Here is a 71,292-nt window from a genome sequence, read left to right on the forward strand (position 1 = left end):
AACTCATGGGAATGAAGGCCACAATGGAGGAGATGAAAAACACAATGAAGGGACACAACAGTAGATTTGAACAGGCAGAAGAAAGGATCAGCGAACTGGAAGACAGGTCATTCGAATTCATACACACAAAAGAACAGATGGTGAAAAAAAATGGAAAAATATGAGCAGGGTCTTAGGGAGCTGAGTGACAACATGAAACGCACAAATATACGTGTTATGGGTATCCCAGAAGGAGAAGAGAGGGGAAAAGGGGCAGAAAGAGTAATAGAAGACATATTCACTGAAAATTTCCCAACTCTTATAAAAGATAGAAAATTAGAGATTCAAGAAGTACAACGTACCCCAAATAGAATAGATCCCAATAGACCTACTCCAAGACACTTACTGGTCAGATTGTCCAATGTCAAAGACAAAGAGAGGATTCTGAAAGCAGCAAGAGAAAAGCAATCCATCACATACAAGGGAAAGTCAATAAGACTATGTACAGATTTCTCTGCAGAAACCATGGAGGCAAGAAGACAGTGGCATGATATATTTAAGATACTGAAAGAGAAAAACTGCCAACCAAGAATTCTATACCCAGCAAAACTTTCCTTCAAAAATGAGGGAGAGATTAAAACATTTTCAGACAAACAGACACTGAGAGAGTTTGTGAATAAGAGACCAGCACTACAAGAAATACTAAAGGGAGCACTACAGGCTGATAGGAAAAGATAGGAGAGAGAGAGTTGGAGAAGAGTGCAGAAATGAAGATTATCAGGAAAGGTAAAAGGAGAGGAAAAAATAAGATATGACATATAAATTCCAAAAAACAAAATGGTAGTAGAAAGTACTGCCCTTACAGTAATAACACTAAATGTAAATGGATTAAACTCCCCAATAAAAAGACACAGACTGGCAGAATGGATTAAAAAACAGGACCCATCTATATGCTATCTACAAGAAACTCACTTTAGACACAAGGACAAACATAGACTGAAAGTGAAAGGTTGGAAAAAGATATTTCATGCAAACAACAACCAGAAAAAAGCGGGAGTAGCTATATTAATATCAGACAAGTTAGACTTCAAAAGCGAAACAATTAAAAGAGACAAAGAAGGACACTATATATTAATAAAAGGGTCAATTCATCAAGAAAACATAACAGTCATAAATATTTATGTACCAAACCAGAATGCCCCAAAATTCATGAGGCAAACACTGCGATCACTGAAAGGAGAAATAGATACCTCTACAATAATAGTTGGAGACTTCAATACACCACTCTCATCAATGGATAGAACATCTAGACAGAGGATCACTAAAGAAACAGAGATGTTGAATTGTATGATAAATGAACTAGACTTGACAGACATTTATAGAACACTACATCCAACAACAGCAGGATACACTTTTTTCTCAAGTGCCCATGGAACATTCTCTAGGATAGACCACATGTTGGGTCACAAAGCAAGTCTCAACAAATTTAAAAATATTGATATTATACAAAACACTTTCTCAGACCACAATGGAATGAAGTTGGAAATAAATAAAAGGCAGAAGGTCATAAAATTCACAAACATATGGAGGCTAAACACCACCCTCTTAGAAAACCAGTGGGTAAAGGAAGAAATTACAAGAGAAATTAGTAAATACCTCGAGGCAAATGACAATGAAAACACAACTTATCAAAACTTATGGGATGCAGCAAAGGCGGTGCTGAGAGGGAAATTTATTGCCCTAAATGCCTATATTAAAAGAGAAGAGAGGGCAAAAATTGAAGAGTTAACTGCTCACCTGGAGGAATTAGAGAAAGAACAGCAAACTAACCCCAAAGCAAGCAGAAGGGAAGAAATAACAAAGATTAGAGCAGAAATAAATGCAATTGAGAAAAGGAAAACAATAGAGAGAATCAACAAAACCAGAAGTTGGTTCTTTGAGAAAATCAATAAAATCGATGGACCACTGGCTAGGCTAACAAAAAAAAAAAGAGAGAGCAGATGCAAATAAATGCAATCAGAAATGGGAAAGGAAATATAACTACCGACCCTGCAGAAATTAAGGAGATAATGAGAAGACACTATGAGCAACTATATGCTAATAAACTAGACAACTTAGATGAAATGGACAACTTCCTAGAAAAGCATAAACAACCAACATTAACTCAAGAAGAAATAGATGACCTCAACAAACCAATCATAAGTAAAGAGATTGAGTCAGTCATCAAAAAGCTCCCAAAAAGGAAAAGCCCAGGACCAGATGGTTTCACATGTGAATTCTACCAAGCATTCAAGAACGAATTAGTACCAATCCTGCTCAATCTCTTCAAAAAAATTGAAGAAGAGGGAAAGCTACCTAACTCTTTCTATGAAGCCATCATCACCCTAATACCAAAACCAGGCAAAGATACTACAAAAAAAGAAAATTATAGACCAATTTCTTTAATGAATATAGACGCAAAAATCCTCAACAAAATACTCGCAAATCGAATCCAGCAGCACATTAAAAGAATTATACACCACGACCAGGTGGGATTTATTCCAGGTATGCAAGGCTGGTTCAACACAAGAAAATCAATTAATGTAATACACCACATCAATAAATCAAAGCAGAAGAACCACATGATCATCTCAATTGATGCAGAAAAGGCATTTGACAAAATTCAACATCCTTTCCTGATGAAAACACTTCAAAGGATAGGAATAGAAGGGAACTTTTTCAATATGATAAAGGCAATATATGAAAAACCCACAGCTAACATCACACTCAATGGGGAGAGACTGAAAGCTTTTCCTCTAAGATCAGGAACAAGACAGGGATGCCCACTATCACCATTGTTATTCAACATTGTGCTGGAAGTTCTAGCTAGAGCAATTAGGCAAGAAAAAGAAATAAAAGGCATCCAAATTGGAGAAGAAGAAGTAAAACTTTCACTATTTGCAGATGACATGATTCTATATGTAGGAAATCCAGAAAAATCTACAGCAAAGCTACTAGAACTAGTCAATGAATACAGCAAAGTAGCAAGCTACAAGATCAACACGCAAAAATCTGTAGTGTTCCTATACACAAGTAATGTGCAACAAGAGGAGGAAATCAAGAAAAAAATCCCATTTACAATAGCAACCAAAAGAATCAAGTATTTAGGAATAAACTTAACCAAGGACACAAAACACCTTTACATAGAAAACTATAAGAAACTGCAAAAAGAAATTGAACAAGACCTGAAAAAATGGAAGAACATACCATGTTCATGGATTGGAAGACTACATATAGTTAAGATGGCAATTTTACCTAAACTGATTTACAGATTCAATGCAATACCAATTCAAATCCCAACAACTTACTTTACAGAAATAGAAAAACCAATAACTAAATTTATTTGGAAGGGTAAGGTGCCCCGAATAGCCAAAAATGTCTTGAGAAAGAGGAGTGAAGTGGGAGGTCTCACACTACCTAACTTTGAAGCATATTACAAAGCTACAGTGCTCAAAACAGCATGGTACTGGCATAAGGACAGATATACTGATCAATGGAATCAAATTGAGTGTTCAGAAGTAGACCCTCACATCTATGGACAACTGATCTTTGATAAGGCAGTGAAGCCGAAGCAACTGGGAAAGAGCAGCCTGTTCAATAAATGGTGTTTGGAGAACTGGATATCCATTTCCAAAAGAATGAAAGAGGATGTCCATCTCACACCTTATACCAAAATTAACTCAAAGTGGATCAAAGACCTAAACATTAGCACCAAGACCATAAAATTCTTAGAAGAAAATGTAGGGCAATATCTTAAAGATCTTGTGAAAGGAGGTGGTTTCTTAGACCTCACACCCAAGGCACGAGCAACCAAAGAACAAATAGACAAATGGGATCTCCTCAAAATTAAACACTTTTGTACATCAAAGGACTTTGTCAGAAAAGTCAAAAGGCAACCTACACAATGGGAGATGATATTTGGAAACCACATATCAGATAAGGGTTTAATATCCTGAATATATAAAGGAATCCTGCATCTCAATAACAGAAAGACAAACAATCCAATTAAAAAATGGGCAAAAGACATGAACAGACATTTTTCTGAAGAGGAAATACAAATGGCTCAAAAGCATATGAAAAAATGCTCAACTTCACTGGCTATTAAGGAAATGCAAATCAAAACCACAATGAGATATCATCTCACACCTACCAGAATGGCCATTATCCAAAAAACAGAAAATGACAAGTGCTGGAGAGGATGTGGAGAAAGAGGCACACTTATTCATTGTTGGTGGGAATGCAGAATGGTGCAACCACTCTGGAAGACAGTATGGAGGTTCCTCAGGAAGCTAAATATAGATTTGCCATATGACCCAGCTATTCCATTGCTGGGTATATACTCAGAGGAACTGAAACTTAAGACACAAACAGACATTTGTAAACCAATGTTTATTGCAGCATTATTCACAATTGCCAAGAGATGGAAACAGTCCAAATGTCCATCAAAGGACGAGTGGATAACAAACTGTGGTATATACACATGATGGAATATTATGCAGCTGTAAGACAGAACAAAGACATGGATCATGTAATAATGTGGATGAACCTTGAGGACATTATGTTGAGTGAAGTTAGCCAGAAACAAAAGGACAGATTCTGTATGGTCTCACTAATATGAACAGACATTAATGAACAAACTTTGGGAGTTAAAAGCTGACAACACAGGCGACCAGGAGATAGAAAGAGGGCAGAGATCAGCCGTTTGATGCTGAAGGACTACAGAATGTTTAGGATTGATTGCATAGATCCAGAAATAGACAGGATAATACTGTGTGATGGTAGCACGGTATTGTAAGTACACTGAACAAAGATGTCTGTGAGTAAAGCTGAAAGAGGTGGGATAGGAGAATGTATGACACCAGAGGTAAAGATAGATGATAAAGACTGGGACTGTATAACGTGGCAAAAACTGGAGTGGCCAATGACTGTTACTAAATATACAAATATAAAAATGTTTTTGCATGTGGGAAAGCAAATGAATGTCAACCATGTAGAAATTTGAAAAAGGGATGGTATTCAGGAAAAAACATAATCAAAGCAAACTGGAGTCTATGGTCAACAGTAACATTGTAATATACCTCCATTAAATGTAACAAAGGCAATACGCCAATGCTAAATGTATATGAGAAGGGGATATAGGGGAGTAATATGGGATTCTTGGTAGTGGTGTTATTTGCTGTCCTTAGTAGTATATTGTATTGTATGACATGTTATTTTTCTTTTTATCATTTTTTCTTATTGCTAAAACAAAAAAAACAAAAAACAAAAAAAAACAATTTTTCTTGTAGTAATGAGTATGTTCAAATGCTGATTGTGGTGATAAATGTACAACTTTTTGATGATACCATGAACAACTGATTGTACACTGTGGATAAATGTATGGTATGTGAATATAACTCTATAAAATTGTAGGAAAATATATATATAGGAGTAAAAGTGTTGGAGAAAACATGGTGAGAGGGATGATGCCTCACCAATATGGACTAACTACAATGTGTAAACTCAGAATTGAATCTTAGAACATAGCCTAACGTGGACACAATAATTGTAATAGTCCCTAGATTGTAAGCTCTTACAGCAGTTAACTCTATCCCTGAAGTGTAAGGCCTATCTCTAAACTTTGAGATGCTGATCCCCTAGCATATGTTGTCACAAACATTGGGACTGGCGGTTTGATGTGCTGAGCCCTCGAGCATGGGACTTGCCCTTATGAAGCTCATTACCACAAAGGAGAGTCTAAAGTTGTATGTAATGGTGCCTAAGAGTCTCCCCCTGAGTACCTCTTTGTTGCTCAGATGTGGCCCTCTCTCTCTCTAACTGAGCCATCTCGACAGGTGAACTCGCTGCCCTCCCGCCTACGTGGGACCCGACTCCCAGGGGTGTAAATCTCCCTGGCAATGCAGAATATGACTCCCAGGGATGAATGTGGACCCGGCATCGTGGGACTGAGAGTATCTTCTTGACCAAAAGGGGGATGCAAAATGAGACGAAATAGTTTCAGTTGCTGAGAGATTCCAAATGGAGTCGTGAGGTCACTCTGGTGGACATTCTTATGCACTATATAGATAATACCTCTTAGGCTTTAATGTATTGGAATAGCTAGAAGTAAATACCTGAAACTACCAAACTCCAACCCAGCAGTCTGGACTCCTGAAGACAATTATATAATAATGTAGATTACAAGGGGTAACAGTGTGATTGTGAAGACCTTGTGGATCACACCCCCTTTATCTAGTGTATGGATGAGTGGAGGAATGGGGATAAAAACTAAAGGACAAATGGGGTGGGCTGGGGGGATGATTTGGGTGTTTTTTTTCACTTTTATTTTTTATTCTTGTTCTGGTTCTTTCTGATGTAAGGAAAATGTTCAGAGACAGATTGTGGTGATGAACACATAACTATGTTATCATACTGTGGACAGTGGATTATATATCATGGATGATTGTATGGTGTGTGAATGTATTTCAATAAAACTGAATTTAATAAAAAAAAAAGAAATTAACAACAAAAAAAAAAAGAATTACACTTTAATAGGAGCATTTTGCCAGTACAGAAATAACTTATCTAAAATGAGATCATTTGAAGGAAATTTACTCTCTGTTAGTTGAATAAGGAGAGGAAAAACATGAGCCAAGAATCCACAGTAGATTGGACAGTTATATTAAATGTTGAAATAAAAATTACTTTTTGTTTACATTTGGAATTGAGATGTCCAATCTCCACTGTTCCTCTAGAGACCTAACAGGAAAAAAAAAACCTAAAAACATGAAGCTACTTTTAGGCTAGCTATACACAAATGTCACATTGGCATTTTTCTTCAGTTTTCATCTCAACTATTAGTACTTCATAGTTTAAAAATCAAACACAATTTGCTAATAATGAGCAACTGCACACTTCATATATGACCACTTGATGACTGGCCATGTAAAACTGACACCAAATGTTGATTTGTCTTCAATTAATAAATTGCAGTAAAAATAAAGCAAAAAGGTCTTCTTTCCCAACAAACTTCCTTGAAGACTGTTTTAGCCCAATGTAAAATGAAGCGAGATTACCTTACAATTAAAAAAATAAATTCTACAAGGAGAAGAGCAGCAATATTAGCACTTTTTGAACTATGGGCTTTAATATTTACAAGACTATTGATTAATAAAAATCTGGATGCTACCCCAAGTAATAAATATTATACCAGCAAATGTTTTCCTAATGAAATCACCTCTTGAAAACAACAGGACAAAGCACAATTGAAAAAATAGGGAGAAATTCTTAAGTAAGACAATAGAAAATTACCTGCCGGTTTTTGAAATAGAGGACAATTTTTTGGCCATTCATATTTTTCTTTTCTTTTCTTTTCTTTTCTTTTCTTTTCTTTTCTTTTCTTTCTCTTTTCTTTTCTTTCTTCTTTATTACAAAGTATATCTTGATAAGATCCATTTAAAATTTTGTAAAATAACAATCTTTAGTTTTTATGATGTCCGCCTAGACCTGTTACTGTTAAAACAGATTAAGTGTTCCAATGAGTTTATATCAAGATTTACAAATGCTTTGAAAAATTTAAAAAGAAACCTAAATTAATAATCAAGTTATGAGTTCCATAATATTTTTCTCCCAAAGAAAACACTCTGTATAGAGAAATATCATGACAACTGTTAATACATTTTTAAATGCTGCAAATTTTTTACAGTAGGACTAAACATCTAGCAAATTCCTTATTTCAAATACAAAACATTGCGCTTCTACAAAGTGCCAAATAGTATATAACACTGAATACTATGTTGAGATTTTTTCTTCTTTTTTTGATACTGATGTTTTAAAATATATTTTAGAGTAAAATAGTTTGCTTACCACTTAGGGAAAAAAATGTTGGGATATGAAAACAACCAGAACACGTTGCCCTTGATTTTGGGTGGCTTATGTTTGGCTGACTTTCATATAAAAATAATCCTCAGATTTTAGTCTATGGATTTTAATACTATATGGAAATTCTTTTATAGTTTCTCAAGACTTATGCTATTCATTTTCTATGAAAACCTCAAGGTTACCATTCAAAAACAAGCATGCTACCCTTAAAGTATTCCATAACCATTAAATACTTGGATCATGGGTGCAGCTGTGCTCACTGGTTCTCTAAACTTCTAACTTAAAGTTTTGGTTATGAGATAAAACCAAGTTTGTAAGTGTTCAGTTCTCTGAGCTTTCACAGCATGTTTCCAATGAATACATTTCTGCTCCTATGTTAAAGGCCAGCATAGCCAGTTTTTCTGGACAAATAAAATCAAGTTGGTTTTATTTGTAGTTTTATTCTGTAAACAAAAAGCTTTGGAAATGTTGGGATTTCCTGATGGAAAACCAGGAGAGATGTACTCCCTGGGCCTCAGCCAATGATGCACTAACCAGCTTGACTAGGAGTGTGAACCAGTCTCCTCTAAAACTGTCACTCTAAGGCCACAAACCACATCTCCACTTAGCAAACATGTCACAATGTACTGATAATCCCAGTAAGATGCAGTACTGTTGGTGATGTTATCTCTAAGATTTATGATCTCTCTTGTATGACTGTTGGCCACTGTTGCAAAAAAAAAAAAAAAAAAAAAAAAAAAGATCACAGGGAATGGAAGGGTGGGCAATGAAAATCTTCATTTTGACTTTTTTTCTAAGTATAGACATGCCTCTAATAAGCACAAAAACCCAACTCCCAATGCTGATCATCAGGAATAATTACATTACCAAAATGAAAAATAATTTCCTCAAGATACTATACAATATTACAAATACAGACTCATGGAAAAAAAAACCAGGCAGTAGAAAATGAACAACAGCTTTGGTGTTATACAAAATAACTTCCAAAAACGATTAACAGTGAAGCACAAAGTTCATATTTTCTTACCACAGACATTCCACTGCTGATTTATACTTGTTTCCTTTTACATTCTTGGTAAAGTCTGAACAGCAAAAGAGACAGAATGTACAGTTTACTTAATAATAACTGCTACTAACATCATTAAATCGAGCTCCAAAAAAAGTCATTAAAAAGTCTTGCCTCTCCACTATTACTCTGTGGCATGTTTCCTGTCAAGATCACAGCAGGCCCAAAATAAAGTCACAACTAGATTTAATAAATCAATATACATGTTGTTTAAAGATGTACAATGCAAATTCTGTTTAATCAAAAGTATTAGGGAACCAGGGAGCTTCTATTTACACATATATGCATATCTCAGACAGCAGAGATGTCCAAGGATGCAGGGAGAGCAGCGGAGCCTTAACCTGCTGCTCTCTGAAGGCCGAGAACACAAGTGAATACATTTAACTTAAAAACAATGCTGAGAGGTCACCGGGGAAAATCTCCAAAGAGAGAAATCCACAAAAAAGGACACGTAAAGGCAAAGGGAAGGTCAAGGTACTTGAGACAACCACTTTACTCTTGGGATGACTGTGGAGGTGGTGGAGATGTGCCTGGTTTGGCAGACTTCCGTTCGTAGTTCACAAGGCACTGTCCCTCTAGGTATGTGTCATTTTAAATACGCTCATAAAGGAGCTTAAACTGGTGGATCTGGAAGGACAAGATGCCCATCAAGACGACGACCATCAGTAAGAATGGATAAGTCCATTGGAGGACCAGGTTTTGCATTTCTGCTGTGACATCTAGTAAAGGAACAACGCCCAATGCTATGATGTAAGGTACATACAGGGAAAGCAAGAGCACAGAGATCACTGGAGCTGCCAATTTACAAATGATATAGTGAAGGTCAATATTCCGGATACCGTTTGCATAAACCTGCTCAATTACTATTTTCAACCACTACTGAGGCCCCATCAGGGTTATAGCTGCAATGATTTTGGCGTGCAGGACTCCAAGTGCCCAGTTCTGCCATGGGTAAAAAAGAGGTGTCTGATCCCAAGGGAATTCTCAGTGGAGCAACAATAACCAACTCAAACAGAAGCCCCAGAAGGAGTGGCACGACTCCAGCCAGAAGCAAAGCAAACATCAACGTCTTCATTATCATGAGGAACCACTCTTTAACCTTCTGGAGTATCACTCTGCATTTCTGGGGGATCCATGCCACCAGCACTGTCACTGCCCTTACACTCAGCCAGCAGACACAGAGGCCACAAGCAGTTGTGTACAGCTCATGGATTTTGGCAGTCCCTGTCCAAAATGACATTAACCAACGGCCAGCAAATACTGGTAAAGTAAGGCAGATGAGGCTGGCAATCAGTAAGGTTATACACATGAAGACAGTCAACAGAAATAATCCTGAGTGGAAATTTTAAAGGCCAGTGGTAGGGCTGAAAACCAACAGGTCCTCCCTGCTGGAGTATGGATTGGTGGGCTGCATGAAGGCCTTGCCCCACTACTGGAATAGCATTATTATTTCCAGCATACAGGTTATTATTAATTTGTTGGTTTGCACTGTTCTCATTTTCTTCCTGGTCTTTCAATAAATAGGAATGAAGAGCCATTAAGTATCCAGCAGTAACAGTCCATGCTCGCACAAGCCCCTTCAGCCACTGTCTTGCATGTCCTTGTTCAAGTAATGTGGGCAAGACAACCTGAAGCAGAAGCAGCTCAAGGGACAGTTCACTCACTGGAGCATCACTGTAGACTGTAGAGCATGACATTATATGGAAGAAAATTAGGGAGCAGACTCTTAACTATATGTATAGGAAGCCAAAGCATAAGGAGAACAATGGAGCCAAAGACAATCACTGACAAAACAAATCTTCAAAGATGCCTATAAATGGGCAAGAGGATCATTTCCTGTACTGGATTAAAATCTGGATCATTCAAATTCCTTAGAAACCACAAGACGCCAGGTTGTAGTACGTCTCTCAGGAGCAGAATAAAGGAGGCAGAGTAGAACACATAGACCACTCCAACTAGCCAATGCAGAAACATGGTAGTACCTGGAGCTGACAGAAAGCTCAGTTCTTGATGCTTCAAGGTAGCAACAAACATTTCCAAGGAACAAATAATCAGCCACCAGCCACAAATGAGAGAGAACACTCCAATTTCTACCACCACTAACAAAGATATCTTAACAACAATATAGCAGACTCTCAGTAAGTCGTGAGACCAATGCAATTTAACAAGAATTACCAAGCCATGGCAAATTATCAGTATTATTGCTAAAAGTATACACCCAACTATGGTTGTGATTAGGCCTTCAAAATGAGATGCTTGGACATGTTTCTCAAATCCCAAACCAACAAGGGAGAAATGACCAATGTGGTAAGGGTAAAATGCAAAAACAAGAATGAACAGTGTATTTAAAGACACCACCCAGAAGACATGTTCTAGAAAAACTAATGATCCATTAAGTCCTAGCATTCTTTCCCATGTAAGCTCTTCTACAGCTTGGTCCCATTCTAAAGCATTCCAGTTCATGTCATGTTAGGCCCCATTATTAGCATCTGTCACATCTTCCTTCTCATTGTCTTCCTCCACTGCATTTTCAGCTGGTGGATTAGCAGGCTGATGGGGAGCAACATTTTAAGCACCATTTCCTCCTGCAGGAGCCTCATTTTGGTGGTGCCCAGTGGCACTGAAGGGTGGAGCAGCGATCTCCAACCAAACTGGTGCTCCCCTGTGGACTATCTGTTCTCGCAACCATACCAGACTAATGAATGCACAAAGTGTGCATGTCACCATAAAACAACCCTGAAACAATCTGCCAATAAATTTTCCAAGGACAGCATGTCCAGTGGCACTGTCAGTAGCGAGCTCACAGAGCCAATAAACAAGGACTTGTAGATGCTGCCTGCTGTTAGAGGAACAACTCCCAACCACGCAAAGGCCACAAGTATATGATGAAACCAGTATTGCAGTGCCAATACTTGTAACCAGTCCAGCAAAAATGTCTTGGATTGGAAGCCAGGAAGGCATGTCTGGGGAATAAATTGATGTGAAAGCAAATCTGTGTTTGCAAAATTCACAGTATTCTTTTTGACTGTGTTTCAGCCACTGAACTAAGCATTGTTGATGGATAAACTTAATACTGCCTGTACATACCCAAGGATGATAAAGAGGCTTCTCAGGTGTTCCTTCTGACCGACACACTCTACATATGTCTCCAGCACTGTGGACTAGCACTGGCCAGGCGTGAACCCTGGTGGCCATCCCTTATTGATTAATATGCGTCAGCCCAGAACTTAACACCCCAAATTCCTAAATTATCTTGCTGAACCAAATCAGTTCTAATCAGAGGTGGCCCACCTGACATGTGCAGTAGACTACTGTGCATTCTCAGTAAGTAATTATCTCTGACTTTGTCACCTCAAACTCCCTTGCTCACTATCCTAAGCCTGTCTGCCTTTGCTGGAATGCTATGAAACACTGAAAGTTTCTCCAGTTCGGGGAGACAGATTTGAGGACTGTGTCTCTGTCTTTGCAAGGCTAGCCTCTGCTAAATAATTTTTTTCTTTTCTCAAAATCCCAGTGTCTCCTGATTGATTCTGTGTGCATCGGGCAAGGACTCACTTTTGAGCCACATCAGTAATTGCCTTGGCACCTAAGGGCACTCAGAAAGTTCTACTGCCTGACATGACATCCACAGGCCCATGTAGGGGTCACCAACCCTCCTAAGAAGTGCGCCCATTGATCTGAAGGACTGACACCCCCCCCAAACACAAATATTTTAAGGGATCTTTAAAAATCTGGCCCTGGACAGCTTTTCCACCTCATCTCCTGCCACTTCCCCCACAAAGCATTCTTTGTGCCAGAGCCAGCTACAAAGGATTACTCACCATGAACTTTCATGCCTCCCTGCCTTTGTTCAGGCTATTCCCTCCCCCTTGCATACCCCTCCCCCTCTTCCCCACCTGAACAATTCTTACTCACCTTTCCAGTCACAGCTCAGGCGTCTGGGCCTCTATGAAGCCTCCCCACCTCTTCAACCCCCCAGTCCCCCACCCCCGCCCCGACAGGGTCAATCCCTTCCTCCTCTGTGTTCCATGTAATTTTACATATTTCTCCATCTTCAGGGCACTAGAATCTGGAGCTCCCAGATTTGGAAGATGTCTCCCTCTGAAACCAAAGCTAGCAAAATCAGCAAGCCCTAACAAACATGAGCTTAGCCATCTGCAGAAGTAATTTACCTCAGAAGATGGTTTGTGAATGTTGGTAGGGAGGCTGGGGAAACTGCGGAGGCTAAGGTGGGTCATTGGTCCTGAGATGTAACTAATGAAAGGTATTCATAATGATGATAGAAACTAACTTCCCTTGCATGCTTCCTAAATGTAGCGTGTTTTAAGCACCCTACCTGCACTATCTTATTTAATCCTGAGAGCAACCCTATGAGGGAAGATCAATTACTTGTTCCTTTTCACAGCTGAAAAAGCTGAAGCCCAGAATGGTTAAGTTAGTTGCCCAAGGTCACACAGCTTTGTAAAAAAGTGGAGTTAGGACCCAACCCCTGCACATCCACGTTCCCAAAGTTCAAACTTTCAACCCCCAAGCTCCACTGCCTCCCATACCTGGTATAATCAGGAAGCACTGCATCCTGATGTGGCAGCAGAAGGGTGATGGTCTTCAAAGAGGTTGAGAAGAGAGGAATTGTATCATAAGAATCTGCTGGCTTTTATTCTGTGCTGTCCAAGGCCAAAGACCCTGTGTCTGGCAGATGGGTGTTTCTGAAGTAGTTGTATTTCCTGGGAATGGGGAGGGCTGGGTCCGTTTCTTTGAGGCCATCAAATGTTAACTTGTCCTTCTTCCCTCCCTCCTTCCTCTTACATTTGTAAAGGTCTGCTCAGTTTCCCCACTGTGCTTGATCCTGGAGACATAATGGTCCTGGGCAGGACAAGCAGGGGAACAAAACACCCTACAGCTTGAATGGTAAACGCAATCTATAAAAGAGAGGTCTGTGGGAGCACAGGCAAAGGGGATGGTGATTAAACCTGCAAGGCAGGGCCAAGACCCAGGGAGGCTGCTTGGAGGACATGATGATTGAGCTGAAGATTAGAGAAATATGTAACCACCTTTTCTTGTAGTACGATTAGGGTTTCACTTTTTACATTAAAAATTTTAATGCACTGGTAATTTATTTTGATATAAGGTGTGAGGCTGAAATCTAACTCAATTTCCTTTTTCAAATTGTAAGCTAGTTGAAAATGCTTTTAAAACAATCCATCTTCCTTCACTGACTTGAGATGAATATTGCGATGTATTTAAATTGGAGTGGTGCTGGTGTATTAGGAAAATCAGGAATAGAACTAAATCCTCATCTTTCACAGCAGAGTCAACTGATTATATCTAAAACGGAAAAAAACCCCACAAATAATATGAGCACGCTATATAGAAATATAGAAGTAGCGGTAAATACCAGAAAAAGCAGCCAAGAAACTTGAGGAGTTTACATTTAGCGGTGGGAAAAGGGGGGCAGGGGACTATTATTTTTCATTACAAACCTTGTAGAACTAGTTTTCTTTTTAAACTATGGATATGTCTTGTTAAAGTAAAAATTAAGAGAAAATGAAAAACATTTTTAAAAATCTGCTATATGAGCTTCAAACTCCCACTCCCATCACCCTCCCAAATCCCACTGGTGGCTCAGTCAATGTCTCACTGGTCACAATGACTTTCAGATATTGGCACTGTACAGGGGCAGCACATCAACTTTGCAGATCCAGAAATTCTCTTTTATTCACCCAGAGTACACCTGGCCATGGAAGACTGCTCCTCCCCAGAAAAAATTTTGGGAGAAAGACAATGAAAAGGAGCTTGCTCCACCACGCATAAAGGCAGACAATAAACTATAAAATTATAACAATCAGCAGCAGGAGAAATATTCATCGAAGCGTTGTGTGCCATGCCCTATGTGACATTGTCATGTTGAATTTTCACAACATGCTACAGTAGGTACTTTTATATCCCCGTTTATGGATGAGGAAATTGAGACACAGAGGATGAAAGTAAATAATTTGCCCAAGGTCATGCAAGTAGTAAGTAGCAAAGCTGTTCCATCCACTCAAAGCCACGTTCTTAGCAATTTCAGTCCACTGTGTTACTGGTACAGGCATGGGCACATAATGATCATTGTAAGAGCTGACATTCATTGATTGCTACGTACCAGGTACTGGGGTGAGAGTTTTATCTCATTCAATCTTCAGAGAAACTCTTTGAAGTAGTTACTATTATTATCCCCATTTTACAGATGAGGAGACTGAGACAGAAATCAGACAATTTGACTCCAGAGCCTGCATACTTCACCACAAAACTGTAGCACCTCTTTCCCTAGGTCAGTGGAGCAGAATAGAAAGTAAAGCAGTAGGCCAAGCATATATACAAATTAAGCATATGATAGAATGTATCATATATGTATCATATCACATATGAATGTGAAAATATTCTTCAAAGTTGAGCCATGTAATGTTTGTAGTAAGACTCCGTGAACCTGTAAAAACTGCTTTTGCTAGTTAATATCAAGGACACAGGACTGAGAAACCTCATTCTCTAAAATCAAAGTCACAGACTTTGCTATTTGAAATCATATCAGGGAGAATGAAACATTGCACTCCAGCCTGGATATCTGAGCCATATGGGTTCCTTTGACACAGAGAAAGTTTCCAAGCCAGGTGCAAAGCTTCAGATAATGGGTTTTGGGATGCAACATTCCACATTTTTAAAAATGTATAGTTTCCAAGTGGATCCCAAGTCCACTCTTCAGCCCCAGCTTGTTGATCCGTTTACATACAGCCATGCTTACCTTTGAACTTATCAAACACGCTTCATTTAAATTTTACCTAAACTCAACCCTTTCCCATATCCTGAGTTGACTCACAGTTCCTCTGGTGCGTGCTTCACCTTGCATCAGCAAGTTAATAAACCTAATTCTGTCCAACTACAGATGTGTTCTTGGTGATCTTTATCAGAAAGACTTTATCAATTCTCTTTCACTTCTTTTATAACTGTTTTCCCTGAAGTTGATACTGCCTGAACTTTTCTTTGTTTTTTTTTTTTAAATATAACTATCATGAATTCATCCTCAAAACTTTGTTAATGAAATATACACCTTCTCTCAATACCTTTAAACATATCAGATAATACCTCATCTCCCCACTTTTTTTCCCCCTCTTATCTGCCCATTCCTGTGCCAGTTAACACAGTAGTGACGACTTTCCTGGTGCCCTCCATCCTCTGACTGCAAACTATTGGTAGCTCCCCTGCGTTTCTCTTTTAAAGTAGAACAACCTCTGTTTTAACACATCTCAAGGCATCATGGTTAGTTGTCAATGCATCTGCTTCCCTAATTCCTCCTTTCCCCCTCCACTCCAGGAGCAGCTGAGTCTCTTGACACATCTCTATATCCCCAAGGTCTGTCACGGCACTCAAGGAATGTTCGGGTGAATGAATGAATGACTAAGTAAGTGAATAAATAAGTGAATGAGTGGGATTCCTGTGCAGGAAAACTGGATCTATGGGGAAACTAACATTCCCACCTTGTTGTGAGGTAAGCCCGACGGCATTCCCCAAGAACGTAGTTCGGATTGGGGCCCGGAGAAGTTCTGAAACCCCTCTGGACGCAGCCCACGGTTTCCTGAGCAAAGGCCGCTGAAGGCCGTCTGGAGGAAAACCGCGACAGCTAGTCCTGGCGGCGCCACCACGAAGACTACAATTCCCAGAAGGCCGCGCGGAGGCGGAGCATGCGCCGTAGAAGATTTTCGAATGCAGACGTCGGAGCCGCTTATGGAAGAGAAGACCCGGGGCAAAGAGGTAAGTGTAGTTTGAGGGTTGTATTGAGAGCGAAAGGAGGGAGGGAGCGGTGGAGGGGCGGAGATGAGGAGGGGTGATCCGGAGGGGGTGAGGGAGAGGACAGGGATTAGCCTTCAAATGTAGAGGGTAGAAGGAACCCCGAGCTTTGCTTTCTCTTGCCGCAGGGACCATGACGAAACTAGCGCAGTGGCTATGGGGTTTGGCGCTCCTGGGCTCTACCTGGGCGGCCCTGACCGTGGGAGCCCTGGGCCTGGATTTGCCCTCGTCCTGCCGAGAGGTCCTATGGCCACTGCCCGCCTACTTGCTGGTGTCTGCCGGCTGCTATGCCCTGGGCACCGTGGGCTATCGCGTGGCCACTTTTCACGACTGCGAGGAAGCTGCCCGCGAGCTGCAGAGCCAGATCCAGGAGGCCCGGGCTGACTTGGCTCGCAAGGGGCTGCGCTTTTGATACCCGACCCCCACCCTCGCCCGGGCAGCCCTATTAAACAGCAAGTTCATTTTCTACGTTGTTTAGTTTGAGAACGGGAATTCGGTACACCAGCGGTGGAGAAGTGAGAGGTGGAAGAACCAGCTTCCTGAGGCCATCTCAGCCTCTTTGTAACCTGCTGATATTCTCCTTTTTTGGAGCAAACGAGGCAAGGATCCCTCTTCTCCAAGATGACTCAGTACGGCAATGTCATTTTACTTTCCTGGTCCTTAAGCCTGTCAGGAAGTATTTATTAAAGCCTAACCTCTTTTCCTCATAAAATCTGAGCTCTGTCCTTTTAAAGGCTTTCCTGGGTCTTTCCAACTTTTTGGTCCTTTCAGATACCTTTTCTGAGCCAACTCTGCTAGCCCTGAAATAACTGGGTAAGACAGTGCACTCCTACCCTGCCAATAGAGTAATCACCCAGTTACTACCCTTCACCAATTCAGGCAGGTTGAAATTCACCAAATGGAGATTTAATGGTGATGGGCAGGGGTGGGTAACAGTTTATTTTAAGGCACATTCTAAAGATATAGCCCCAACCTCCAAATTAAAAAATATGATCTCTACAAAATGAAAGTGATTCATCTCCCAGGTCCCAAATCATCTTCTAAGTAAAGCTCTTACTTTGGTCTCTCTATTCTCAAAATTGTCCCTTTTTCTTCCCCACCACCCACTGCACCTGTGGGCTTGATCAGCAGGAACAGCTGAAACTAGGTGCTATCTTTGGTATTGGGTTGGCATTAACGTGCCCAGTGGTGAGGTGAGCTGACTCAGGTTTGCAGAAGCCGATAGTTCCTGTCTTGTTCTTGGGGGTACTTCCAGAAAAGCCAAAGGCGGATGAAGCTGGTGAGGATTCCTGGAACGTTGGGCACCTGAAATCACAAGGCTGTTATGAGAGGAGCTGGTTTTCCACCTTGCACACCTGTCACCCTATCCCAGTCCTGCTTACCACGATGTAGGAATCTCTGAGTCGAAACCCATAGAGGGTCCAAGAGGTAGAGGTGAGGAGGGTGGCAATGGTGAGTGAGAAGGAGAGACGTTGGGTTGATTTAGTCTGAATGACTTTGGCCTGCAGGAAAGGATGAAGGACAAGCCCTTGTTAGAGGTTGTTGCAGTTTTCCCTTTTCCTACTGCCTCTATAAAGGGAGGTCCCACCCCTAGCCAGCACACATAATAAAACTTTTACCCCACTTTTAAATAAATAAATAAATTTATATATAAATAAAGCTTTTCCCTCAGGGAAATGGTCAACATCATCCCTGATCTTCTGTTACCCAACCCTTCCCTCCTGCCTTCCACTCACCCACCTCTACTGCCCTGTCTTCCAGGATTTGCATCTCCCTTCCTCTGGGTGATAAGCCACAGTCCTTGGCTGTGGAAGCCTGACCCGTCTTATCTCCCCCACCTCCCTGGACACCTTCACCCACCAAGTCAGTCAGTGGTGAGAAGTACATGCTGATGGTGAAGACATTGCAGAAGAGGCCCAGCTGTTCAAGACGGGCCTTGGGGTTGGGCACCAGGAGCCAAAAGTAGCCATAACCCAGGAGAAGGACCCCCAGCAGGGCTGTAGTTTGTAGGAGCACAGCACGCTGCAGTGGAGAAAGTAATCTTACTTCTAGATGTGCCAGGAGCCTTCTCTGATAACCCTACTCCCCCAGAATTAATTTGTCCTGCCCTCTCCCATGTTCCTGTGGGGGAGCCAGCCTTCATCCAAGCCTTCAGTGTTGCACTTGTTACAGCCTCCTTCCTGCCAGTTACTTGGGCACATGTCAGATCCACCCACAACACTGGAGGTCTCTAAGGGAGGGAAAGGAGTCTTTTTCTGTCAGTTTGGTACATACTGTAGGAGTGTACTAAATGCTTATGTAATTGAATGACGATGTAGAGCTAATCATTTCATTCTCAGCCACTGGCCCTAGCTATGAAGAAACATTATCAGAGAAAAAAGCCCTTTCCCCTCAGCTTGTTGGGCAGAAGCTAAAGGCAGCACAGACACCACTGGGCTAAGCAGAATAGGGCAACGTGTGAATCTCAGAAGGCTGGCTTCATGGAGGAAGGAGGACTGCAAGGCTGGAGGGGCCTTCTAGGAAAAGGAGCTGTGCCTGCCTGTTACATATATCTAGTCTTCTAGGAAGTAATGTTTACCCTGCCAGCAAGGCAGGGCATGCAGCATAGGTGGGTCGGGAGAAGGGGAGGAGGCCTCTACCTTCCGAGGGCAGTAGTGCAGATACACCAAGATATACAGGGTTTGAAGCACAGCACCCACGGCGTTGACCACGATGAGGGTCCCATCACCCTTTAAGGCCCCATAGCTCAGCCAGCTCAGGTTGCTGCAGGGTGGAGGGAGGAACATCGCCCCTAGGGCTTGGTGGGGGAGGTGGACCCAAGGGCCATCTTCCACGTTCCTCGTCCTCCCCTCCCCCAGACAGCCCTTCCCACCGCAGCCGTCGCCCCTCTCACTTGACATCCGTGGTGAGAAAGGGCAGGAACTGGACGCTGTCCACGCTCCGAGTCATCCTCATGTGCCTGAGGTCCGAGCTGTAACGGAGCCCCGAACGGAGGGTTGAGGGGTGGAAGGAGAGCACCAGGATGCTGAGGGATCAAGCCCCCCATTCCTGTCTTCCAGTCCCCAGAACCCCCGCCACCACCCTCAACTCCCCTGCCTTCTCCCTCAGGACGCAGCCTGGGGAGGCGGCCACGTCTCCGGCTCCCCTCTCTCCTTTCCTGACTTCCTGGTCCTGCCCCAATCTAGCCCGGCCGCGCTCTCACAGGCCAGTGGAGAACATGCCGAGCGTGAAGAGCACACAGGCTCCGGAAAGGAGCGAGTCGGCCACGCTGACCGTCTCCATTCCGCCCTTACTCGGATTCCGCGCCTGCCACGGGGCGCGGGCAGGCGCTACCCGAGGCCCGCGGCGCCGGGGCCACGCCCCCTCCACGCACTCGGCTCCGCCCCTGCGCGCCGTGGCCTTCTCTCCGGAAACTGAACCGGGATCCGCCCGCCCCTAGAACGCCAAACAGGAACTCAGGCCCCGCCCCTCAGAGTACAAGTGCTGGCCGGGCAAACCCACCGTCAGCTCCCACGATTCTTGGTTCTGACGTTGCTCTGCAGTTCTTGGTCGGTCCTAAGCCTTCCTAGGACATCCACGTACTTGTCCCCGAAACCCACCTCTCCTCACACTCTGCTTACTTCTTGAGTCACCCAGGCCGCCAGCCTCAACTCTCGTGCCCCCACAGGCCTACGTGACAGACCTCTTCAAACGACAGCGTGCAAGACTGCCAGACCTCAACACGCCTTCCACCCAGAATTCGTAAATCAGAATCTGTTCCCAGGGTTTAGGAAGTTTTTCCCGGAGTTTGCTGAAGCCTCTGCCCAGCCCCTAACCCTTAATTACATAGTGATTACCAGGAATCCCCAAGCCTTTGTCAGATGCCCTCCCCCTCAGCCACACTGCTAACTTTACGGGACTTGGCCAATCCACTTTAAAACCTATCACTGGCGCCGCCACGTCCTGGGTGGCGGCGGGAGTGTGAGCTGTTGGGCCCAGGGCGGCTCCGGGAGCCACGGCCTTTACCCTGTACTCGCTGCTGCAGGCGGCCCTGCTCTGCGTCAATGCCATCGCATAGTGCAAGAAGAGCGCTTCCCTCAAGAACCTTGGCTGGGGAACAGACCCGAGGATTGGCGGATTCGGAGAGGAACCAGGAATTAAATCTCAACTAATGAACCTATTCGATCTGTAAGAACCTTGATGAGAGTGCCATTCATAATAGTAAACTCAATTGCAATGGTATTACTTTTATTATTTGGGTGAACATCCATGGGGGAAATGGAGACTCGTAAGAAAAGATGCAAGCAAAAGTTATTAGTTCAGTCATTATTGGAATATAGATACCTTAGCTGGCCAACCTTCCACTTCACAAAAATGTAAAGCTTACAATAAAGTAAGAGTTCCTGTTTATCTGAATTTTTAAAATGTTGCATTTGTAGTTTCATTACAAAAAGATCAGATCAATAAAACAGAGGCAGTAACTTCAGAATTGAAATACATTTGATGGCTGGCTGTTAATAAAAGTCCCTGTGTTCGGAGAGATTTTTCTTTCTCTCCCTTCTCAGGGATGAGTTTTCTGTTGTTTTCCCAAACTTTTGACATTCCTTATGACTTAGCTATGATGTAAGAGTGATTATCCCCCCTACATAAAAGTTAAAGGATTTTAAAAACTAATTATTACATATAAAATGATAAATAGGTAATTTTAAACTTCTCAGTTAAATTTTTTGACTGTATATTGTCTCAGCTATGGAAAAGTCAAATTTATAGTAAGTATTGCCAGCAGTACTCCCTGATTACAGGGAGAATTCTAAGTCAGTCACATGATGATTGTTTTTAAGTTCTTTCTTGCGTTTGTTATTTTATTGACTTGCCTGAATGATGAGACCAGATCATATTTTCACTGGTAGAATATCTGTGTAGAAAAGTCTTTGCCCATGTTACAATGATGACTTATTTTTTTTTTTTAATCAGCGTAAATGTAAGCCTACAAGAGCAATCCTAAACAATCACAATTAAACCATGCTACTACATAAAAAGACTGTTTATTGTGAAGGATTTATTTCCAAAAAATTACCATGTTTTCATTTCCTGGTGGAAACATTCTTTTAAGGTTTGGGAGTTTAATTCTTCATTCTGTCTGACAATAGAACATTTATGCTGGATAAGTTGTTGTATGTTTGGTTTTGTTTTTATGTCTAAGACCATCTTGTGAGGTTATTTGCTCACCCCTTAATACTGTTTGTACAAAAAGATTATAACTATGTAATTTTTTTGTGTGTGGAAATGGTCAGTTATAGTATTTTGAACGGTTGGAATGACATCTTTGTTTATAGGAGAACACTTGTAAATAAAGTTTAATTTCCAAGTCTAAAAAAAAAAATAAAACCTATCACTGACCCTAGTCCATCCTCCTTGCTGCTGGGAACTTTCCCTCCCAGCCTCCCACAGGCCTGTGCTGGTGGGGCTGTGGGGCGGGCCGCATGCTTCATCTGGCATTCCTTGTGCAGCTGCCCTGACTCACCCTAACAACATGAGTGCCTGAACTGTATGCCAAAGCTGTGCGCTAAGGGGGTAGGAGTGGAGCAGAGGATGGACAGGAAGAACCCCAGACTGAGGTGCAGCCTAGAACCAGAGAAACTGCTATGGGGAACACCCCTGTCTTGGATACCCCTCAGGGAAGGAAACACTCCGCCCTTTTGGCCTTTAGAGAGAGAAGGAAAGGAATGCAAACCCAGCTGCTACTGGTGTAGCACAGAGTCTAGCACACAGTAGGAACTCAATTAATGCTTTTTTGACTGAATGATCATACACTAGTATGGAGGGGGCATAAAAAACACATCCCAAGCAAAACAAAATAAAACAAACACATGGCTTTATTTTGAGACAAAGAACATTGTATAAAAATTCCAGTTGTAGAAATCAGCACAGACACACAGCTACTTTATATACAGATATCGTACACGTGGGCCCTGCCCTTCACACTACACTGTAGGCAGACTCTGTACACATGGGCACTGCCCTTATAGCTACACTCTCTAAGAACAGGTTGGCACAGCCCCCTGCTGGCACAGCTCTGGGGAGTGCTGCCCCCAGGATGGGGCAGAGGATGCAGGACCTTGCCATAACCTCTCTGTGGCAGCTCCACAGATGGAACTTTTGGTGGGGTGATGCTAGGTCAGCCCAAGCATGCTGCCTCTCTTGCCCCTGCCCCCCAAGCTTTTCCTTCCATCAGTTCATCTGGGCATCCTGGCTCTCTCTGGGAGGGTCACCTTTTCTAAGCTCAGCATCCACCTGCATAACCCTAGGCCATGTGCCCCTTCTTCAGCAGTGATGTCTGCACAGTTGTTTCTTTGGCTTAATAGCAGGAATGGAGGGGAAAGGACTGTCCCCACTTCTTTCTCTGTCCCTCTGAGGTGGAGGTGGGGATGGCACTGCCAGGCTTCCCAACCTCCTTTGGGTTGAAACTCTTAATACTGACCCGTTTCAAAGCTGCTGGGTAGCAGCTTGTGCATGTGGTGGGAATGGTTCCCAGGACTGGGGCTTTGGGAGCTGCCCCAGGACAGGTGAGTGATGCCTGCCCCTACCCCTCAGCCCAGTCTCAATCCTTAAGCCAAGTATGGCATACACCTTCACGGAGTTTGCAGCAGCAGGAGTGGCAGAAGCAGCACAGCCCAGGCAAGTGGGAAGAGGCGAGGGGCAGCACTGTGACCGATGCTATGTAGAACCTGTACCTCTGGGTCATCTGCATGGTGAGAAGGCAAAAGCCCCCATGGTGAGCGGTCCCACTGCTGGCATTGGCCCTCAGCTCAATGGGGTTTCCCCAGCCCTTCCAGGTTAGGGACCCACTTCCTGTACCCAACCTCCTCAAACAGACTGCTTCCATGCCCTAGGCCCAATATGTGCCAGCTACCTACCTTCTGGAAGCCTCTTCTCCTGTGGATTGGCATGGGCCTGAGGACTGTGAGCTGAAAGACAAGCATGGCAGTAGATCAGGTATTGTGGAAGCAGAGGGGTGTGCAGGCTGGGCGGGTTGGGTGGTGGGACTTCCCTACCATCCTAGATCACTAGATCAGGCCCAGCATAGAGATGGAGGAGGGAGCCCCCCGGGCCCCAGCACTTACTGATTTTGCCATTGACGGTCACCTTCAGCCTCAAGCATTGATCTTCTTGCTGGTGGATGGGTTTGGCTGCAAAATAAACCCATAGGATGTTAACAAATGAACCTTTGTCAGGAGAAGAAAATATAAGCCCAAATACCTCCGGCCCCTGCTTTCTCAGCTACCTACCTGCTCATTTTAATCTCCTCTCTTCTCTCTAATCGCTGATTCTTATCCTTCTTAGTTTTTGTCCTCTTGCTACCCAGTGTTCAGCCCAATCTCCCATTCTTTGGGAAAACCCTCAGCTTTGACAATGTGGGAAAAGAAATATAGACAATATGCCCTCCCCACATTCCACCCTCCACCTCTTCAAGCCTAATTTGAGTGAGGCCTTCACAATATATGAGGCCTTCCTTGGTGCATCTTACTACGCCTGCCAGGCCCCACTGACAGAGTGAGTCCTGGATCCTTTCACCACAGAGCTGATCTTCTAACATCTAAAATCTACCAGTAGCTTTCCACTGCCCTCAGGATAAAGTCCAAACTCCTTAGCACATCTTAGGCCCCTCCATGATCTTTCTTGTCCACCTCTCCAAGCTCATCTCTCCCCACTTCTTGTGTTCATCCCACTCCAGCCACGCTGACCCATAAGAAGTTCTCTGAAGATGTCACACTCTCTTAAAACATTTTCTCCTCATGCTGGCCACCTCCTCTGCTTGTCCTAAACTCTGGGGTCATCTTCCCCCAGCAAGCCTCCCCTGAGTCCCCCAGCCTGCTGGGTGCCTGGGCATTTTCCCAGGGTCCCTGTGCTCATGTCTACCACATCACACTCTTACTAATGGTCTATTAATCTCTGTGTGTCCCTTCCCAGCTTGCTTGAGTACAGGGACTGTGAGTGTCTTATTTATCTCTGAGTCCTTAGTGCCAAGCAGGGTGCCCAGAACACAATAGAGGCTGAATCCATATTTATATAATGTGAATAAATGAAAGCTATATAATACATTGGAAGGGACCTTCTGCTGCTTGACTCTTCACCAAGCACGTACCAAACCCTATGTGTCAGGCCCCAGAATGCCTATCCACCTGCCCCCGCCTCCCAGGCACTCACAGATGTAGTAGTAACTGTGTCCCTCTTTGAACTCCTTGCCCAGGGTGAAGGCCGTGAAGCGCTGGAACTTCTCAGACAGCTTTTCCGGGCCACGCTTGGTGTTGGGCTTGTTGCAGTGCCAGCGGACCTGGTCCTTGGATCGGGGCTGGCACAGCTGGTACTCCTCATGCTCCACAAAGTACAGCGTGTACTGCTCCATGGCGGCCTCTGCCACAGAGTCATCCTCATAATGTGGACAGATGATGTCCAGGTAGTCATTCAACCGCACATGTACTGTGTAGTCCTCATTCCAGAACCTGGACACGTGCAGAAGGGGAACCAGACCAGAGCATTAAGACCCCAAATGTTGACATGACCCCTTGCATTTCACACCGGACCCCACCCCTCCAAAGATTTTTCCAAATTCTCAGCTGCCAATATTTATTGATCTTGAGCTCCTAAATATCTCCCCACCATACCCAAACATTCCCTTCACCATCACTGTCTCTCATTAATCCTCAAAACAGCATCCACTTACACAGTATGGTTCAGGTATCAAAACACTTCCCAGAGACAAGCTAACTCAGGAGCCCTGAAGACCAGAGCCAGGGTAAGGGGCCATTTGCCTAAAACAAACTCCTCATCTCCTTGGGAGACCCCCCTGGATACTTTCTAGGCAGGAGGGGTGGCTTGGGTCTTATAGGGTTGTATCATCTATCATTCTACAAGTCACGGCTGCACAATGCTGGCACATAGTTGGTATTCAATAAATATTTGTTGATTGAAAAAAACAAAAGCACTTTCCAAACCCCCGTGACATTTATCCAAGAATGGGCTTCTAAATATTTCCTTAGCTCATGCATCATTTCCTTCTACTCACAAATATTTTCCCCAAATATATTCTACCAACTGCTCCTTTAAATGCTATTAGACCTCCGTCTGAGACACTACTGGCCCATTCTGGAATCAGGATCCAATTAACCCTTTCTCTTTACCGGGCTACCACTGAGCCCCCAACACATTAAAATCTCCACTTCTCTCACTCCTCTCCTCTTGTTTTCTTCCCTGAACCACCAAGTATATCCCACACTTCTGAGCTTCCCTCTTTCCCCAAAACCGCTGTATATTCACAGGCCCACAGATTATGTCCCCAGTCCTTTACGTGAAATCACTTTCAAATTTCCCTTTCTAGCTCCTCAAATTTATGCCCAGGTCTCCCTGTTCACTTTTTTTGAAGCACCCCAAAACACCCCTGTCCCTTTATACTGAAAAGCCACCCTTCTACCTACTCCAAGTTTGAGCTTCAGAAATCTGGAGTTCTCAGATCTGCGGCTGCCTCTCCCCACCCCTCCTCCCAAGGGGCAGCTGGCTCCCCTCCCCCAGCCCTTTCCCCCCAGGTCCCCCAGGCTCCAGCCTGATGGCCCACCAGCCCCTCCCCCTCAGCTCCAGATACCTGGCTCCAGCCTGGGTGAGGTACAGGTAGAGGGAACAGTGTCCCCCATCCCCCCTCCAAGCTGGTCAGCTTCTCTGAATTCCCCCAAGAGCTGCCAGCTAGAGACTCAGCAGAGCAGGCTGCCAGCTTGCTTCAAACTAAGGCCGAGACATGGGTGACAGAGGGAGGGGCAGGGTTTAGGCCAAGAGGCCTTCTGGGGTGGGCACCCGCTGCCCAGTCAGCATGACCCCTAAGAGGCCTGGCTTTGCAGGAGCATGCCAGCGCTCAAGCGGGGCCTACCAGGGCCCTTCCCCCACTCCGGGGAAAAGAAAGAGAGGAGCAGAGAGGCTTTTTAAATTCCTCTCTGGAGAGATAAACATAGAAGCCATTTCGGAACAGGTATTTCAGCTCTGGGCCTGGCGTCTTTCCCCCATTCCCGTGACAGGTACTGACTCATATTCCTCAGCCACCTCTGCCACCCGCCCTGGCACTCATGAGAACTTGTGAAAATCTACCTCGTCAAATGTGCGCAGCCCCTAGGACCCCCAAAACCCCAGGATGGCACAGGGCTCTCGTACACTGTCCTCCAAGCAAAGGGAACTGGCAGGTCTAAATGGGCAGGATAGATGCCCCTCTGGCGACAAGGAGGCCAGTGCCCCGCTCACAGTGGCACCACCCTTCTCACTATGCTGCCCCCGCCTGGGGCCTGGAGATCCCAGGGCCAGTGCCCTCTGCCCTGAGTCACCCACGGCAGCCTCACACTCCACCCAGCTCATCGCCACTGCATTTTTGCCCCCAAGCCGGGCCAGGCCTGGCTGCCTGTGAACTCCACTGAGCCGGCTTCTCTTTAGCCCTGGGTATGGTAGGACGTGTGTGCATGTGCCAGATGGACAGGGCAGGAGCTGTGCTTGGTGGAGGCACCCGTCACCCCTCTCCTGGGGGTACAATCTGCTCCACTTAGCCCCTGTTTGACTCTTGTTCTCCATCTGGGAAAGGAGGGCAGCGGCGTCAGGGAAGGCGGGAAAAGGGGGGGCAAGGAAGAGGCTCCTTCCTGAAAGAGAGGAAACCTGGTAGTTTGGGAACGGAAAAGGCCAGGGTCCCCCCCTCCCTACTCATGGCTTCCTGTCTCCTCCTCCCCCTCAGCCAACACCTGGCACAGCATAAACAGGGACTTTGCTCTCTCCCACTAGGACAAGATTGGGTCAAGGAAGCAAAGAACAGACGAGGGTGGGGAGGGGTAGGGAGCAGGGAAGGGGTGACTGGGCTGCCCTGGCACCCTCTGGGCAAGAGGGTATGGCCCTCTGGGGTTGGCAGCTGGCTGTTTCCTCCTGCCCCCCTCTGTAATGTGCCACAGATGAAGTACTCCCCACTAGGCAATGCTACAGGGTAGAGGAAGCTGGCACAATGTATTTCTCACGGGATGTGGCTGGGGGGGGGCAGGCATGGAGCTGAATGAGGTGTTTTCAGGGGCGCCAAGATGCCCAGCACTCCTCTCCCTGCTCCTTCCTCCTCCCTCTCCGGCTTTCCCGGCTTTCCTGGAAAATGTTGTTCCCAAAACTTCAGAAAACTCAAGGGCAAGAACAAAGAGTTCAAGGAAGCTTCTTTCTCCCAGTACCATTTGCCTCCCAGCCCTAAACCTGCACAGGAGAAATTAACTCCTTCCTGCACAGAGCCCTTTGTAATCCTTTTAACTCCTTTCCTTCCTTCTGAAACCCCTTTCCCAGGACCTCCTTCCCCCCATCTCTTCAATTATACTGACCTGAATCTCCTAAACTGGTAACTCTCTCAGCCTACCCAAGTACCGCATGTGCCTCACTCATGCAACCTCAAAAGACCCCTTGTAGGGAGCTTTCCAGGGTCACTTTGAAGACAGAATTAAAGCTTAATGTCTGCAGCCCCGAGCTCACTGAGGGGTCCTTCCAGGGTACATGGAGCACTCTGCTCATTCTTGATGTCACATGGGGTACCTGTCAGAACAAGCAGATGCCCAAGTGACAGACAAGGAGGGGCACAGAGGCTTTCATGTGGAGGGCCTAGATCAAGAACCCTGGCCACCAAGGAGGGTGGTCCACGCTCCCGGCAGATGCCTGTCCAGCATGGGTCCCTCACCTCAGAGGAACAGGGGTGCTGGGGCAAGAAGGGGAAAGGCAGAGATAGTGCCCGTGTAAGCAGGCACCGCCAGGTTCCTGCCATGGGATGGGTTGTTCCCAGGTATGGGGGAGAAGTGCAGGGAGGAAAATCCCCAGAATCCCTCCCGCCTCTAGTCACCTCCCCTAGGCTCAGGATAGGGGCTAGCCGGGACAGCTGCCCTGGAAGGAAGGGCAGTCCCAACCGGGCACCCAGGCTGCCGGCGGGAGACATCGGGGCTTACTTGGGGTTGGAACTGTTCCAGTAGACGGTGTGGCGGTCAGCAGCGGCCAGACTGCAGCACAGACCCAAGAGAGGGGCCCAGAGGAACTTCATCGCGCGGGGCCTGGCCAGGCCGGGCGGGTCCGAGGGGCTCCTCGGGGTCTGGGATCCGGTTTGCTTTGTCCGCCGCGGCAATCAGCGCCGCGCTCACAACTCTGGCCCCTCCGCCCCGCGACTCCGCCTTTTGGGCCGGCGCCGCCCGACACCCCGCCCCGCCCCCTCCCCCGCCCCGCCCCGCCCCGCCGGGCGCGCGGCTGCCCCCGGGCCTGGGGAGCTGGAGGAGGGGGGTCACGGAAGGGGAGGTGTCCGGGGTGTGGGAGGGAGCGTTACGCGAGCTTCTGCCTTCACAAATCTCAGAGCTGTGTGTTCGCTCACTTGCGGGTCTGTGTGCAGCTTTACCGGCCTGTGCCGGGTGCAGTTGCGGGCGGGAGAACCAGCTCTCACGTGCGGGTCTGCCAACGCGTGGGTGCGGGGCAGGGCTTTGCTGGACTCCGTGCGGATCTTGGCGGGTGCGAGCTAGTTGATGTGTCCCGCGTCTTTCCCGAGCCTTGCGCGCACAAGCTCTGGCGTCTGCGTTCCCACACTCTAACCTCCCCCCCCGCCCGCCCCTTTCCTGGACTCTGCGCTCTACCACCCCTCCCCACACACACGCGGCTGTTTGTTTTTGTTGGGTTTGTCAATGTTGTCTTTGTTCAGGAGATTGTGTCATCGCCTAGATGCCGGGAATAAAGTACGACCCTGTGTGCGGCCGCAGCTAAGCCTCTGTCCTTTAGTGCACGTGGGATCCTGGGCAAGCGAGGGGCTTCGCTCGTCTTTCTACATACGCCAAAGGGGCACTGCGTGTGTGTGTGTGTGTGTGTGTGTGTGTGTATGTGTGTGTGTGTCTGTGAGAGACAACATGCATGTGTACCGTGAGAACGGGCTATTGAATATGGGCTGTGAGAATCTGGGTAGGAAGGGTGACAAACTAACCACACAAGTGCATCTGGCGTGTGTAAATACGTGAGATGGCGCGCAAGTGTGAGAGCATTTGTAAGTAATATCACAGCCCCGTGTGGGCAAGAGTGTGAAACTCTTTGACGTACGTATGCTAATGTTTGTGAAGTGTGTGAAACGTGTGCGGGCACGCAGTGTGTGTGGAGGGGAAGGGAGGGAAGTGTTTGTGCGGTGACCTCGGGCTGGGTAGCCGGGTCTGGCCTAGTCTGGGCTGGGTCTCCTAGTCTGTCGGGCCCTTTACCCAGCCCGGGCACCCTCCCCCACTCCATGTAAACAAACCCGCTGGAATTCGCCTCTTGGGGCTCCCCTCCCCTCCGGGATCTGCGCCGTCTGGATAGTGGAGTTGGCGGGCGGGTGTCTGCCTCCCAGTTCTGGGGGTGGGGAGGGCGGGCAGGTGTTTGATTAGGCTCGTGTGTGGGTCTGGAGGGGGGGTACAAATGATGTGAGTTCTGTGGTTTATGCGTGCGATTGTGTGGCAGTTTGTGTACGCGCCTCCGGGTGCTGAGTGCTTTTTTACACTCCTGGCGGGTCCCTCCTTGCGGCTGCGCATCGCGGAAGGGCGCCGACCCGACTCCCGGCCGGCTCCGGCCCAGCTTTCCGGGTTCCCAGGCCGTTTCAACCTCTTTTACAGCCAGGCCTGGCGACAGCCCCTGTAATTACGCGGGGCCGGGACGCCGCGGCGAGTCCGGCGCTGACCCCGCCAGGGAGGAGCCTGGGGCGCACACTACCCCCACCTCCCCGCCTCCTGCGGGGTGCAGGCCGCAGGAGGCCAGACGCGCGGAGCGTACGATAAATATTTACTGAGCGCCAACCCTGTGCTACGCCGGGTAACCCGGCGGCCGGATTTCGGCCGGGATTTGCGCACCGCCACCCCGCTCGCACCTGCCGCAAGCGACGGGCCCAGCCCCGCATTTACCCGAGGCGCGGCCCGCCCCTCCAGCTAGGACCAAAGTCTACCGGCCAACCAGCCCCAGGGCGCACACATCACGTGCGTTTTGCTCATCTGGGAGGATACCTGGGTGTAGGCCTCTCAAGCGCCGGGGGAGAAAGTATCCTCATCCCAGCTCGTGTACTCAGAGAATCGAAGCTCCACGAGGGCAAGGATTTTTGTCTGTTTTGTTCACTACTGTATCGCCAGAGCTTGGCACAACACCCGGCACACATAGTAGTTGGTCAGTATTTGTTGAGTCAGTGAAATCACTGTTCAGTGAAGGGACTTAACTTCTGCTGGACAGAACTGCTCTGAAAAGAAACAAAGCGAGGAGTTAGGGGGCTGGAGGGTGGGCAGCTCTTTACATAGAGTGGCCCAGGATTGTTTCCTGGAGGAGGAGGCTTTGGGCAGATTCCCATTTCTCTGACCGCCCGAGTTGGGCAGGAACGTGTGGGGTCCCTGGGCTGCACCGCTCAGCCCTGGCAGGTTCGGACTCGTTCCGTACAGCCTGGCGGGCCACGTCTGCTCCCAGTATGTTTGCATCTAGGGTAGGAGTGAGCGGGTGGAGAAGGGGTGGGAAGAAATCCAGGGCTCCGACGGGACGCAGACCACTTCCACCCCCCGCCACCCACCCCTGTTTGGCTCTCTCCTCCACATTCTCACTTCAGGTCCGAATCCCATCGCTCCTCCATTCATATGTTCGTGTGTTCGTGGGTCATTCATTACACCTAATAGGGCACCCCTGGGCGCCGGGTGCTGTGGTGGGCACCGAGGGTGGAAGTGTGAGCCTGAGATGAAATCTCTACCTTCGGGGAGCCCCCAGAAGTAGGGGAAATAGAAAAGCCACCATTTACACAACAAATTAACTTGCAAGTTTGCAGGCAGACAGCAGACCCACAACACAATGGCACCCCCCTCTCCCCCAGGAGCCCCTGCGACGCCTGGTGGACCGAGAGAAGAGTTGCAGGAGCTGTGCGATCCAAAGACAACAGAAGGAACTTCCGCGCGGAGACTTGAACCTACAGACCAACTCCGCTCTGGGTCTTCTCCTCCATTCCCGCCCCCAGCCTGCCCAGGCGGGTCTCTTCTGGGTTCTGCCTAGGGCGACCTCTCACCGCAAAGATGTGAGCCTGTGTTGACTGTCAGCACCGCCACCCCGAGGCAAACATCTGTGCTCAGTGGCGGGAGCTGTCTGAGGTGTCTGTCTGTCTGTCTGCCTGCCTGTCTGGGAAATTCTCCCCATAAGCCCATGAGTCCTTTCTGGGAATTCTTGGGGAGCAGGGTTAACCCTCAGAGTACCCAGGGAGAAGGCCCTGCACTGGAGGGAGATGCTGCCCGCAGGGGGTGGGAGGGAGGCTGCTCTGCTGGAGGTGGCGTTTCCAGTCTGGAATGGGCACAGCTACTTGGTTGCTTCTCTCTTGTTGGGTGCCCTGTGGTTTTGGGGTGGGGAAGGCCAAAGTGGCTTGGCCCTGGGGCAATGTCTAACCTGGCTCAGCCAGGAGGGCATCTCTGGGCAATGGGGTGAGGTAGCAGAAGAGGGTTGCACTGTGTGTCTGTGATTTTAAAAAATAAGGGTATATGTTTCTCAGTTTTTTAATAATGTGTGCACATTTTTTTAAAAAGTTGGAAAATAGCAAACAGTAGACTAAAGGAGCGGGGGACCACCAGCCCCTGTTAACATTTGAGTCTCTTCCCTGCCCTTTGGCATGCAAGGAGGTTTTGTTTGCTTGCTTTAGATAGTTGTGATAAATATGACTCATTTCAATTTGTCCTTCTTTTTTTCCCCTTTAACTTTACCATGTAAGAAATTTTCCTTGTTACAAACTCTTTGTAAACAATATTTTTAATGGCAGCATGATGTTTCATTGAGTGAGTGTTTCAAAGTTTGCCATGGCAAGGAGGCAAAATTGAAATAAACAAACGCATTCACATACACACTCAACCACTCCTTGGTTACTGAGCAGTTGGGGTGATTGGTTTTAAGAACTTACAAATAACCCTGTGATTGACTTTCGTTCAAGTATTTATGGAGCCACCACTCTGGACTAGACTGGGCTGGGGGCTGGAGACTCTGTGTAGGGCAATAGGCAAAGGGCTTACATTTTAGATGACATCTTGGCATAAGCTTTTCTGGATTTGGGAAAATCGCTCATATTTGAAAAAATGCTTTTGATATTACCAAATGGAAGCCAGATCTTTTTTTTTTAATTCAGTTTTTTTATCTTCATTTTATTGAGATATATTCACATACCACGCAGTCATACAAAACAAATCATACTTTCGATTGTTCACAGTACATACAGTTCATAGTTGTACATTCAGTTCATAGTTGTACATTCAGTACAGTTCATTCAGTTGTACATTCAGTACATAGTTGTACATTCAGTACATAGTTGTACATACAGTTCATAGTTGTACATTCATCACCTAAATCAATCCCTGACACCTTCATTAGCACACACACAAAAATAACAAGAATAATAATTAGAGTGAAAAAGAGCAATTGAAGTAAAAAAGAACACTGGGTACCTTTGTCTGTTTGTTTCTTTCCCCTATTTTTCTACTCATCCATCCATAAACTAGACAAAGTGGAGTGTGGTCCTTATGGCTTTCCCAATTCCATTGTCACCCCTCATAAGCTACATTTTTATACAACTGTCTTCGAGATTCATGGGTTCTGGGTTGTAGTTTGATAGTTTCAGGTATCCACCACCAGCTACCCCAATTCTTTAGAACCTAAAAAGGGTTGTCTAAAGTGTGTGTAAGAGTGCCCACCAGAGTGACCTCTCGGCTCCTTTTGGAATCTCTCTGCTACTGAAGCTTATTTCATTTCCTTTCACATCCCCCTTCTGGTCAAGAAGATGTTCTCCGTCCCACGATGCCAGGTCTACATTCCTCCCCGGGAGTCATATTCCACGTTGCCAGGGAGATTCACTCCCCTGGGTGTCTGATCCCACGTAGGCGGGAGGGCAGTGATTTCACCTTTCAAGTTGGCTTAGCCAGAGAGAGAGGGCCACATCTGAGCAACAAAGAGGCATTCGGGAGGAGGCTCTTAGGCACAACCCTAGGGAGGCCTAGCCTCTCCTTAGCTGCAACAGTCTTCCCAAGGGTAAAACCTATGGTAGAGGGCTCAACCCATCAAACCACCAGTCCCCTATGTCTGTGGTCATGTTAGCAACCATCGAGGTGGGGTAGGCCAATACCCCTGCATTCTCCACAGGCTCCTTAAGGGGGCACTACATCTTTTTTTCCTTGTTTTTCTTTCTTTTTTTTAACTTTCCCTTCTTTTTTAAATCAACTGTATGAAAAAAAAGTTAAAAAGAAAACAAACTTTGAAATGTTCTTTAAATTCAGTTTTATTGAGATATATTCTTGTACCCTACAATCATCCACAGTGTACAATCAGTTGTTCACAGTACCATCATATAGTTGTGCATTCATCACCAAAATCAATTTTTGGACATTTTCATTACTCCAAAAAATAAAAAATAAAAACAAGAATAAAAATACAAGTAAAGAACATCCAAAACATCCCACCCCTGTCCCCCCTATTATTCATTTATTTTTGTTCCCATTTTTCTACTCATCTGTCCAAACACTAGATAAAGGGAGTGTGAGCCACAAGGTTTTCACAATTGCAATCACACCATGTAAACCACAGAGTTATACAATTGTCTCCAAAATTCAAGGCTACTGGGTTGCAGTTCAACAGTTTCAGGTATTTCCTTCTAGCTATTTCAATACACAAAAACTAAAAAGGGATATCTATATAATGCATAAGAACTATCTCCAGAATGACCTCTTGAGTCTGTTTGAAATCTCTCAGTCACTGAAACTTTTGCTTCATTTCTCTTCCCCCTTTTGGTCAAGAAGTTTTTCTCAATCCCACGATGCCAGTCCAGGTTCATCCCTGGGAGTCATGTCTCACGTTCCCAGGGAGATTTATACCCCTGGAGTCATATCCCACGTAGGGGGGAGGGCAGTGAGTTTACCTGCTGAGTTGGAAGCCAGTTCTTTTGACTGGTACAATTCTCTTACTGAAGGCCAAGGTGGCTGGAACCTAATAGAGTCTGTCCTCGGCTCCATGGGAGATTCTCCTCCTAGAGTCTTCTGGTAACTCAGGGAAAAGGATGTTGGGGCAGGGTGGGGAGATGGAGGGAAATGGGAGGGGCAGATGCTAAGGAGGATGGGACTGTGGTTTGCCACTTCCATTCAAAATTTTCTGATCACTTGAGTCAAGCACTCTTTTGGGAGAGGCTGAGGACTCTGAAATTCATCCTTGCCCTACAGGCAAATGTATAATTAGAATATGAGATAAGAATTATAATAGAGGGGTAAATGGATTAACAAGCTATGGACTCACAGAGGAAGGAATGTTTATTTGGGGTGGGAGAGCTTCACAAAGGAGGGGATATTTAAAATGGGTTTTGGAGGATGCGTAGGCATACACACTTTCAGAGAAGAGGGAACAAAGAGCACAGGTAGAGGGCTGAGAGTTTGGGCAGCGAAGCACTCTGCTTTAGGTAGAATTACCCAACGTGTCTGGGGAAGTAGCAGGAGATGAAGATAGAAGGTGGTTTGGGTGCCATATTGCCAGGGACTTTGAGTGCCAGGCCCAGGGTTTTGAATAGTATTCTGCAGCCCATAGATGCTTAAGTAGGGAACATAACCAGATTTGTATTTTAGAAAAATAATTGGTTACCTGTGGGGAATAGAATGTGGGTGGGGGAAGGAACCCAGCAGTAAGGGGACAGTTTCAGCCGAAGTTGCAGGAGTTCCTGGGTGAGTGATGAGGGTCTGAAGCCGAGGAGTTTGATGAGAGCTGAGCTGTGGCATAAGGCAGGGAGAAATCCAGGAAGGCTTTCCGATAGGAAATAGAGGAGAGGAGCAGATCCGTGAAGGATAAATGCAGAGTTCAGTTTTGGACGAGTCAATTAGGAATGACTTTGGCTGCAGAATACCCAACTACTAATGGTTTTAACGAGAGGGTTCATCTCCACCCCCCAAAAAAAGCAGACTGGAGATGGGAAAGCAGCTCAATAGTATCATCAAAGACCCCGTGCTCTCCACCTCTTTGCTCTGCTATCCTTCTGAACCTAGTTACAAGATGGCTGCCTGAGTCACAGGAAGAAGGGGTGGGAGCAAAAGCTCTTCTCCTCTTGAGGCTCTCTTTATCTGAAAAGAAAATCTTTCTAGCAGCTTCCCAGCCAACATACCCTTATTGGACTGAATTGGCTCACTTGCCCACCCCTACAGTCATCTCTGTAAAGGAGAAGGGGGTGCTGGGCTGGGCCTAACTTCCCCCAAAAAAGGGATCTCCTCTGCTCTGAAGAAACTGGAGTTCTGTTAGCCAGTAAAAAGAGGGTGCATGGCTTTGCCGCAGAAATGTTGCATTTGAGGAGCCAGTGGAACTTCCAGGTGGAGGTGTCCAAAGGGGTAGCTGGACATAGCAGTCTGGAGCTCAGGAAGGTAGGAAGCTCAAAACAATTGCTGTTTGGGGATCTCCTGGTGAAACTTTAGGCTTATGAGAAGGACTTCTAGTTTGCAGTGCTTCAGACAGGGAAGTAAAGCAAGGTAGAGAATCTTTTCCCTGTGATTTTGGCTGGGGAGAAATCCCTCCTCTTCAGCAACGGGCCTTCAAGGATAGAAAACTGGATGAGGGTGGGCAGGAGGATTCTCACTCTCAGTGCAGTTGATAAACCTTTTCCACCCCCAACTATAGTCTTCCAGAGCAACACAGGATAAGAGCAGGAGCTTAGAGACTTTCATTTCAGAAGTGTTACTTTTATACATTCATAACTTTTTCCCCCAATTACAGTCGGAATACATGATTAGTGCAGAAAACTTGGAAAACTTGGAGAAACACAAATGAAGGGAGAAAAAATCACTGATAGAAGTTAATCTCAGGAGCAAGTACCTTTCTTGATTCTTCTCCCAGTGCTCTGTAATTTTTATGGTAAATATCTTTAAGGGTTACAGTTTAATGCCCAAGTTACAGCCAGCTTGGAATCCCTTACATGTGTGTAACATTTTATGATCCTCCAGTGTTTTCAGTTGTATATTTTATCACACACTATTTCACCTTTATAGACTCCTACCCATTGTGAGGTGGGCAAAGGCAGGGATTATGTCCCCACCGACCAGTTGAGGAAACCAAGGCTCAGAAAGGGGATGGCGTTCAGAACCCACACCGGTGCCCTCGAGTGGGGCTCGGATCCGCACTGCGTTACTCCTTCCTTACCTCCCCACCTGATGGCCCTGGGTATTATGGAAAGGCCTTGGCACAAAGAGCTGACTTTGCTGTAAGCTGTGGAGAGAAGTGAAAGGAATGGGCTAGAGACAGGGCAGGTCCTTCCAGAACCTGCGCAGATGAGTGGGAGCAGGGGGAGAAAGGGCAGGGGGACAGGAGAGTCCTGGAGGGGACCTGAGTGGATCTGTGGGATGCCTTGGGAGATGCAGTCCCCCAGGGCTAAAGCTGGCCCTGGCCTGCCCCTGCAGGTGGTAGATGTCCAGATAATGACTCACCTTCCACTTCCTCAAACATCTATGAAAATCAGCATTTGTTCCTTGTTGGGCACCCTGCTAAGCACCACAGGGAACGCTCCATAAGGCAACCTTGAACAGGGAGAGAGCCGAAGAGATCTGGGTTTGTGTCTCAACTGTGCACACATGGGAAATGTACTTAACTTCTCCAAGCCTCAGCATGTTTCAACTAAAAGATGGGGGTAAGACTGCCTTCCTCATAGAGTTATTATAAGGATCAAGTGAAAGAATAGATGGAGGGGTCCTTGTGCTGAGCCTGGGCAAGCAAGTTGTCAATACATAATAGTGCACGTTTCTCTTCACGGAGTCCTGGCCCTTATGAGCTGATTGGAGGTCACTGTGTGACATGGGAGATAAAGAGGGAGACTTCAGGATATGGGGAAGGTGGGAAGGAGGAGTCTCTGGAATACAAATATTTGCTGTGCTTGGTAGTAGGTGATAAATGCCCCAGGGACATGGCAACAAAGTACTCTGAGGTTCACTGGGGCAGAGAGAAGGATGGGGGGAAAATGGCTTTTGGGAGGGTTCCTGGGTAGGGATGGTGGGCAAGGGCATTCCGTGTCTAAAGGGGCTGTGCGGTCTCTCATCCCCTAGACCTGCAGGGGCAAGGGGAAGGAGATGGGGGAAGGGATCGGGATCTCTCCTCAAGAATCTAGCTAGTCTTTCTGGCTGGTCTGTTCCCCGCCCCCCCCCCCCCATTCCCCATGGCTCCACCACCTTCCCTCCCTCTCCCTCCCCAACTCTCCATCTTTCTCACAGCCTTGGTTTCATCAACGTTCACCAACCCTTTGCCAAGCACTGTTGGGTCCTGGGAATCCTGAGCTGGGTCTTAAACAAAAGTAGGAATGAACTAAGTAAAGGTGGGGAGAGGGTGGAAAGATATAGCTTGGGGGTGTGGGGAAGGTGAGTGGGAACCACGCAGAGAGGTCAGGTGGAAGTGTAGGAATAGCTGGAATGCCAGGCGGCTTGTGGTAAACTCTTTGTGGAGAGGCATGCATTTTGTGCTGTGGGTTTCAGAAGAAATAGCTCCTCTCCAGGCATGAATTCCCATGTGAAGGGGTGGGACTGGCTGCCTAGAGGCTGTCCCTTGGAGACTGGCTTTGAATGCACAGAGGACATTCCATATTAGGCTGGAGAAGTGCATTTGGGCCAACTCAGCATGGCCTCACAGACGGGCCAAGAGGTTTGTATTTAGTTGGGAAGCCATAGGCTGAAGGAAGAGAGAGAGGAAAGGTTTGGAGATTGGAGAGCAGATAATGGACAAGGTGCCCTGGGAATAATAAGAGCATCAGTTCACGTTTATAGAACACATTTTCCATTCCAGGCTCATTTGATGCACTTAATGTACATTAACACACTTGTAATCTTCACAATCACCATATGAGGTAGGTAGTTATATTGTCCTCATTTTACAGATAGGAAAACAGAGAGGTTAATAACTTCAGTGAGGCCACACAGCTAGTAAGTGGTAAAGCTAGAATCTGAAATGAAGCAATCTGGCTTGAGGGTCCGGCTTTTGACCAGATTATCCAGGTGTCCTGGCAGCTGCTCTTGGGGAGGGGCAATGAGTGCTGGTCAGGAGTGGAAGTCTTGGAGATGCAGAGGGATGCAAGACCATTCTTGAAACTGTCTCAGCAGGATGCTGTGGCTGTCTAGATGGGGGAGGAGGATGGGATTGTCTGTCCAGCATCAGGAGCCTTGGTGGGAAGCAGGCCTTTGAAAGCCTAAAGATAAAATACTTGCTGTCCCGGGTTTTGTCTGCTAGAGTGCAGCTAATCAGACGCTTCTACTCATGGCTGCGGAGGAAGGACTCAGAGATGTGGGGAGTTTAGAATTCATTCCTCACTAGGCTTCCGGTGATTCTGGCTGTAGTTCTGGCTGCCCCTGTACCTTGGTTCCTGCCCATCTTCCAAGGCAGGTTCTCCAGCCTCTCCCATCTGCTGTATGCACTGCCTAATTTCCTTCCAGCAGATTCCTTTTCTCCTCTAAGTGACATGCAGTCAGTTTCTGTCACAGGCGAGCCAGAACCTTGGCTGGTTCAGAGAGAGTCAGTGATGGTTCAATGTCTGAAGCCTGGGAAAATGGAAAGATGGAGATTCCAAAAATAGGCTGGGGAAGTCAGGAGCAGGAGTGTGTTTGGGGGGAAGGACGAGAAGTTCTATTTCAGGAAGTTTAAAGTGGTTTGGACTTCCAAGAGAATGGGTTGAACAAGAAGTCACAAATTAGGGGCTGGACCTAAAGTCAGCATTCTGAGTTAGAGGTGTAGCTATGGAGCAGAAAATTGGGATTTGAGGTGCTGGGGTTGACAGGAGAGAGGGTGGAGGGCTAGCTTGCAAAAGCAGTGCCTGCAGGGACCAGGCAGGCATCACAAAGAGTGAAGTGGGCCAGGTATGTTTGTCAGGGAAGCACAATATAGGCTTTAGGCTTGCATTCTATTGCCTTAGTCATCCCAGAAGAAAGAGAACAAACACCTCTGGCTGCTTCAACAAAAGCTCAAGGAGGGCTCTTACTATCCTGTCTTGGGCCACAGGACCATTCCCAATCCAAGCCCTGTGGCCTGAGATGGCCATGCTGGAATTGACCAGGCTCTGGAGACTTGCTCACCACTGCACCTGGGGGGTGAGGTGATCTCCACCCAAACCTCATGGACTGGGGATGAAGGAATGGGTCCCCAAGGAAAATTGGGCTTCTGTCCTCAAAGGGGGAATGGAAGCCAGGCAAGCAAACAAGCAGAGAGAGGCTGGTAGCTGGAGAAGTTTTCAAGACGGAAGGAAGGAATTTTTTTTTTCAGTGGGGAAACCTCAGCCCATTATAGATGGGAGAGAACCGACGGAGAAAGCCTGGAGACACATGGGGAACTGAAGAAATAGAACAGGAGGTGATGGGATTAAGGGCAGAGTGTAAGTCCATCTCAGCAAGGGGGGAGCAGCTGCAGGGAATGGGCCCAGGCTGGCAGGGAGACGGTGGTGGGAGGACAGATGAGAGTTATTGAGGGAGAGGGAAGAAGTTGTCAAAGCCTGTTCTCAGGTCACCTGCTTCCCCAGGCCTCATGCAGGCTAAGAGCAGAGGCTCTGGACACAAACTGCAGGGATTCAAATCCCAGCTCTACCATTTACTAGAGTGTGACCTTGGGAACATCATATTTGTGCCTCAAGTTCTTCATTTGTAAAACCGGACTCATAATAATACTGCTCACCCACAGGGTCACGGTGAGGATTAAATGAGATAATGTATGTAAAGTGCTAAAAAGGGCTGGCATGTCAGGCACAAGGCGAGACCTTGGGATTTGCTATTATCATGGTGATTATTATGACTTTTATTACAGAAGGTTGACAGTGACAGTAAGGTATGCCAATCCAACTAGCTCCTGCCCCCACTTGCTGGCATAGAACCTCTGGCTCCCTGGAGCCCCCCTCAAATATTGCTGATGTTTCCCATTGAGCATCTCACGTGGGCTCATAAACGTATCCCTGCTCACTGAATGCTGCAGCTCTTCTGTTGGATGCAGGTTTTCCTGCTGGTGAGGGGTGGGGTGGCAGGAATATCCCCATGTTGCCTCTGTTGGGGGTTCCCAAGGAAGGCCGCTTGCATTTCCACGTTATGGTTTCTCATCCCAGCTCCTCAATTTTCAATCACAGTTGCCTTGATCTATGGAGCCCCAACCGGCTTCTGAACTGGGGCTGGGCTGAGGGTGGATTTGCATGCTTGCCACCTTGCTGTACTGTAGTCGGGGCTTCTAAAACTCTCTGAGGATGAAGGCTTTGCTACTGAATCTTTTGGGAGCTTCCTCAGCCCTTCAAGAAATGACATTGCTCCTGAATTTGCCCCACTGGCTGCCAGGTGATTTTGGACCTCAATGTGCAAACAGACCATCAGGCTTCTGGTGACTGTCCCACACAACCCCTCCTGGAACAGCGGCCAAGCTACGTCCTTCTGCAGCAAGCTAGGGCAAACCAAGAGACCAGCCCTGCCCCAGGCGAGGGCAGTCAAGGATAAGGAGCAGGGGCTGAGGACACAGCTGTCAATCCTCCATTCCTAGTGGAGCTGGGATCCTTGTACAAATTGGAGGCAGGACCCTCTCACCAACTCTGGGCTGCACTTAGTCACCTAATGTCCAGGATTAGACCCTGAGTTCCTGAGACCCTCATCAAAGCCAGTCATCTGGCTCTTGCCCCCATCCTTCTATTTGGCCGAGGATATACCTAAGACCTGCCCCCATCCTGCTCCCTCTGTCTCATCCCTGTCCCTTTTCAGGCTCCTGTTCCAACAGAACTCTCTCTTCCCTAACTTACATTTAAAAAAAAAAAAATCCCGGTATGTCAATAGATGCCCCTGGATATTCTGTAGGCCTGGAGGGGGGCAGGGGTAGCAGGGAAGGGGACAGTGTCTGATCCCAGCCAGTCAGCCATGACGCCTGGCTAGGAAAGGTTAACTGGTTCCAGAACATTGACCGAGCAGGGAAAGCCATTCCGTGGTGGGCTGGGACTGGGGTGGGGGTAGCAGGAGTGTGGGGACTGACCAGTTGCAAGGCAGCTTCCTCGGGAGATGGAAACGTTCTTTATCCTGATTAGGGTGGTGTTTATAGAGTCTATACAGCTGTCAAAAGTCATGGATCTATACATACCTGAAATGTGTGAATTTTATTGTATGCAAATGACACATCATTAAAGGTGATTAAAAATACAACAAACAAAAAAAAAGAAGGAAAAAAAGGTTAACTGAGACTCCAGTTTGTGAACCAGTGAGAGAGAGTAAAGGGGGGAGGTGGCCCGGGACAGGGATGGGGCAGTAAGAGGCTGAACTATTGTCAACCGGAGAGGGGTCCCTCCCACCCAGTACCCCTGGGTGCCCTCTGTCTCGGCTGCTAGGAGAAGGGCCTCTCCTCTGTTCCAGGCCTCCCCGATTCTAGGAACTGTCCATTCACGGCCAGGAACCACCTTCCTTGAGCTGCTTCCTCTGTGGTCCACCCAGAGCCTGCTAAATGGCTTTGTCCTAGGCTGGCAGCATGGCTGGTGCTCTGAGGAAGGGTTTCCATGGAGTTCCAGATAAGCCAACAAGGAGCGCTCCACCTCTCTGCTGGCTACTGGGAGTGCCTACAAAATAAACATGATTAGAAAAGCCAGAAACTGCAGAAGACACAGATGAAATGAGGGAAAAAAAACAAAATCAAAATACCATCCCCCAACCCACCTCTGAGCCTCACGCAGAAAAACAAATCAAGATCGCCAAGCTGGGTGGGAATGGAGCAGGCCTGTTTTGGGGGTGATATTTATATAAGGGGCTTGGTTCCTCCCTCGGGCAAGTAAAGCAAGTTGTAAAATTTGAAGGCACATTTTAAAATTGTTTAAAATCCTCCCAATGTGTTTCCTGTCCGGCCATGCGTAGGGGGAGCTGGTAACACGTGTGCATGTGTGGTCCCGGGGACGTGTTAACGAGGAAGTTTAGAGGTAATGATGCCCAGGGAACGGCGAGAACCGGGGCAAGAAAAGGCGTCTGTTGTCGGTCAGAGTGCGTGTTCCTGGCATTGGAATGTGCGTAAAGGGCCTCGGGACTTGGGAGGGGGATTTAGTCTGGGAAATGAGCATCCCTTTAAAAACCGCCCTACTTATAAATCCGTAGTTAAAGGCCGTTGGGGACAACAATGCAGGGAGGTGATTTTTACTTCTGAAGCAAGTCGATGTGATAATATTTGACAACAAATAATAATTAGAATTTGGCAGTATACGTTTCGGTAAATTGGCGGCTGACGACTGGTCGCGCAGCTCATCCGGACCTTCCACCTTTGCTGAAGCTGTTCTCCCTGCCTGGGAGGCCTTCACCAGCTGTCGAAATCCTACCCGTCCCTCTCTGCCTGGCTCTGTACCACCTTCCCGCAGCGAGCATTAATCACTCCCTCTTCTGGGCCCCCCCCTGACATTTTGTCTGTTACTTGTTTACTTTGTTCCTTCTTGTCTGAAATTTAGCTGAATACGTGTCCGTTGCCGTCACGTGTCCTTTGAGGACCAGAACTGAGCCTTGGCCGTCCGCATCTTCCGTGCAGCCCTGAGCTCAGCGCGGGCGCTCGGGCGGTGTGGAATTGAACTGTGCACGCATGCGCGCGTGTGTTTTTAAGAGGATTGCTTCGCAGGAAATAAAGACCCTGTATTGGCATGGACCTAACTTGGTAAAAAGCCATCACACTTAAGCATATTTTTAAAAATTTTATGCCATTTGAATTCTGTATCATTTCGAGTATAGCTATAATTGTCATTTTGGTGGAATTCAAAATATAATTTGAAGGAAATGTGGTTTTAGTTTATTGTAATCGGATATGTAATGTCTACCTTTTTAGGAAATCTTTTGTTTGGGGATAGCACTCGTGGGGGTGAAAAAGATCTGTGGTAAATTTGTTTCCATTATGAAATTTCTTGTTGATGGAGGATGGTGACACTCCGGCAGCTCAGCGCTGTTCCTCGCGGTGGTGTCTGGGGATGGGTTTCGGGGAACACAACACTGAGCATGGAGGGAGCTCTGGATCTGGATGAGTAATTCAAATGCACCCAAGATGCAATTGGGTTAAATGGAAATGTTAAAGGGAGTGGCTAACTCTAAGTCTAGCTGTTGTGTTTGCTTCTCAAAAAGAAATTGCAATAAAAGAAAAAAGAAAGGAAAAAAATTACAGAATCTCAGCATTAAGTGGTGAGCTTGTATCAGAACAGAACTGGAAGGGCTGCCTGGGTGGGCTCTGACATGAAGCTGGGTATCTGTGCCCTTTTCCTTTGCTTCTCTGCCGCCTCACGGGAGGACTTACTGCACAGGAAGAAACAGGTGCTTAGGAGCCAGGCAGACAGGGTTTAAATACTCACTGGCAGCAATCTTGAGTCTCAGTTCCCTCACCTATAAAGTATAAGGAGTAATAAATACCTCAAAGGGATTTTTTGATATTCTTGTGAATTGCCCAGTGCAGCACCTAGTGGATGTAAGCACGAATGCAGATTAGTTCTCCCACTTAGCCTGGTAGGTTCCCCTCCAGCCTCTCCTCCCGGCCCATCTATGCTGCCCCCTCTTCAAGTTTAGGGTTGCCAGATTTAGCAAATAAAAATATAGGATTCTCAGTTAAATTTGAATTTCAGATAAACAATGATCAAAATTTTTAGTATAAAAATGTTCTATGCAATATTTGGGACAAACATACCTATAAAAAAGGATTTGTTATTTATCAGAAATTCTAATTTAACTGGGAGTTCTGTATTTTGTCTGGTAACCCTAGGACAAGTTCCATCTTTTCTGCAAGGCCTCCCTGGTCAGCTTAGCCACAGCGCCACTCTGAACTCCCGTAGCCCTTCATAATGTTGGCGCTTGTTTGACATCTAGTAAGCAGCCACACTGTTCCTTATTATTAGTAATAACCACAACCACTTGTTTTGAGCATCTATGATGTACCAGGCCCATAGGGGCTTTTGTATAACCTGTCACATTAATATGATATTATCCCTAAAGGTTAGTGTCCTCACAAAGGCCCAAGGAGAGTAAGTACCCAGGTAATATGCAAGGGCATCAAGCTTCAGGTCCAAGTCAGCTGGACTGGACGGCAAACTCCACACTTTCTCACCTGCTCCCAGTGATCAGGGACTGGGTTTGATGCCTTAGGCCTCTCCCAGCACCCAACCACATCCGCACATGTTTGGCATTTTGGAATGTGATCTTCCAAAGGACCAGCACCATGATCAGAATTGAGTTTGGAACCATGGATTGTGATCTGTTTCCCTACTCCCAAACAACATTATGACAGACATAGGTTTTCAGACTAAAAAAGGAAAGTTTCCTAGCTTCTAGAATGCTGTTTGCTTTAGCATGTGGATAACTCTAGCATGGCTGCTTGAAGTAATTGTGAAACTTGTCCCTGGGCAAAGTCCTCTGTGATATGGCTCATGATATGGTGTGGCGTGAGGCGCGTGATGTGTACGTGGTGCATGAAGTTTACGTGGTGTGTGGCAGGTAGCTCGGGTTGGTTAGGAGGCCCAGTGAGGGTATCTACATTTCTCTGAATATTTTGTGTTAAAGACAGTGAATCAACCGAATGAAGCTGTGGTCCTTCTTGGAGAGGATGTTAGACATAAAGAAACAGCTGCTTCTGCTATCTCATCGATGTGGGTGTTCTTCACCAAGATGTGAGGGATCTGGGCGTGAATCACCCACTCCTGGGGTGAGGGTCGGGATAGGTTTATGGTCACCAAATGGAAATGCCACTCCTTCTGTTCTGTGGGCCATAATTAAAATATTAATGTTACTTCCTTGCTTGTGCTTCAAAGTTAAGACAAATGCATCATGGTCAAGCGCATTTAGTTCCCATGATAGAAAGAAGTGTTGTGATGAGTGGGGGTGGATATATCTCTGAATTTACCTGAACTAGGGTGTGGGCTTCATCCTTGTCTATTTTTGTTCCCAATCTAAATTATGTGTATTTTGGGGAGTTGGTTTTATAAGGGATGGGGCTATCATGACAATCTCATGATAACCAAGCATTAAGTACCAGCCCCATCCTGGAGTGGAGATTGACAGCAGTGAAAAGCCTTCCCAGCATATGATGCAGCAGTAAGAAGGAATGAGGTCCTGAAGAATGCGACACCATAGATGAACCTTGAGGGCATAATGCTGAGCAAAATAAGCCAGATATAAAAGGACAGATTTGTATGATTTCACTAATATGAACTACCTAGAAAATGTAAACTCAGAGTCTTAAAATGTAGAATATAGGGGACCTAGACATAGAAGGAAGCTAGAGAAGGGGGAGCGGTTACCTAATAGGTACAGAATTGTTAACAAGGTTGAACTTAAACGTTTGGGAATGGGTAAAGGTGATGGTAGTTTGTTATTGGGATTGTAAGTAATTGTGTCATATTGTAGGTGAATTTGATTGAAAGGGGTTGTTTAAAGTCATGTATGCCACCAATTAACACTACAAAGATAAATAAATTCTTGCATGAAGTACTTCAGATATATGACATTTGTACAGAGTTTAAAAAATAAAAAATAAAAAAATAAAAAATAAAAACCAAAAGGGGGATGTGAAATGAAATGAAATAAATTTCAGTGGCTGAGAGATTCCAAAAGGAGCCGAGAGGTCACTCTGGTGGGTACTCTTACACATAATATAGATAACCCTTTTTAGGTTCTAATGAATTGGAATAGCTAGCAGTGAATACCTGAAACTGTCAAACTACAACCCAGAACCCTTGAATCTTGAAGACAACTGTATAAAAATGTAGCTTTTGAGGGGTGACAATGTAATTGGGAAAGCCATATGGACCACACTCCTTTTTTACCTTAATTGTTCTTTTTCACTTTAATGTTTATCCTTATTACTTTTGTGTGTGTGGTAATGAAAATGTTCAAAAATTGGTTTTGGTGATGGATGCACAACTGTATGGTGGTACTGTGAACTACCGATTGTATGCTTTGTATGACTGTATGGTATGTGAATATATCTCAATAAAATTGAATTATTAAAAAATGTATGAGACACATGTATAGCAATATAACATTTAAACACATTCTATAATTAAAAAGGTTAATTGGTGTAGAATCTCTGGGGTGATAGAAAAGTTTTGATAATGAATGATGGTTATGGTAGAACAACATTGTTAATGTAATTGCATACACGATATATGCAACCTTCTCTCAAATGTATAGATGATAGATAGATGATAGATAGATGTAGATGTGAATGTAGATATAGATAAAGATATAGATATAATAAATGTCATAAAATGCTAAAAGTTGGTAAATCTAGGTATCTGGGTGAGAGGTATACTTTGGAGTTCTATGTGTTGTTTTTTAATTATTTTTGCAATTTTCCTGTAAGTTTGGGGTTATTTCAAAATAAAAAGCTTTAAAAAAAAACAAAAAGGCCTTTCCAGGATCTCACAGCTATAAATAGTGGAACTGGTATTTGAACTCAGAACTGTCTAACTTTGACTCTTTCTATGAAGACATTCAAATCCCACCTTTCGAAATACTTGGGGACACATAAGGGGTTACTCACACTTGTCTGTTTTTCAGAATGACAGTAAAATGACTGTGCATCATCATATAACAATAGTATACAAACCCACCCTCACCCGTGCCCAAGGTGGAAGAAGCGACCACATCACATGAGAGGTTTAACACATTTTGGAAGACACACAGCAGGTGGGGAGTGGGGACTGAGTTGCCAGAGGGAGAAGCTCTGATCTGGGTGCCTGCAGAGGGAAGTCCTGTGAGGATGGAGCCTGTTGGCTCCCCCAGAACCCAAGAGGGCTCAGGATTTTGGAGGAGCAAGGCATCTCTTTAGGCAGGATGTGACCCAGGGTTGGGAAGGGCTGGGTGGGAGAAGGTGTTGCTGGGGAGGTAAGTGATGACACTCCTTCCAGTCCCATCCACAGGAAACCTCCTCACCCACCCCCTGCCTACGAGATCTCATCCAGGTTCACGGCTTTAAACACCCATCTAGAGGTCTTTTCTGATGATTTTAGTGTAACTGAGATTAAGAATCAACAAATACTTGTGATTACTGAATCATTACGTAGATGCTTTTCTTACTTTCTCGTATATTGCAAAATGACCAAAGGGAAATGCTTGAGGCTGCTGAACTGTGGCCCAGCTACCTTGATCTTCAGTAATGATTGTATAACCATATAGCCTTTATCTTGTGATTGTAAAAGTCTTGTGACTGGCCCCCTTTGTACACCCTTATCCTGTTTTTCAACTTTAGATCAGAAACGGCAGCCCCTAAGGTTTATTGAAGGAGCCTGAGTCAGCCCAGATCTAACCCACCCCAGTAACTAAACTGTCATACTAGATGAAGATGCATCTAACCAAAATTGGTCCACCTGACATGCGCAATAGCTTAAACTTTAACATATGTCACCTATACCTCATTATAATACTATAATGATGATCATGTTCATCATCACCATTATCATAATAAGGCTGCAGTTTTTTTTACATATGTTCTGTGACTAAGCATGTAATCAATCTATGCATACTCAATAATTAAATCATCTCTAACTTTGTCACCTTGAGCCATTACTCTCATCATCCTAAAACCTGCCCAACTCTTGATAGTATAAAACTATCAGAATTACTACAGTTCAGGGAGACAGATTTTTAAGCCCATAGGCTGTCTGGTCTCCTGCTTTCACACTTAGCAATAAACTTTTTCTCTCTTTGAAACCCCAATGTCATAGACTGGCTATTAAGCGCACCAGACAGGGAACCCCTTGCTTTTTTTTTTTTAATGCAATTTTATTGAAATATATTCATGTACCATACAATCATCTAAAGTGTACAATTGTTCACAGTGTCATCATATAGTTGTGCATTCATCACCACAATTTTTGAACATTTTCATTACTCCAAAAAATAAAAATAAGAATAAAAATAAAAGTAAAAGAGAACAACCAAAACATCTCATACCCCTCCTGCCTCCCCCTATTATTCATTTACTTTTTGTCCACATTTTTCTACTCATCCGTCCATACACTGGATAAAGGGAGTGTGAGCCACAAGGTTTTCACAATCACACAGTCACACCATATAAGCTATATAGTTATACAATCATCTTCAAGGATCAAGGATACTGGACTGCAGTTCAACCATTTCAGGTATTTCTTTCTAGCTCTTCTAATAAACTAAAAAACACAAGGGATATCTATATGATGTGTAAGAGTAACCTCCAGAATGTCCTCTCGACTCCGTTTGAAATCTCTCAGCCACTGAAACTTTATTTTGATTCATTTCTCTTCACCCTTTTGATCCAGAAGGCTTTCTCAATCCTACAGTGCCAGGTCCAGGTTCATCCCCAACACCCCACTTTTGATTGTATCAATTTGGTGACTCTGGTGGGACAAGGTCCTAAGAAGTAAGGAGTCTGGCTGGCTGAAGCTCTGGAGCCTCAGCAGGACAGGTAGCATGGCAATCAAGCCTCTTGCAGGCACTATAATCTTTCAGTCTAGAGGCTCAGCAACTGGGTACTTTAAAGCTGCAAAGAGGGAAACAGTTTCCGGTTCCAGATCCAGACATCGGACTGGGTGAGGTAAAATTTAAAACCCAATTCAACAAAGGTAAAGGCGGATCAAGAAGTCAGTATGGAGCTTTGCGTCCCCTGGACCTGAGTTTTGAGGCCTGGGTTCTGCATCCAGAACGATCCCCCTTGCTCTGATCTCTACACCTTTTTAAAATCTGTTTTCTTTCAGTTGAATATACTCCTGGAAAATAAGTAATCCAGCAATTAATTGGTATTTAATGAAATTAAGTGTTTAATGTCTGGTTTAATTATTAATTGCTGTGTTGCTTAAATACATAGTAAGGGTTAAGTGTTTAAATTGTTAGTTGGTATGTTACTGTTATGTTGTTCAAATGGCTACTGATCCTGAAATTCTTTAGAATGGATGTGGTGGTTTGAAGCTCTTATATACCCCAGAAGAGGCCATGTTCTTTTAAACCATTTTTGTGGGTGCAGACCTACTCTAGGTGAAACCTTTTGATTAGGTTGTTTCATTTGAGACCTGCCCTGGGTTGGGGGGAGGGAATTACTCCTCTTACTGGAGTCTTTTAGGGAGATGAAATTAAGAGAGCTCACAGAGGAGAGCACCAGAGAAGCTGAGGGAGGGAGCCACTGAAGCCAGAAGCTGAGAACAGTGAAACCCGGGAGGGAAGGACCAACAGACATCACCATGTGCCTTGCATGTGACAGAGGAACCCCAGATGCCGGCAGCCTGTCTTCAGAGTCCAGGTATCGTCCTACTGATGGCCTAAGAACTTTAAACTGTAAGTTAATAAATCCCCATTGTAAAAGCCAACCCATTTCTGGTATATTACATTTTGGCAGCTTTAGCAAACTGAAGCAATGGAAAATTCTAATTCTAACAGCAGTCCTGAATGTAGCACTTTGGGCTGAATTTTGAAAAATTGGAGATATTTCAGTTATGAGCCTATAGAAAAAACAAAAAAAATGGTCTATTTTTGTAACACAGTCTAGCCTCAATAGGATTTAAAATCAGGAGAAAAATAGCCTGAAAATGGTTCTATAGAAAAGGACACTGTATTACAGTTGGAGTTATTTTGCAAAAGAGAGTGGAAGTGGGAAGAGAAAATGTATATTCAATCCTTTATTTGTCTCTCTCAAAAAAATATTTCTGTGTTTCTGGGTAGGTTTTTTTTTGGTATATATTAGAACTCCTGGAGTCGCAGAAGAAAGAAAAAAAAAACCCTCTAGGCACCAGTGTTCAAAGCCTTAGTACCTGTAATCACCATAAACAAACCTGGACGTTGAAAAGAAAACAGAGCCACATGAAATTTCCCTAAGGCAGCAGAGGGCTGCCTCAGAAAGGGCAAAAACTTTTGCTGTTGTCTGAGTCACATCTTTAGGTGAAATGGATCTAATAATTGGAAATCATTAAAAGAAGGTCACATTATGGGTCTTAAATCCCACAGCCCTCATTTAAAACTTTTAAAACCAAATTCAACAGACCAGGCCTCATTCTTTCTGTCTCATCTATCCCTGCCCCCAGAGCCTCTTACACCTTGGCTGAATAGGAGTGAACCAGTGGGGAAGCTATAGGAGAAGGACTGGATGCAGAAAAGATAGGGGAGGTGTAGGTTTGACTTAAAAATGCTTTCTACTGGGCCTAGAGAGTGAAAATGATAGGGACAGAAAGAATGTTATGAAACAGGTCATGTTTTACGTAGTTTTTCCTTTAATTCCCCAATTTAAAATTATTATTTTTCCCCAATAATACCTTTGCAATGGCAACCACAGTAAACAAAACATTATTAAAACATAAATTGCTTTGGGATAGGTGTAATTGAATAAGATCTAATTTCCAAATTTCAGCAAGTAAAGGAAAATGTCCTTGAGAGCTATGGAAACGTTTTCCTGGATTTATGCTTGGAACAAATTAAACAATTGTAGTATATTTTCCAGAGCTTGATAGCCACTATGCTTTTGAGGCTGTTCATAATTTTAAGATATTATATAAACAAAGAGATTTTTTTAATCTCCAGTAGAAAAAAAAAGGCAAATATAGCTGCGAAAAAATGCGGTGACAAAGTCTAGTTCTATTCCTGTTTTTATGATGACTTTTTGGACCAAACAAATAAAATTTTATTCTATTTAGGTATGTTCTTCCTAAATTTATACAAGTTTACTGAAAAAATAAGCTAGCATTTTATCTATTAGATCTTTAAGATAGTAAAAATTGTAAGTTTGTGTTTAACAGAATTAAGCTATTATTTTGACAAACTTTATTTTAAAAATAATTATGTTTTTAATTAAATTCAGTTTTATTGAGATATAGTCACCTATCATACAATCATCCATGATGTATAATCAACTGTTCACAGTACCATCATATAGTTATGCATTCATCACCCCAATGTATTTTTCAACATTTTCCTTACAACAGAAGGAATAATAATTATGTTTTTTTCCTGTTTTTTTAAATTTATTCACTTTTTTTTAAATTTTATTTTGAAATAAACTCAAAATTATAGGAACAGTTGCAAAAACAATACAAACCCCATACACAGAACTCCAGCATACCCTGACCCCCCTCCCCCAATACCCTGATCCACCAACTTTAGCATGCTGTCACACCACCATTTCTCTTTCCCTCCCTGCCTCCCTCCCTCCCTATCATCCATCATCTATTGCTCTGTCTTCTGAACATATGAGAGCTAGCTGCACACATCCTTGAACAAAAGCACTGTAATTCACATATACAATTCCCATGAACAAGAACATTCTTTTATGCAATCCCATTAAGCGCAGCTAAGAAGTTCAAGAAATTCAACATTAATACAAAGCTTACATTCTATATTTCCTTTTTTTTTTTCCTTATGTCTCAACTGTGTCCCTTTGAGCCTCCTTTCTTCCATCCTCAGATCCCATCCAGGATCATCTTTGGCATTCAATTGTCCTCTATTTAGACTTTTTTTTTTTTTTCAATTGTGGAAACATATGTACAGCCTAAATCTTCCCATTCCACCCCCTCCCTAGCATTCCATTAGTGGGATTAATCACATTTAGAATGTTGTAATGCTATTACCTTCCCACCATCCATTACTAGAAATTTCCCTTCACCTCAAACAGCAACCCTACACTCATTTCTTAACTCCTCATTGCCCCTTCCCCCACTTCTCATAACCCATACTCTACTATTCATCTCTATGGTCATATTCTCTGATAATTTCTTTGTGTTTACTGTGGGGCTTAAAATTAACCTCTTAAATCCATAACAATCTTGTTTTTCTTTGATACCAACTTAACTTCAATAGGACACATAAACTATGTTCCTATACTCCTCCATTCCCCCATCTTTATATAGTTCTTGTCAAAAATTACATATTTTACAGAGTCCAAAACCACTGATTTGTCATTAGAGTTTGTGTATTTTATATCATGTAGGAAGTTAATAGTGGAGTTACAAATCAAAAATTATTGACTTCTATTTGTGTTCCATTGTGGTCAGAGAATGTGCTTTGAATATATTCATTTGTTGTTGTTGTTTTTTTAATTTATTCAGGCTTGTTTTATGTCCCAGCTTATGGTCCCTTCTGGAGAAAGATCCGTGAACCCTAGAGGAAAATGAGTGTCCTTGTGATTTGGGATGTAAGGGTCTATATATGTCTGTTAAAATTCTCTATATCTCTTTCTCCTTTCTCTGTTTCTCTGTGGGTAGGGCTCCCTTTAGTATCTGAAGCAGGGCAGGTCTTTTATTGGCAAACTCTCTCATCATTTGTTTGTCTGTGAAAAATTTAAGCTCTCCCTCAAATTTGAAGGAGAGTTTTGCTGGATAAAGTATTCTTGGTTGGAAATTTTTCTCTCTTAGAATTTTAAATATGTCATGCCACTGCCTTCTCGCCTCCATGGTGGCCGCTGAGTAGTCACTAGTTAGTCTTATATTGTTTCCTTTGTATGTGGTGAATTGCTTTTCTCTTGCTGCTTTCAGAACTTGCTCCTTCTCTTCAGTATTTGAGAGTCTGATCAGAATATGTCTTGGAGTGGGTTTATTTGGATTTATTCTATTTGGAGTTTGCTGGGCACTTATGCTTTGTGTATTTATATTGTGTAGAAGGTTTGGGAAGTTTTCCCCAACAATTTCTTTGAATACTCTTTCTAGACCTTTACCCTTCTCTTCCCCTTCTGGGACACCAATGAGTCTTAAATTTGGATGCTTTATTTTATCTATTGTATCCCTGAGATCCATTTCAATTTTTTTTGATTTTTTTTTCTCCATTCTTTCTTTTGTTCTTTCATTTTCCGTTCTGTGGACCTCTAGGACACTGAGTTGTTGTTCAACTTCCTCTAATCTTGTATTATGAGTATCCAGAGTCTTTTTAATTTGGACAATAGTTTCTTTTATTTCCATAAGATCTTCTATTTTTTTATTTACTCTTGCAATTTCTTCTTTATGCTCTTCTAGGGTTTTCTTTATGTCCTTTATATCCTGTGCCATATTCTTCTTCATGTCCTTTATATCCTGTGCCATGCTCTCATTCTTTGACTGTAGCCCTTTGATTAATTGTGCCAAGTACTGTGTCTCTTCTGATATTTTGATTTGGGTGTTTGGGATTGGATTCTCCATATCATCTGGTTTTATCAAATGTTTAAGATTTTCTGTTGTTTTTGGCCTCTTGGCATTTGCTTTCTTGATAGCTGTGATCTTCCAGGACCTCTGCTGAGGGAAGGCTGTGCTACATCACAAGTGCATGCCATCCCTCAAGGGAAGCCCTGGGCCGCCGGGCCATGCAGGGGTGCTCCCAGCCTGATGCAAAGATGGCTGAATGGGGTGTCTCCCCCCACCTTTTCGCACAGCTCCACCTTCCCAGCTCCAGGACAACTAGCTGTGTATGCACCCAAGGCCACTGTCCACAGCCGATATTGTGGTGCGTGTGCAGTGCCATGGGATACACTCCCTGTCACACTGGGTTTCCTGGCGTGGCTCTGGGCTGTGGGTACAGCCCCAGGCAGGAGTGTCTCAAGCCCGCCAGGGAGCCTGGCTGCAAGCAGTGCCGTTTCTTTCTCCTTTTGGCTCTCTCATCTGGCCCCCTGACCTGAGGGAATCAGCAGCGTTCTATCCTCCATGCCAGACACCAAGAGGCTGGCACAGCCCACTCCTGCCGTGCTTCACTGCGCGGTTCTCACTGTCATAACTGCAGTCGCTCCTGGTTTTTTGTTTTTTTTTTTAAAAGAACTAGTCCATCTCCAAATGCCAACCCCCAGTTTCCCCACACCACAGCACAGCCATGAGACTTCCCGCCGGCTTACTCACTCGTTTCAGAATGCAGACTCCCAGTTTCACCAAGTGCATTGTCCCTGTGGTTCTAGCAGACCTTGTCCAGCTGGTGCATCGCTGAAACTGGTGTTCTGGGTCACTTTCTGGTTTTCATCTAGTATTTTTCATGGAGGTGTTTTTTCGGCCTGTCTCACCTAGCCACCATCTTAGGTTCTCCCCAATAATTATGTTTTATAAGATGTTTAAAGATAGTATCGAAAGTTATCAAAGATCTTTTTGGTAACTTAAAGCATGCAGGCATGTAAAGTATATAAGATGTGCTTTGGTAAAGAAAGGTATGTAGTTTTGTCCTTGAGACTGTGTAGGACAAAGCCTGGATGAATATGGAAAGTTGTGGAAGTTTGTGGAAGTTAATTTTTTTTGTTGTAGTCATTGGTGACTAAAATTTGTTAAGCTTATAGTTTTGTCCTAAAGTAAAAGGGCTAGCTTTAATTTGTAAGACAAGACTGAGCGGACATGGAAAGCTGTAGAAGATTTGTGAAAGTAAATTCTGTCTCTTAGTCAATGCGACCAAAAATTTGTTTATGGTATTTTTTATTAAGAGCTTTTGTGTCAAACTTCATACAAAACTGAAGTTTTATTTTCTCTATGTTAAAATAATGTGGATTGTTGAAAGGTTATAAAAAGTTTTTCTTAACCATCTGAGTATTCTTATCTAGAAGACAAAGAGTCTGTCATATCAGAATAATATCCTTGTTGATGTTTATGTTGACCTTATAATCATTTATTTTAGAAGACAAATCTTCTCACTTTTAAGGGAACTAAGTCTTTTTCTTACAACCATATTAACTCCTATTTTACTTTTTCTTGTCACTTTTGGTTAAATAAAATATTGTTTCATAGTAACCCATTTTCCTGTTTAACATAATGTTCAAACCTAACAACTTTTGACATTTTGCTTTCCCAAAAATTGAACCCTACAGGATATCTTTTTATTTCAAATTACTATTTCTAAATTCTGAGAATTTATTCTTTGTATATAACCTTGTAGTTCCCTGGAAGTTTTGATGTCTGTGTGACACCTGGGACTTGAAGTTAAAGTTCTCCAGCTCTAGGGTAGTAAGTAGCAGCATTAATTCTAAAAAGACAACTCCACACAACAGCTGTGAAAAGACTTAAAAAAAATAATCAGATTTCAATGAAAGAAGTCAATGAGGTTGATCTAGTTGAGAACTGAAGTGAGTTAAAATGCAGGGTAAAGGGTGATATTAAGTATATTTTAAGAACTTTAATTTCTGTGCAAGACCAAAAGAGGAGAGATTTATGTTGTCCAAAATTTAAATTTGCTGTAGCACACTATCTGATCTAACTTGTCTGGTTATTTTATTTAAACAACATAATTCAGCTTTATTTGATGTGGAACCTCAAATAGGGAAAGAGATCTTGATGTATTTCAGAGTGTTTTGGACAGAAAATGAAAAACTATTTGCAAAATCCCTTGAGGAATTAAAGAAAGAAAGCATGGAAGTATTAAACTTCCCCAACTGGGAAATTTCTGCTATTCTCTCAAGCAATAGGGGCTCCCAAACTAATAAGCCAAGCCCTCAATCTTGAGGCTTGCCCTTATGAAACTTATTTCTGTTATGGCAAAGCTAAGCCTGATTATAATTAATGTGTATGAGTCATCACCTGAACACCCCTTTTGTTGCTCAGATGTGGTCTCTCTCTGAGCCAAACTCTGCAAATAAACTCACTACCCTCTCCCCTACATGGGACATGACTCCCGGGGGTGTAAGTCTTCCTAGCAACATGTGGGATTGGCAGTGCTTTCTTGATCAAAAGGAGGAAAAGAAATGAAACAAAATAAAATTTCAATGGTCAAGAGATTTCAAATAAAGTTGAGAGATCATTATGGAGATTACTCTTATGCAAGTTTCAGCCAGATATTGCACTCTGCTACAGTATGCTATGCCTCAAGTAACAGTGTTCCTAAAAACCCCAAAGAATACCCCAGGCTTTACCTAAGACACTATAAAAAGTGTTACTTATTAAGTTTATTTTCCAGAGACTTAAAGCCTCTGACTTGTTCCTATGACATTTAAGCCCCAAAACCCAGAGGTACCAGTCTCTCACCAGTTTCATTCCTCTACCCCATAATGTTGGTGCCTCTTTTCACCATGAAGTTGGAGTGGTCATTGCCCAGGTATCCCTCAAGATTGAGAAACTGGACAAACAAGAGGAAGGAGTTATAACCAAGAGTTAAGAATTAACACATAATTATGATTACTGAATCATTATAAAGAAGCTTTTCTTACTTTCTCGGGTATTGCAAAATGACCAAAGGGAAATGCTTGAGGTTGCTGAACTATAGCCCAGATGCCTTCATCTTTGATAATGAGTGTATAACCATATAACCTTTATCTTGAGATTGTAAAAACCTTGTGACTGGCCCTGTACACCCTTATTCTGTTTTTCAACTTTAGAGTCTTGTGATCCAAAAGACAGCCCCTAATGTTTATTAATGAAGGAACCTGAGTTGCCCAGAGCTAACCCACCCACACTTCCTAAATTATTTTACTAGATGAAGCTGGATCTAACCAAAATTGGCCTGTCTGACATGCACAATAGCTTAAACTCTAACCTAGGAGTTACCTATACCTCATTATAATACTAAAAATCATGCCCATCATCATATTAAGGCCACCATTTTTTAACATATGTTCTGTGACTAAGCATGTAATCAATCTATGCGTATTCAATAATTAGATGATCTCTAACTTTGTCACCTTGAGCTGTTGCACTCACTATCCTAAAACCTGCCCTTCTCTTGAAATTATAAAATTATCAGAATTACTGCAGTTCAGGGAGACAGATTTTAGGCCAATAGGTTATCTGATCTCCTGCTTTGTGCTTAGCAATAAATTTTTCTCTCTTTGAAACCCTGGTGTTTCAGGAGTTGGTCATTTGAGTGCATCAGGCAGAGAACTCCCCTTTTGATTGGTATCACTAGTCTGTCTGCAAACACACACATACCCTGTTACTCTTTGCTCTTTTATTTTGTTTTACTTTTCTTCATAGCAGTAATTGCTACCTGGCATTTTATTTTTTGTCTCTACCCAGTAGACTGTAGAGAACAGTGCCCTGCTGGAGAGCAAGGCCTGGCATATAGTAGGATTTGAAAAAAACAGAAGGAACATGACTCCAGCCCCAGGAACACCAGGAAAAATGAATATGAGGATAGGGATAAAAGGGGCATTAACTGACAACCTGCATGCTGAAATGGCAAGACTCCTGCCCCTTTCCCCTTCCCTGCTTCCAGTATGCCTGGAGCTAAGCTCCTAAGAAGATGAGAGAAATCTTTTTTGGAAAAGTCCTAGAGAATGGACCTAGAGAAAAGATCAATATCTGAAAAAAATGAAAAGGCCACTAGCTACCTTTTTATTTTTTCCTTCCTTCCTTCCTTCCTTCCTCCCTCTCTTCCTCCCTTCCTTCCTTCCTTCTTTCCTCCCTTCCTCCCACAAATATTTATTGAGCACATACTATGTGCCAGACACTATTATAGGTACTTAAACTCTACCTGTAAACAAATCCAACAAAGATCTTGAGGACCTTACATTCTAGCAATCACAAATCCAGCTGATACACATAATTAATTACCTATCATCTTTATTGTGTCTCATGCTAAAATATGAATGGATAACCAAGGATCAGCAGGCACTGAGGAAGCTTCCAATGGGAAAAGAACAGAGACCAAAGCATACAGAGAAAAGAGAATCAAAACGAAATATGGGTGACGTCATCAACATGGCAACATAAGACAGCTACTAAAAACCTCTCCCCAGAGAGTCCACACAAAAAAGGGACACATTTCACTTGTTCAGAACACTGGAGGAAGGTAAAAACTGAAGAAGGATCCCTCAAATGCTGAATTGAAGAAAGAGAAAAATAGATAGGAAACTTCCATCTGGGACCAGCCAGTCCTCTTCTCTTCTCCTCACTCGGTCCCACACAGCTCGGGAAGTGCACGGGAGCAGCAGCCACATCCCTCCCACCACCCACCAGGGACACAGACTATAAAATCTCCCACAACAGTGAGACGGATCCCCACCAATATCCAGACACAGAGGGCAAGCCCACAGGGACCCACCACAGGATGCAAGCTGCTGGGGAGGGTGGAATACAATAGGGCAGCAAGGAGAAATTTCCAAAATGGGGCATCAGGGAGGGAATGGCAAAATCTACTTCTGTCCCCAAAGCAGCAAGTAGCCAGCTAGAAACTGTCCAAATCAACTGGGGACCCCGGGGACAGGGGAGGACATTTCGAATCCAGGTAAGTGAGGGATGAAGAGGCTGGGAAAACGTGGACACAGACTGTGTTTCCAGCCCTGGGTCCTGGTACCCATCCCCTGCCCTAGCGGGAAACAACAGCAGGTAGCCCAATCCTTGCCTGGGGGATGGCTGCAGAATGGCGCAGCTGAGGGAGTCCTCTGCCCCAAGCACAGAAGGGGACACAGCCCAACACTGAGCCAGATTTTGGCTGGTGAAATGAGTGTACAGGAATCCTGCTGTTTCAGCCTGGCTGGGACTGACCCTGTGGGGCTCCAGGAGGTAAACAGCTTCTGGGCTTGATTAAGTAACAAAGAGTGCCATCTATTGGGCAGGCTGGAAAGTGCAGGGTAAAACTGCAGGCCTTTCAGAGCCTCTCCAGACCCTATCCCAGGCACGTGGGAGCTGGTCTACACCCCATGCGTGGGTCCTGGCCCTGCTTTGGCTGAAAATACTGATGACCAAGCTGTGAAAGCAGTGCCCTAATACAAGCCTAGGCAGCAATTAAATCCTAGATAAGAGAGAGAAACAAACCTTCAGAACAGACCCATCAAGATAATCAGATGACCAGATATCAGCAAAAAAATCACAGGGCACACTAAAACTCAAGAAGAAATGGACCAGTCAAAGGAAAAATCAAAAAGTCAGAGAAGATACAGAATTTGGAGCAACTAATCAAAGATGTGCAAACAAATCTCCGGAATCAAATCAAAGAAATGAAGGAGGGAAAATGTGCATAAAGAGATACAGGATATTAGGAAGACACTAGAAGAGCATAAAGAAGAATTTAAAAGAATACATAGAAAAATAAAAGACATTGTGAAAATAAAAGACACTGTAGATGAAATTTGAAATATACTGGAGGCACACAACAGCAGATTTGAAGAGGCAGAAGAAAGAATCAGCAGACTAGAAGACAGAGGAACTGAATTTTAACAGAACTAAAAATGGAGAAAAAAATGAAAAAATTTGAGCAGGGCCTCAGGGAAATGATTTACAACACAAAGCACACAGACATAAGCATAATGAGTGTCTCTGAAGGAGAAGAGAAGGGAAAAGGGCTGGAAAGAATACTCAAAGAAATAATGGCTGAAAATTTCACAAAATTTATAAGACATAAATATGCAAATCCAAGAAGCCCAATGTACTCCAAACAGAATAAATCTGAATAGCACCACTCCAAGACACAGTAATCAGACTGTCAAATGCCAAAGAGAAGGAGAAAATTCTGAAAGCAGAAAGAGAAAAGTGATTCATCACATAAAGGGAAGCCAAATAGGATTAAGTGCTGATTCCTCATCAGACACCATGGAGGTGAGAAGGCAGTGGTGTGATATATTTAAGGTACTGAAAGAGAAAAATTGCTAGCCAAGAATTCTCTATTCAGCAAAGCTGTCCTTCAAAAATGAGGGAGAGTTTAAAATATTCACAGATAAACAGAAGCTGAGAGAGTTGGTTAATAAGAGACCAGCCCCACGAGAACTACTAAAGGGAGTTGTGTTGGCTGAAAAGAAAAGACAGGAGAGAGTCTGGGGGAAGGTACAGAATTGAAGAGGATTATTAAGGGTAACTAAAAGGATAAAAAGAGGAAAAAATAGATTGGACAAATAAAAATGAAAGGATAAGATGGCTGAAGTAAAACTGCCTTTACAGTAACATCTTTGACTGTTAATGGATTAAACTCCCCAGTCAAAAGACACAGGTTGGAAGAATGGATTAAAAAATATGATCCATCTATATGCTGTTTACAAGAGACTCATTTTAGAACCCAAGGTACAAATAGTTCGAAAGTGAAAGGCTGGAAAAAAAATATTCCATGTAAGCAGTAACCAAACAAAAAAAATGCTGGAGTAGCTATATTAATGTCAGACAAAATGGACTTTAAATGTAAAATGTTATAAGAGATAAGAAGGACACTATATATTAACAAAAGGGGCAATTCACCAAGAAGAAATAACAATCATAAATATTTATGCTTCTAATCATAAGTCAAAGTACATGAGGCAAACACTGGCAAAACTGAAGGGAGTAATATACGACTATACCTTAATTGTGGGAGACTATAACATGCCACTCTCTCCAACAGATAGAAAATCTAAACAGAGGATCAATAAAGAAACAGAGAACCTAAATAATATGATAAATAACTAGACCTAACAGACATATGTAGAACATTGTACCCCAGAACTGCAGGATATACATTCTTCTAAACTGCTCATGGAACATTCTCCAGGATAGACCATATGCTAGGGACACAAAACAGGTCCTATTAAACTTAAAGTGATTAAAATTATACAAAGCACTTTCTCTGACCATAATGGAATGAAGATGGAAACCAATAATAGCCACAGAACCAGAAAATTCGCAAATTATGTATGTTAAACAACATGATCTTAAACAGTCACTGGATCAAAGAAGAAATTGCCAGAGAAATCAGTAAATATCTTGAGATGAATGAAAACAAGGACACAATATATCAAAACTTATGCAATGCAGCGAAGGCAGTGCTGAGAGGGAAATTTATAGCCCTAAATGCCTACATTTAAAAGGAGGAAAGAGCTAAAACCAGTGACATAACTAAACAACTGGAGAAATTGGAAAAAACTGGAGTAAGAGCAGCAAACTAATCCCTAAGCAAGCAGAAGGAAAGAAATAACAAAGATTAGAGCAGAAATTAATGAAATGGAGAATAAAAAACAATAGAGTCAACAAAACCAAAAGTTGGTTCTTTGATGGACTTGGTTAGGAATAAGGTAAATCAGAATACAGGGTAAAGGATGATATTGGCTGTATTTTAAAACTTCAGCGTAGCCTGCCAACACCCTGATTTTGAACTCCTAGCCTCCAAAACTGTGAACCAATAAATTCCTGTTGTTTAAGCCAAAAACAAAAAAATAAACAAAAAACAAAACAAAACAACACTTCAACTTCTGTTTGAGACCAAAGGAAGAGATGTTTATTTGGAACAAAATTTACGTTTTCTGTAGCATTCCATCTAATTTAACCTGTATGGTCAGTTTATTTAAACAACATAATTACATGGAACCTAGAATAGGAAATGGGATTCTGTTATTCTGTACAGGTTAATGTAGTACCCCAATACATCTCAGAGTATTTTGGGCAGAAAATAAAAAAAGTATTTGCAAAGTCCCCTGAGGGATGGGGGAAAAATGTGGAAATATTAAACTTCCCCACCTGGGGAATTTCTGATATTCTCTCAAGCATTACGGACTCCCAATTTAATAAGCCAAGCCCTTGATCTTGAGGCTTGCCCTTACAAAACTTATTCCTGTAAAGGAGAAGCTAAGCCTACTTATAATTATGCCTGTCACCCCCAGAGAACCTCTTCTTTTGCACGGATGTGGCCTTTCTTTCTCAGTCAACTCTGCAGATAAACTCACTACCTTCCCCCACTACATGGGACATGACTCCCAGGGTGTAAGTCTCCCTGGTAATGTGGGAAATGACTCCCAGGGATGAACCTGGCCCTGGCATCATGAGATTGAGAAAACCTTCTTGACCTAAAGGGAGAAAAGAAATAGAACAAAATAAAGTTGCAGTGGCTAAGAGATTTCAAATAGAGTTGAGAGGTCATTCTGGAGGGTATTCTTATGCACCATATAGATATTCCTTTATAGTTTTTAGTGTATTAGAATAGCTAGAAGGAAATACCTGAAACCGTTAAATTGAAACCCGGTAGCCTTGATTCTTGACAATGATTGTATAACTATGTATCTTACATGGTGTGACCATGTGATTGTGAAAACCTTGTGGCTCACACTCTCTTTATCCAGTGTATGGACAGATGAGTAGAAAAATGGGGACAAAAATTAATTTAAAAATATGGTGAGGTGAGGGGTGATGGGATGTTTTAGTTGTTCTTTTATACTTTTATTTTTATTCTTAGTGGGTTTTTCTTGGAGTAATGAAAATGTTCAAAAAATTGCTTGTGGTGATGAAGCACAACTAAACGGTGGTACTGTGACCTACTGATTGTTCCCTGTGGATGATTGTATGGTATGTGAATATATCTGGATAAAACTGAATTTAAAAAAGAAGGGGCATTACTATGGACCCTGAAAAAGAAAAATACCATAAGAAGTTACTATGAACAAATATATGCCAACAAACTAGACAACTTAGATGAAATGGACAGCTTCCTAGAGACTAACTCGAGAAGAAACAGAAAACCTTGACAAACCAATTACAAGTAAGGAGATTGAATCAGTCATCAAAAACCTACCAACAAAGAAAAGCCCAGGGCTGGATGGCTTCACAGGTGAATTTTACCAAGCATTCCAAGAAGAATTAACACCATTTCTGCTCAAACTCTTCCAAAAAATTGAAGAAGAGGAAACACTACCGTACCAGTTTGTATATATTATGTCCCCTCAGAAAAAGCCATGTTCTTTGATGCAATCTAGTAGGGGCAGACATATTAGTGTTGAGTAAGTTGGAACCTTTAGATTAGGTTGTTTCCATGGAGATGTGACCCGCCCAACTCTAGGTGATAACTCTGATTAGATAATTTTCATGGAGGTGTGGCCCCATCCATTCAAAGTAGACCTTGATTAGTTTATTAGAGCCCTATATAAGAGCTCAGACAGAAGGAGCTCACTGCTGCAATCTGGAGAGGAACATTCTGGGAGAAAGCCATTTTGAAACCAGAATTCCAGAGCAGATGCCAGCCATGCATCTTCCTAGCTAACAGAGTTTTCTGGACGGAATTGGCCATCCTCCAGTGAAGGTACCCAATTGTTGATGCATTACCTTGGACACTTTACGGTCTTAAGACTGTAACTGTGCAACCAAATAAAACCCCGTTATAAAAGCCAATCCATTTCTGTTGTTTTGCATTCTGGCAGTATTAGCAAACCAGAGCAACTACCTAATTCATTCTATGGAGCCAATATTACCCTAATACCAAAGTTGGATAAAGATAGTACAAGAAAACTTCAGACCCATCTCTAATTAGTTGAGATGCAAAAATCCTCAACAAAGTACTTGCAAATTGAATCCAACAGCCTATTAAAAGAATCATACACCATGACCAAGTGGGTTTTATTCCAGGTATGCAAGGGTGGTCCAACATAAGAAAATAAACTAATGTAATGCACCACATTAACAAATCAAAAGGGAAAAAAACACACAATCATCTTGATTGATGCAGAAAAGGCATTTGACAAAATTCAGCATCCTTTCATGATAAAAGCACTTCAAGAGGTAGTAATCAAAGGAAACTTCCTCAACATGATAAAGGGCATTTATTAAAAACCCACAGCTAACATCATATGCAATGGTGAGAGACTGAGAGCTTCCCTCTAAGATTAGAAACAAGACAAGGATGCCCACTATCACCACTGTTATTCTACATTGTGCTAGAAGTTCTACCTAGAGCAATTAGGCAAGCAAAAGAAATAAAAGGCATCCAAATTGGAAAGGAAGGAGTAAAACTGTCACTATTTGCAGACTATATGATCCTATATTTAGAAAATCCCGAGAAAACAGCAACAAAACTACTTGAGCTAATAAACAATTTCAGCAAAGTGACAAGAACAAGATCAACATGCAAAACTCGATGGTGTTTCTATGCACTAGTAATCAGCTATCCGAGGAGGTAATCAAGAAAAAAATTCCATTTACAATACCAAATAAAATATTCAAATATCTGGGAATAAACTTAACCAAGGATGTAAAGGACTAAGCATACACAGAAAGCTACAAAACATTGCTAAAAGAAATCAAAGAAGATCTAAATAAATGGAAAGACATTCCATGGTCATGGATTGGAAGGCTAAATGCCATTGTCAATTGATCTACAGATTCAATGCAATACCAATCAAAATTCCAACAGATTACTTTGCAGAAATGGAAAAGCTAATTATCAATTTTACTTGGAAGGGTAAGGGGCCTTAAATAGCCAAAAACATCTTGAAAAAGAAGAATGAAGTGGGAGGTATCACACTTCCTGACTTGAAAGCATATAAAGCTACAGTGCTCAAAACATCATGGTACTGGCATAAAGATAGACATATTGATCAATGGAATTGTATTGAGAATTCAGAAATAGACCCTCAGATCTATGGTCATTTGATTTTTGACAAGGCTCCCAAGTCCACTTAATTGGGACAGAACAGTCTCTTCAATAAGTTGTGGTGGACAAACTGGATATCCATAACCAAAAGAATGAAAGAGGACCCCTACCTTACACCTTATACAAAAAATTAACTCAAAATGGACCAAAGGCCTAAATATAAGAAGCAGTACCATAAAACTCCTAGAAGAAAATGTAGGGAAACATTCTCAAGATCTAGTGATAGGCAGTAGTTTCTTAGACTTTACATCCAAAGCACAAGCAACAAAAGAAAAAAATCAATGGGAACTCTTCAAAATCAAATACTTCAGGTGACCCTGCATGACCCCACCTGTGGCACCAGCTTGGTGCCAAGGCCCCCACTGATGGTGCAGGCAAAGGTCCCTAGGGTGCAGAAATGGCAGCAGGGAGTAGCCAAGCCCAAGACACCCCCACTTCTTTAATAGGTTTTGCACGGAGTAATGCTGGTTATTTGAGCTGCAGAACTCTAACTCTGAGTCTCAGGTGTCACACAGATACCCAAAGTTCCAGAATTGAATTCCTAGTACAGTCACTCTTGAAGGCAGTTTGCCGGTTCCTCAGAAAATGAAATATCAGGTTACCCTACCATCAAGCAATTTCACTTCTCGGTATATACTTAGAAAATCTGAAAGCAGTGACATGAACAGATATTTGCACACCAATGTTCATAGAAGCATTGTTCACAATTGCCAAGAGATGGAAACAATCAAAATGTCCTTCAACAGATGAGTTTATAAACAAAATGTGGTATATATGTACGTGGAATACTGTGCATCAGTAAGAAGGAACAAGGTTGTTAAACATATGACAGCTTGGTTTAACCTTGAAGACATAATGCTGAATGAAATAAACTAGACATAAAAGGAGAGACATTGTATGTTACCACTAATGTGAACTCCATGAAAAATGTAAAGTAAGTGTCTTATAATTTAGAATATAGGGGACCTAGAGATAGAAACTAGTGAAGGGGGATTGATAATCTAATATGTACAGATATGATAATAAGGGTTAACTTAATGGTATGGGAATGGTCAGGTATGACTATGGTTTGTTAATGGAATTATAAGTATCAGTGATTCATTGAAGATGAACATGTTCATAAATGGCTGTTTAAGGGCATATAACCCATTGACTAGCACCACAAACCTTAATAACTGTTAGCATGATATACTTATAAGGTATGATACTGGTGCAGAGAGTTAACAACAGAGCGATATATGGAAAACTACCCATTACATATTCTTTTAAAATTCAATTTTATTGAGATATATTCACATACCATGCAGTCATACAAAGCGTACATTCAGTTGTTCACAGTACCATTATATTTTTGTGCATTCATCACCAAAATTAATTTTTGAACATTTTCATTACCACACACATAAAAATAATAAGAATAAAAATTAAAGTGAAAAACAACAATTAAAGTAAAAAAGAATACTGGGTGCCTTTTTTTTTTTGCTCCCATTTTTCTAGTCATCCATCCATACACTGGATGAAGGGGAGTGTGGTCCGTATGGCTTTCCCAATCACATTGTCACCCCACCCCATTACATATAAAAGGCTATATTTAATAGGAATATTTTACCAACACTACGCTAATACTAGGGATGAATAATTAGCAGCTTATAGGAGCTCTGGAATATATTATGTTAGGATTATTGTTTAAAGTTGAGAGTGATGATGATTGTACAACTAAGTGAAGATAATTTAAGAAACTGGCCATTTATCTTGGTATAGAATATGTATTAGTGAAATTAGTAATCCACTATTTAATAAATCAGGTCCTTGACTTCAGATTTGCTCTTGTGAAACTTAGGGATGTAAATGGGATGCGGAGCCTTCTTGTAATTGTGCCTGGGAGGCACCTCCAGGGAGCCTCTTTTGTTGCTCAGATGTGGGCTTTCTCTCTCTAAGCCAATCTGGGCAAATAAATTCATTAACAACCCTTCCCCCCACAATGAGGGACATGACTCCCAGGGAATTAATCTTTCTGGTGATGTGGGACATGACTCCTAGGAATGAGCCTTGCCCTGGCAGCAAGGGATTGAAAATGGCTACTTGACCAAATGTGGGAAAATAGAAAAGTAACAAGCTGAGTTTACAGTGACTGAAAGATCCCAAATAGAGTCAAGAGGCTACCCTGGAGATTTCTCCTATGCAAGCTCCAGCTAGACACCCCAAATGGCCACAGTAGGTCATGGCTTTGCCAAGGGTAGCCCCAAATACCTGGGTCCCAACCTGAGATTCTATGGGAGATTTGCTCACTAGGTTTTCTCTCTTGGAAACTAAAGTCCACCAGAGTGTTACTATGCCAGACAGGTCCTAAAACCCAGAGGCAGCAGCCTCTTTAAAAATGACAAACAGATGCAGCTCCCTTCCCCATACTGTCGACACCACCTTTAAATATGAACAAGCTAGGGTTGTCACTGCCTAGACATCATTGAAGATGGAGAAAGAGATTGAGAGGAAGGGGTAGCAACAAGATAAAATTTAACAAAGGTCTATGAATTCTGAAACTTTATATATATATTAGATGCTGGGGTGTTGGAATAGCTGGAAGAAGGTAAATGACATGGTGGAACTGTAACCTCTAACATTCTTTGAAATTTATGCTAAAGCTACTTGTTTACTCATTGAATTGTGCTTTGAAAGTCTTTACCTATCTGTATATACCATACATTGTGTAATAAGGAAAGAACTAAAACTGTGGAATTGAAACCCAGAACAATTTTTGAAATTACCCGTATAACTGCTTGTTGAGCTGTACTTCAAAAGTTAACACCTTTCTGTATGTATGTTATATTTTACAATAATGGAAATAGCTGAAGTTGTGGAACTGTGATCCAAGACATTCTTTGAAATTTGCTCTCTACTTGTTGAATTACACTTTGAAAGTTGTCACTGCTATGTATATATATATTAAAGTTCACAATGAAAAATGCATAAAAATTAAAAAAATAAAAAATAATCAATTGACCATAGATCTAAGCATCTATTTCTGAACTCTTAGTTAGAGTCCATTGATCAATATGCTTATCTTTTATGCCAGTTTCATGCTGTTTTGACCACTATGGCTTTGTGAAATGCTTTAGAGACAGGAAATGTAATACCTCAGACTTCATTCCTCACATCTTCATTTCAAGATTTTTTAGCTATTTGAGGTCCCAAATAAAATTGTTAATTCTCTTTTCAGTTTCTTCAAAGTAATCTGTTGGAATTTTGATTGATATTGCATTGAATAGATTTGACATCTTAATGACATTTAGGTTTCCAATCTATGAACATGGAATGTCTTTCTATTATTCGGGTTTTCTTTGATTTCTTTTAGCAATGTTTTGTAGTTTTCTGTAAACAAGTCCTTTACATCCTTGCTTAAATTATTCCTAGTTATTTGATTCTTTTAGTTGCTATTTTAAATGTTTTTTTTCTTGATTACCTCCTCAGATAGTTCATTACTAGTGCATAGAAACACCATTCCTTTTTCCATGCTTGTCTTGTATCCTGCCACTTTTGCTGAACGTGTTTATTAAGGATTTTCTAAATATAGGATCATCTCATTTGCAAACAATGACAGTTTTACTTCTTCATTTCCTATTTGGATGTCTTTTATTTATTTTTTCTTCCTTGATTACTCTAGCTAAAACTTCTAGCACAATGTTGAATAGCATTGGTGACAGTGGGCATCCTTGTCTTGTTCCCAATCTTAAAGGAAAAGCTTTCAGTCTCTCACCATTGAATATGATGTTAGCTGTGGGTTTTTCATAAATGCCCTTTATCATGTTGAGGTAGTTTCCTTTGAGTCCTACTTTTTGAAGTATTCTTTTTTTTTATCGTGAAAGGATGCTTTATTTTGTCAAATACCTTTTCTGTATCAGTTGAGATGATCATGTGGTTTTCCCTTTTGTTTTGTTAATGTGGTGTATTACATTAAGTAATGTTTTTTGCATTGAATCACCCTTGCATACCTGGGATAAAACAACTTTGTCAGGGTGTATAATAGATGGGTATATGGAAAGAAATGTACCTATTTGCAAACTATGGGCTATGATTAACAGTAATATTTTAATATGCTTTCATCAACAGTATTGAATGTACTGCAATACTATGGGTCAATAATTGGGGGACAAAGGATATAGGAGGATTAGATTTTTAATTTTTATTTATTTTCTGGATTAATGAAAGTGTTCTAAAATTGGTCATGGAGCTGTATGCGCCATCATGTGCTGGTACTGTGAGCCAGTGATTGTATACTTCAGATGTTTTGTATGGTGTGCAATTATATTTCAATAAAATTGCATTAAAAAGGGAAAAATAAAATAAAAATCTTTAATCCTTAAAAAAAATCAAATACTTAAGTGCTTCAAAGACTTTGTCAAAAGGGTTAAAAGGCAACTGACTCAATGGGAGAAAATATTTGGAAACCACGTATCTGATAAGAGTTTGTTATCCAGAATATATTAAGAAATCCTACAACTCAACAATAAAAAGACAAACCACCCAATTAAAAAATAGACAAAAGACATGAATAGACATTTTTCCAAAGAAGAAATACAGATGGCTAAGAAGCACATGAAAAAATGCTCAGCTTCACTAGCTATTGGGGAAGTGCAAATCAAAACCCCAATGAGATGTCATCTCACATCTACTAGAATGGCTGCTATTAAACAAACAAGAAACTACAAGTGTTAGAAAGGATGTGGAGAAATTGGAACATTTATTCACTGCTGGTGGGAATGTAAAATGGTATAGCTGCTATGGTGGACAGTTTGCCAGGAGCTAAGTATAGAGTCAAGTATAGAGAAAAAGTATAGAATTGCCTTATGACCCAGTAATCCCACTACTTGGGATATATCCAGAAGATCTGAAAGCAGGGATGCAAACAGATATTTGCACACTGATGTTCATAACGGCATTATTCACAATTGCCAAAAGATGGAAATAACCCAGCTGTCCATCAATAGATGAATGGATAAACAAAATATGATACATGAATATGATGGAATATTATTCAACAGTAAGAAGGAAAGAAGTCCTGAAGCACATGACAACATGAATGAACCTTGAGAACATTATGTTAAATGAATAAGTTAGACACAAAAGGACAAATATTATATGATCTCACTGCTATGAATTAATTATGTAAGCTCATAGACATAAAATATAGAATATAGGTTACCAGGACATAGAATGAGGCTAAAGAATGGGGAACAGTTGCTTAATATGTACAGAATGTTTAACTAGGTTGAACTTCAACATTTGGAAATGGATAGATGTGACGGTAGCAAGTTATTGTGAGAATAATCAACAGGGCTGAGTGGTGTGTGAGTGTGGTGGAAAGGGGAAGTTAAGAGTCATATATGTCACCAGAAGGAAAGTTGGAGGTTAAAACATGGGAATGTATAACACAGTGAATCTTGTGGTGTACAATGTCTGTGATTAACTGTACAAATATGAAAAAGTTCTTTCATGAGCTAGAACAAATATACAACACTATTACAAGGAGTTAATAATAGAGGGGTTTATGGGAAAAAATATACCTGTTGCAAACTATGGACTAGAGTTAGCAATCAAATTTTAGTATTCTTTCATCAATAGTAACAAATGTATCACACCAATAATAGCGGTCAATGATTTGGGTATAAGGGGTATGGGAGGATTTGGGTTTTCTTTTCTATTTTTTTTTCCTTTTCCAGAGTAATTAAAATGTTCTAAAATTGATCATGGTAATGTATGCACAACTATGTGATGATACTGTGAGTGAGTGATTGTATACTTTGGATGGTTTGTATGGTGCGTGAATATATCTAAAAAAAATTACATTTTTTAAAAAAAGGAAATAAGGAATAATGCAAGGAGTAGAAGAAAACTTTTAAAACAATAATTAATATTTTAGAGAGGTAAGGAGGATCCATGAAATAATTACAAGATTGTATGTAAAGACAAAATAAAATTATTAGAAATTAAATATAGATTAGTAAAAAAAAAAAACAAAGGAACAGACAGTCTTGCTTAGAAAATCTCCAAGAAAGCAGAAGAAATATGCAAAGAATTGGAGAACAGGCGTGCCAGTTTGGATATATTATGTCCCCCACAAAAGTTATGATCTTTTAACCCAATCTTGTTGAGTGGAACATTTTGATTGAGTGTTTCCATGGAGATGTGACTCACCCAACTTGGGTGATAACTTTGATTAAATTATCCCATGGAGGTGTGGACCCCACTCAGGGTGAGTCTGGACTAGTTCACTGGAGTATTTAAGAGAGAAGCTGAGTGCTGAAACAGACCCAAACACTTGCTGATTCTTGGAGATGCCTGGAGATGCAGACAGAAGGATGTTTGGAGATGCTA

General features: G+C 43.1%; 3 protein-coding genes and 2 pseudogenes across 6 annotated transcripts; 2 read left to right on the forward strand and 3 right to left on the reverse strand.

Moving 5' to 3' along the window:
- Window positions 1-9,319: 9,319 nt before the first annotated feature.
- Window positions 9,320-12,267, reverse strand: LOC119517374 (annotated as a pseudogene).
- A 4,366-nt stretch (window positions 12,268-16,633) lies between these two features.
- DPM3 (dolichyl-phosphate mannosyltransferase subunit 3, regulatory) lies at window positions 16,634-17,477 on the forward strand. The gene is made up of 2 exons (XM_037825825.1): window positions 16,634-16,729; window positions 16,894-17,477. Exons 1-2 carry the CDS (start codon window positions 16,660-16,662, stop codon window positions 17,175-17,177), a joined length of 354 nt encoding a protein of 117 aa, XP_037681753.1. The 5' UTR covers window positions 16,634-16,659; the 3' UTR covers window positions 17,178-17,477.
- Window positions 17,478-17,649: 172 nt separating this feature from the next.
- Window positions 17,650-20,143, reverse strand: SLC50A1 (solute carrier family 50 member 1). Of its 4 annotated transcripts, none has more exons than XM_037825822.1 (6): window positions 20,059-20,143; window positions 19,659-19,736; window positions 19,405-19,528; window positions 18,626-18,787; window positions 18,148-18,267; window positions 17,650-18,070 (listed from the first exon to the last, which is right to left on the reverse strand). In XM_037825822.1, the coding sequence occupies exons 2-6, from the start codon at window positions 19,718-19,720 to the stop codon at window positions 17,969-17,971; spliced, it is 570 nt and encodes a 189-aa protein (XP_037681750.1). In that variant the 5' UTR covers window positions 19,721-19,736; window positions 20,059-20,143; the 3' UTR covers window positions 17,650-17,968. The 4 variants fall into 4 exon arrangements, with proteins under 4 accessions (XP_037681750.1, XP_037681749.1, XP_037681751.1 ...); XM_037825821.1 differs by having other exon boundaries at window positions 19,968-20,121; XM_037825823.1 differs by lacking the exon at window positions 19,405-19,528 and having other exon boundaries at window positions 19,659-20,107.
- A 482-nt stretch (window positions 20,144-20,625) lies between these two features.
- LOC119512797 lies at window positions 20,626-22,125 on the forward strand (annotated as a pseudogene).
- Window positions 22,126-22,602: 477 nt separating this feature from the next.
- Window positions 22,603-28,940, reverse strand: EFNA1 (ephrin A1). Its single transcript, XM_037813958.1, has 5 exons — window positions 28,735-28,940; window positions 24,953-25,248; window positions 23,869-23,934; window positions 23,662-23,712; window positions 22,603-23,489 (listed from the first exon to the last, which is right to left on the reverse strand). The coding sequence occupies exons 1-5, from the start codon at window positions 28,824-28,826 to the stop codon at window positions 23,377-23,379; spliced, it is 618 nt and encodes a 205-aa protein (XP_037669886.1). The 5' UTR covers window positions 28,827-28,940; the 3' UTR covers window positions 22,603-23,376.
- Window positions 28,941-71,292: the final 42,352 nt, after the last annotated feature.

The sequence above is a fragment of the Choloepus didactylus genome, chromosome 2 (genome assembly GCF_015220235.1).
Source record: "Choloepus didactylus isolate mChoDid1 chromosome 2, mChoDid1.pri, whole genome shotgun sequence".
Lineage (NCBI taxonomy): Eukaryota > Metazoa > Chordata > Mammalia > Pilosa > Megalonychidae > Choloepus > Choloepus didactylus.

Excerpts from the sequence above, each read along its gene's own strand:
- SLC50A1 (XM_037825821.1), bottom strand. The coding sequence starts at position 20,047 with ATGGAGACGGTCAGCGTGGCCGACTCGCTCCTTTCCGGAGCCTGTGTG. Across the intron at positions 19,737-19,967 it reads GGCATGTTCTCCACTGGCCT|CTCGGACCTCAGGCACATGA; the intron begins GTGAGAGCGCGG and ends GCTCCGTTACAG. Across the intron at positions 18,788-19,404 it reads TGCACTACTGCCCTCGGAAG|CGTGCTGTGCTCCTACAAAC; the intron begins GTAGAGGCCTCC and ends TCTCCACTGCAG.
- EFNA1 (XM_037813958.1), bottom strand. The coding sequence starts at position 28,826 with ATGAAGTTCCTCTGGGCCCCTCTCTTGGGTCTGTGCTGCAGTCTGGCC. Across the intron at positions 23,935-24,952 it reads ACACAGTTACTACTACATCT|CCAAACCCATCCACCAGCAA; the intron begins GTGAGTGCCTGG and ends TTTATTTTGCAG. Across the intron at positions 23,490-23,661 it reads GGAGAAGAGGCTTCCAGAAG|ATGACCCAGAGGTACAGGTT; the intron begins GTAGGTAGCTGG and ends CTCACCATGCAG.
- DPM3 (XM_037825825.1), top strand. The coding sequence starts at position 16,660 with ATGCGCCGTAGAAGATTTTCGAATGCAGACGTCGGAGCCGCTTATGGA. Across the intron at positions 16,730-16,893 it reads AGAAGACCCGGGGCAAAGAG|GGACCATGACGAAACTAGCG; the intron begins GTAAGTGTAGTT and ends CTCTTGCCGCAG.